This window comes from Triticum urartu, chromosome 1, assembly GCF_003073215.2.
Source record: "Triticum urartu cultivar G1812 chromosome 1, Tu2.1, whole genome shotgun sequence".
Taxonomy (NCBI): domain Eukaryota; kingdom Viridiplantae; phylum Streptophyta; class Magnoliopsida; order Poales; family Poaceae; genus Triticum; species Triticum urartu.
The window spans coordinates 532058880-532129944 of NC_053022.1; the positions used below are offsets into that span (position 1 = coordinate 532058880).

The 71065-nt window shown below is 45.4% G+C and overlaps 5 protein-coding genes across 6 annotated transcripts; 3 read left to right on the forward strand and 2 right to left on the reverse strand.

Annotated features, from left to right (window-relative positions):
- Positions 1 to 900: 900 nt before the first annotated feature.
- On the reverse strand, positions 901 to 3474 carry LOC125526552. Its single transcript, XM_048691226.1, has 2 exons — positions 3244 to 3474; positions 901 to 1310 (listed from the first exon to the last, which is right to left on the reverse strand). The coding sequence occupies exons 1-2, from the start codon at positions 3364 to 3366 to the stop codon at positions 1191 to 1193; spliced, it is 243 nt and encodes an 80-aa protein (XP_048547183.1). The 5' UTR covers positions 3367 to 3474; the 3' UTR covers positions 901 to 1190.
- Positions 3475 to 3673: 199 nt separating this feature from the next.
- Positions 3674 to 7836, forward strand: LOC125526565 (protein PIGMENT DEFECTIVE 338, chloroplastic-like). Its single transcript, XM_048691232.1, has 8 exons — positions 3674 to 4562; positions 5352 to 5426; positions 5518 to 5589; positions 5681 to 5761; positions 6080 to 6177; positions 7094 to 7219; positions 7301 to 7349; positions 7568 to 7836. The coding sequence occupies exons 1-8, from the start codon at positions 3777 to 3779 to the stop codon at positions 7778 to 7780; spliced, it is 1500 nt and encodes a 499-aa protein (XP_048547189.1). The 5' UTR covers positions 3674 to 3776; the 3' UTR covers positions 7781 to 7836.
- A 7193-nt stretch (positions 7837 to 15029) lies between these two features.
- On the forward strand, positions 15030 to 19662 carry LOC125526573 (protein IQ-DOMAIN 31-like). 2 transcript variants are annotated; one of them, XM_048691238.1, is made up of 7 exons: positions 15030 to 15193; positions 15578 to 15710; positions 15841 to 16134; positions 16384 to 16587; positions 17445 to 17501; positions 17678 to 18740; positions 19275 to 19662. In XM_048691238.1, the coding sequence occupies exons 2-7, from the start codon at positions 15621 to 15623 to the stop codon at positions 19304 to 19306; spliced, it is 1740 nt and encodes a 579-aa protein (XP_048547195.1). In that variant the 5' UTR covers positions 15030 to 15193; positions 15578 to 15620; the 3' UTR covers positions 19307 to 19662. The 2 variants fall into 2 exon arrangements, with proteins under 2 accessions (XP_048547195.1, XP_048547196.1); XM_048691239.1 differs by having other exon boundaries at positions 15844 to 16134.
- Positions 19663 to 21154: 1492 nt separating this feature from the next.
- On the forward strand, positions 21155 to 24327 carry LOC125526592 (mitochondrial outer membrane protein porin 2-like). Its single transcript, XM_048691246.1, has 6 exons — positions 21155 to 21320; positions 21419 to 21486; positions 22834 to 22944; positions 23073 to 23168; positions 23311 to 23519; positions 23777 to 24327. Exons 1-6 carry the CDS (start codon positions 21239 to 21241, stop codon positions 24075 to 24077), a joined length of 867 nt encoding a protein of 288 aa, XP_048547203.1. The 5' UTR covers positions 21155 to 21238; the 3' UTR covers positions 24078 to 24327.
- A 7402-nt stretch (positions 24328 to 31729) lies between these two features.
- Positions 31730 to 32355, reverse strand: LOC125533061. The gene has a single exon (XM_048696851.1). It carries the CDS (start codon positions 32309 to 32311, stop codon positions 31730 to 31732), a length of 582 nt encoding a protein of 193 aa, XP_048552808.1. The 5' UTR covers positions 32312 to 32355.
- Positions 32356 to 71065: the final 38710 nt, after the last annotated feature.

The window sequence follows — 71065 nt, forward strand, 5'->3', positions numbered from 1 at the left end:
AAGAGATCCTCAATGATTCGGCGACCGAGCATCCCTCCAACATGATTGAACTCGAAGCAAAATACTACTACTACATGTACCCGGACTTCGGTAGAGGATGAAATCGTGCAGGAAGCGAGTGCGCAACGCATGTTTATTTTCCTATTCAGGGGACGACTAACCCGGCCTCTTGGCATGGTTGACTACTACATACGGATGTATGTAGACATATTTTAGAGTGTAGATTCACCCATTTTGCTCTGTATGTAGTCACTTGTTGAAATGTCTAAAAAGACAAATATTTAGGAACGGAGGGAGTATATACTATGCTGTTGCGCTGACTATTAGCTTGCATTCTCATACATGGAAAAAATAGTGGTGGAAACAATGCTTCAGCCAGTTAATGATCATCTTCTTCTGTGCCTGCAGATGGTGGGAGCCCAATAATGATAGCCGATAATGGCTATAGTTAAGTTCGACCTTGATATGATTGATTAATTACAACAGTCCAAGATCTCGATAAAAGCAGCCCTTGCCTAATGCCAATAATCAAACTGCTCCTCCCGATTACTTGCTCTGATTATCATCAATCACAGGTCTGAACCATTCCTAGCCAATAAGCAGCAATTTGACAGAAATTATAAAGGGGAATTAGGCAAGTGGCAACAGAGGTCGGCAAAGAGGCATGGCCACACGCAACACAACGCAGGTCGCCGTGGCGAATGGACAAGGTGATGTTGAGCTGGATCGGATCACTTTGCAGATACCACCAACGCTTATCAGCTGGACTTTTCTTTTCTTCTCCATAAAACGTGCAAGCATGGATCAGCCAACAACACTATTTTTCTCTTCATCAGCGAAGACTATCAAAAGTGCGAAAAAGCCAGGCAACATAAACCATCTAAATTGCTAGTGAAAACGAACAGCCGAGAAATCGAGGGGCGTTGATAAAGGGTTCGGGTTGAATCCCCGGGATAAGCGACAGCAAGTGCGAAATTGGCTGCAAAGATCTGATGTATCCCCCATCATCATGCAACAAAACACAAGATTCTTCTTGCCCACACAACAAAACAAAAACCGTTCGCTATATTATTTCGCTGTCAGTCACAGGCCCCTTGCCTTCAAAGGAGAAGCAGATAGCGCGCGCATGTTAAAAGTAAACAGACTTAGAATCATCCACTTGTCAAGCCTCGTGATGGACAGGCGGACGACTAGCCCGATGGCGCGTCCACAGACGGAGAGGAGTCGGCGCTTTTCTGGGCTTCCAGAGCTGCAAGCCGCTTGTCGAGAGCCTTGTAACGGGCGTCCAAGTGGTCGTGCAGACCTTTCACCTGCAAAAGTTGTGATTTAAAGATCAGATGCTTATCTTCAACCCAACGAGAATCATGCAGGTGTATAGTGGAAATGCAGAGGGAGCATGGTTAACAAACACCACATGTATAGAAACCTCAATCTTAAAGCCCAGACAATGATTGCATTTCTTAAAGCCAATGACATGTAAAAGGCAACTTTACTTATGAAAAACATTCACAGCTAAGCTTTACCTCGGGAAAAAAACATCCTCAACTAAGGTTACAAAGCCCATCCCACATTTCAAACAATTTCTTGGGAAAACTATACAAACACGTGTCTTTATCGCATCTACCTGGACAAATTTGAGCCTTTCATCTATGAAATTCTACCTATTTACATGAACTACTGAACAATCCCACCAGTGCATAACGAATGACCATGGTAAATCAAATATGGTGAATTATCCTAGTGTTCTTCTCATATTTCATTGTCAGGATATCTAGTGTTCCATCATTCTGATGAAGTCACCACAATTTCATACCGGAAGGTAGGCAAAACCACCAACATTCTTGTTGATGAGAGGAACAGGCCAGCTTCAAGAGTTGTGATATATCATATATGTAATGTTCAAAATAATAATATATGGTCTATACTTGAGTTTACTCTGAAAAAAAAACATCTATGTTTGAGCAAATATATGTTGGAACTTGCAAGATTGGTTGAGTCTATGAAACTGAAACGCTCCTGAGATATGCTGCATCAACGAATGCCAAACCACAACAGAGGATCGAGTAAAATTCAACAATAATAAATGCCATGCTGTTAACACTAGATGCATTTCCAAATTCATGTTCGCGTCCATTCTACATTGTCAAGACATGATCGTCTTGTAATGTGCTAAGGGACTGCAGAAAACAATGTTTTCACTTACCAATCAAATAGGCATTTCAGTGTGTGGTATGAGATAATTATAGAACAGTACATATCCATCAATCCACCATCCAGAGGTCAAGTTGCAGCAAACTAGTCACATGCATTTAGACAAGACAACACATGACTAGAGAACTTCAGAAGTACACCAAAAGATATTGACTCTCTCCTAGGCAGTCCCATGTCCAATTGCTTGCCTGAAACTATGAACAAAGTATGACGACCATGCGTCGACGTAACATTATACCTCGGATCCTATTCAAATCATTGTACCCCTCCTTTTTTTTTGAGCAACCAGACAGCAGGAGAGGCTCCTACGGTCAATAAATTTAACTATACTAGTTACAAATATTTACATGGTCACTTTGGACTCAAAGTCTCACCAGAACAAAGGTTTAAACAGAGATAGAAGTGATAACTTAGTCTAAAAGTTCAGCAAGGCTAGGGGATACCTTAAACTACGATTTACCCCTGAGATCAGAGCAAGCTACAAACCACTGAACTGCCAAACAGACCATTAGCTTGGTAAGCCAAAGACACTACATCACACGAAGTGGAACTGGAACTGTCAGCCATAGAGGTCCAAACTCAAAACGACATTTCTGGTTACCCGAGCACGGCTTGCAGAAACTAGGCATGGTGATTTGTAGGCAGACAGACAGAGCACAAGTTGTAATAATCGAATGAAATGTGGCACTACAGGCATCCCCAAGTATATAATCAGCAAACGACATGGATGTCTATCACTGGATACGTTCTCCTGGTGCCTATCCAAGTCCGATGCTGGGGGGAATTTTCAGGGCAGACCAATGATGCCAACAGCAACATGAATACATGATCTACAAACAAGTGGTTTCCTCGACCCGCGTCAGGAAATCAAATCAGCACTGCGATCCATCCTTCACAGACGACGCAACGAGGAGGGGGGGGCTTCCCATTCCCCCGTTCTACTTCCTAGACGCGGGGCGCAGAGCCGCGGGCAGATGCGTTTGGGGCAGTGCAGGGACCGAGATCTGAGGCGGGAAGGGGCGCGGCCCGTACCTGGAGGGCCGTGGAGTCGTGGGCGAGCTTGTAGTCCTTGTAGAGGAAGTAGCCGCCGCCCGCCGCCGCGGCCGCCGCGCCCGCGAAGAAGGAGGCCAGCCTCACCCGCAGCATGAACCCCATCCTCCTCCTCCTCCTCCTTGCTTGCGCTCCTTCGTTCCCCTTCCTTCCTTCCGCCGCTCTCTGGCTTCCTTGCTTGCGCCGACTGCGACGGACGATTCGGTGCTCGCGTCGGTCAGACGGCTCGACCTAGGCCTGACACCGGGTCCCGCATGTCAGTGGTGCTAGACATTACTGGGCCACGCTCGCCGCAACGGGGGACGGAAACCTGGGCTGGTCATGGTCTACGTCTTCGCTGATGGGCCGGGCCGACTTGTGCACCAGAATAGCGCGAGCCAAGGAGGGCGTTGCCGAAGAGGCGAAGAGAAATTTCCGAAAAATTATCCCCGCGAGGAGATAGCGCTGGAGCATCACAGCCGCTGACCGCCACGCCGCTCGCTCGCTCGCTCCCCGCGAGCTCGCCTCGCCTCGCCATGCCGCCGCCCTCGCTCCTCTCCCTCCTCCCCGCCGCGTCGGTCTCCGCGCGGACCCGCCGAGCCAAGCGCAGAGCCCCTGCCGCGAGCCTCCGCATCCCCGTCCTCCTCAGCGCGCGAGCTCCCACGCCGCTCCGCTCCCTACCCGCCTCCTCCGATGTGGTCGAGGGCGGGGGTGGAGGGGGAGGAGGCGAGGAGCTCCACCTGCTCGACAAGCCGTTCCCGTCCCCCTCCGCGCCGGAGGAGGACGAGCCCGAGCCGGAGGTCGCCCCGGCGCCGTCCACGGCCGAGGCGCTCGCGCCCTACCTCAACTTCTTCCAGGTCAAGGGCGCCGACGCCTCCGCCGCCAGGAAGCACGCCTCGGAGGACGGGGCCGTGTCGGCCGGGCGCGGGGTCATCTACTACAACCCCAAGCCCGGGGACCTGGTCGTGGGCGTCGTCGTCGGGGGCGACGCGCGGGCAATCGACGTCGACGTCGGCGCCGGAGGCGAGCCGGCGCTGATGCTGACCAAGGAGGCGGCGCCTGCGTCCTCGGAGGAGTTCGCTTACCTGGCGTGCGACGTCGCGTCGGGCGGCGCGAGGGAGTTCGCCGCGGAAGGCAGGGTCGGCGTCGCGGCCGGCGGAGTGGGCGCGAGGGTTGGGAGGACCGGGAAGGAGAAATGTGCGCCGGTGGTGGGCGTTGGCACGGTGGTGTTCGCCGAGGTCCTCGGCCGAACACTTGGTGGGCGGCCGCTGCTGTCTTCGCGAAGGCTGTTCCGGCGCGTCGCGTGGCACAGAGTGAGGCAGGTCCTCTATGACTCTCCTCTCTATTGTTGTTCTTGGAATTTGATGAACTGGTCTAGAATTAGCCATGATTTGATCGTTCAATGTATGTTTTGATGTGCACTGTCAGTAGTTCAGTACCAGATACAGATATAGTTTGTTTGAACATAATGCAGTACAGATACTTCAAACACCACTACTAATGTAGTGTGTATTATTAGTATCAGGAATAGATCTGCAACCCCCGAGTCATGGCCGCCGTCTTGCTTGTACCAAGTAGATTTTTCATATACTGGCCGGCCTATCTAAAACCTCGAGCTATTAAAGCAGTGTGATATATATCTTGCTTGTGGGTTAATAGGCAATTATGTACAATCACAGCTTGCTCCTGGGTTAATACACAATTTTGTCTTCAAGGTTCGTAGCATGGCATGAGTCAAAATCATTTGCAGCCCAAAATAGAGCATCTCATGTTTTTGTTAAGAACATAGAGTGATTTCATGCTCAAGTACATGAAGAAATGGTTGGTATTACATCATATGATCATGAGACCTTGTAATCTTCCAACTAATAACAACGTACATGCATCCGTCGTTCAGCCTATTGTATCGTAAAATTGATGTTTCACATCTTGGATGCAGAGTAGTGCAATGGAAAAATTTGTAGGATGGAAAACCCTTGTTTTGGTCATATTTTCTCGATGACAATGGATGATTGGACATGACTGTGACCTATGAAGTTCTGAGTTCAATAGCTATTATTTTTATTCTGAATGTTTTATATATGACAATTTCTGTACATACTGATGTCCAGATAAAGCAGCTAAATGTACCTATCAAGGTTAAAATTTCTGAGTGGAATGCTGGAGGCTTGTTGTCAAGAATTGAGGTACGAGTTACTCATAACTTCAATGGATTACATTACAGTCCACTTTTCAAAATTTGTAGCTAAAACTCACATCCATTATTCCATCATTTAGGGGCTCCGGGCCTTCCTACCTAAGCCTCAGATGATGACTAGACCAAGAAATTTTACAGATCTAAAGAACAATGTAAGACGCATGATCCCTTTTATCTAATTTTGTCAAGTTATTGTCAATAAAGTCGCTGTAACTTGTGAATTATATTGTTTCTTCTGCACAGGTTGGTCGACAGATACATGTCTGTATTACAAAGATTGACGAAAGGACTAACGAATTAATAATTAGTGAAAAGGAGGCTTGGGTAAGTTAACTGCATGTTTATATGGGCCTCTGTTCAGTCTGTTGTCCTTACCTGCACCATTCATGTGTTTTTACTGTGGCTCTTCATAGTAGATCATCTTGGTCCATCAACTTATTGAATTGGCTAAAGACACAAACTTATGCAAGAAATGTTTATTTAAATAGCTTTTGCTGCAGTCTACAACTTGTGATAAATACACCTGAAGTATCTATATCAATTGAATAGTACAGCACGTTGATCAGATTTTGACTTGTATAAGAGAACAATGAGCACCCTTGAGTTCTTCTGAATAATTTTGATTTTCGGTACTTCTTTTAGGCAATGTTATACCTTAAAGAAGGGGCTCTCTTGGAAGGGACAGTCCGCAAGTTGTTCCCATATGGTGCACAAATTAGGATTGGGGAGACTAACAGAAGGTAATATCACTAAACTGAACTGAAACCACAACACTTATTTTGGAACAGAGGGAGTACATACTAAATATTGCATTTCTTCTTTTCTGCCAAAGTTCATTTTACACTTGAAAGTTGAAGGAGCATACCTTCCAGTTCCATCATTTCATTAGTAGCTGCTGATAAGTTTCTTTTTGGCCATATTCTCTTATAGTTGTGCATATGTTTTAGTATGGCTTACTCCTATTTTATGACAAACAAAGAATATGTTTACCAAATAATTTAGAAGGTGGCTGTTACCACAATATTTTAAAAGCTTTGGCAACATTGATGATGTTAAGTCTTGACTAGATTATACAAATATAATTGTCAATCTTGCTCCTTTTGACATTCTTAACTGGATTACCTGAACAAAAGAGTTATTGTTAATTTTAGTGAAACATGGGATTCACTGACTAGCCTTCACACTGATGAGTTCCATTGGAAATTCTGATAATTCGCCAGATAGTGAGTCTCTCTTCTTTTATCAATCTCCTGGCTTAGATTATGAGCGATTGCCATGTGCTCTAGCAAAGGGCTTGCCTTTGGAATATGTACTTTCAAGTATTTACATGCCATGCTTCACTTCCATTTATAATAGATCATATAACTTCAAGCATTTGGAGTATGCATCTTTCCTTTCAAAAGGTATTCCCTCTGTTCCAAGATGTTCTTACTTTTTTTCTGAATTGGATGTATATCGATGTGTTTTAGTGTGTTTGTTCACTCGTTTCAGTCCGTATATGTAGTCCATATTGAAATATCGAAAACATCTTATAATTCGGAATGTAGGTAGTGCGGAGTATTATGGACATCACTCTGTTCACTTGGCAAGCTTGTGAACAATGTATAGGTGGGAAGATTTCAGATGTTTAATTTACAGCTTGTGATGCTTCTGCAGTGGTTTGCTGCATGACTCAAAGATAACACACGGTCAGCTGAGATCCGTCAGTGACGCGCTCAGCGTGGGCGAGAGAGTGAAAGCGCTTGTGATCAAGTCGACGACGCCAGACAGAATTGCTCTTAGGTATGCCGAAAGAAAAACTCGCAAAAACTAAAAACCATGTATGTGCAGCACCGAGAGCTCACGTGTTTCGGCTGTGTGCAGTATTAGGGACCTTGAGAGCGAGCCTGGACTGTTTCTCTCCAACAAAGAGGTAAGAGCACCGCCTCTTTGGCTCTTCAGTTTTACATACTACTCCCTCCGTCCGAAAATACTTGTCATTGAAATTGATGTATCTAGATGTATTTTAGTTCTAGATACATCCATTTTTCATCCATTTTGATGACAAGTATTTCCAGACGGAGGGAGTATATGTGTCAAGCTGCCAATGGTGAAGGTAGTCACATTTTTCATTTCCTCTGGTTTCCGCAGAAGGTGTTCGCCGAGGCTGAAGAGATGGCGCGAAGATACCGGGAGCAAATGCCGGCGACGCCTCGGTCTGGCGAGGGGCCCGACGACGGCTACGACGATACCGTCCCGTTCGAGGACGAAGCGGAGTCGTACGCCAACTGGAAGTGGCTGAAGTTCATCAAGTCCGACAGAGCAGACTGTAACCCCAGTGTCACCGAATCATCGGGATTGTAACGCAGGAATACCGATTGCTTCTGCACAAATTTTGTTCAGTCCAGTGCTGGTCAGCCTCACGGTATTGATGAGTGCTTCGCAAGATGAGCTCAAAGGTGTCGGTGAGCGGCACGCGGCACGCGGCGCCCTGAATCCCCGATCGATCTCACGATCGCAGGTCGCTGTTTGGCGTGCCTTGGTTGCTCTGACGCGCACTGCTCACCTTCTCGTCGCCGTGTGTTCCAAGCCTGGTCATCGTCGTGTCTATTGATCACAACAGTGAGGGAGAACGTCGCACAGTGGCCGACTGACAACCTTGGAATAACCTGCCGGTGCGTGCAACAACCCAAAGCCTATATAGCAGCCGACCCATCGTGTCAACAGACGATCGATCTGTAAGAGACGAAAGCGAGATCCTAACCCGAGGCTAAAAAAGTTTGTTCTTGTTGGGCCTATCTATTCTATCATCGCCGGCCACTGAGATTCCTCAGGTGTCACGTCGCAGACACTTCGGTTCGGTTCAGTTCAGGCTTCTCAACAAAGCTCCATCTGCGTACCTACTGATTAGTTTATGGGGGAAATGCCAAGGGCGTGCTCCTCGTCCCTGAGATGGTGAGATACACCACCGACCTTCATTGATCATGCTATATGGACGAGTATGAAAGTGGATTAAGGTAGCAGCCGTGAGCGAGGAAATTACTGTAGCAAGCGTGACGCTAGAAAATACTCCCTCTATATTTTAGTGATCCAAAAGCTCTTATATATGTTTACAGAGGGAGCATTAGTAGCGTCAGGAAACATTATGGGACGCAGGGAGTACATCGCAATCGTCCTCACTCTTGCGCCCTTGCGTACTCATAATCAGCTAGCTGTAGCCTATAGCTCTGGACTGATCTGTACGTGTTTCACCTTTCCTAGTGGTTAGCTAATACTACTCTTATACAGTACTCATCGCCTGCAGCTATGGCTCTCGATTGACTTGTACGTATTTCACCTTTCTTAGCGGTTTACTGATACTGGTAGTATACAGTACTCACCGAGAAAAAACTACTACTGCACAGTATATGATGCACGTACGTACGTGCCCTGTTGGGAGATTGAAGACGGGCACCGTTAAACTGTGGTGGCACGTACCGATCGAGCAATTTACCACGATTAATTGGGCGATCAGGGTGGTACGCATATGTTAGGAAATAAACCGTGATGCGTGTGTGTCCACGGTCACCAATGTGAGTGTGTTGGGTGATGTCAGTTGGATAGATTAGTTGTTGCTAATGCGAGTCATTAGGAGTCCGGCGAGGAGCTGCATGTATGAAGCCAGTCCGTGGTCATACTGCTGGACCGCCACTTGCGGATCATACGCGTTGCTGCGCGTGTATCTCGTAGTGCATGAGTATGGATCGTGTAGAAGTGGTGAGAGGTCCTGCGTGCGTGCGCTGAAGGCATGGCTGGGTCGTTGGTTTAGGCGATGTGTGCGCTGGGCTATATAAGCCCATGCAATCGTCTTGTTCCTTGAGACAAGTGAATACAGAAGAAGAAAAAGGCCCCGGCGTTCGTCGCTGGGGCGGGCGTCCGTCGCCGTTGGTGTTCGTCACCCAGCAAAATTTGTATACTCTTGTTCTTGTGATTGTTCGTCGATCCTTGGTTCCAACAGCATATATGAGTACTTGGGTATGGGGGGGACACAAGGTACAGTTTTTGATTTGGTGAATGGTGAACGAGCTGCTCCGTCCCCCTCCTCGTGTAAAACAAGAAAAATAGAGGATGGAACCGGCCGGCCGGACTCCTCTTTTCCTCTTTTCCTTTCAACCTGGATGATGGGTTCTCCTTTTACTAGCATTGACTCTCTTTTTCAGTTTTTCCACACGAGTGGTTGATGCGTCTTGTTTTCTTTCTTGATACGGAAGCAGGCAGTTCACCGAGGAGGCGGGTACTCCTGGTAAGGCATTTCATCGATGCCTCCCTTCCCTTACTCACAGCTCAATCTCCCTGGCTATATAGCATGCGGTAGGTTCCAGTGCTGGAGTATGCATCGATCGTACGTGCACACGTGGAATTGATTTCCACCACGTAACCACCGAACCCGACTGCCGGAGGGTTAACTGAACCAGACCGGTCGGCCCTATGGATCGTCCATATATAGCATTCGCTCTGTAAAATAATATAAAAGCGTTTAGATCACTATTTTATAGTATTCTAAACGTTTTTATATTAGTTTACGGAGGGAGTATGTACTAATTCCGTTCGTGCGCCGCCATGGACAACACGGTCACGGACACAGCCACGCGCCCGTGCGTACCCCCGCCGTGCTAGCTGGGGCCATGCATATGCACGCGTCGCCGGCCGGGGCGCTCCGCCGAGCAGCACGCCGTCGCGTCGCTGCTCATGTGCTCGCCATACCGCTCGAATATCTACGTGACACCGACGTACCATGGGGTGGCCCTGAGACCGTGTACACCAACCACTGAGCTCACGGTCAAGCGCCGTTACATCAAAGGTCCAAATCCGAGAGCCATTTGGCCGGGCCCGTAACGTTGCCTGCCGGCGTGCCTCACCTCGCCGTAAAACGACTCGCGCGCGTCGTTTCCACCTGGCCGCCGACGAAAGAGCTGGCTGGCTAATCAATATCGATCCATCAGTCACGCATGGATGCGCGCCTGGTAGCGTCGTGACGATTAGAGGATCCAAACGTGCCCTGACTAATTAGCGTCCCGGTCGGCGTTGCACGCTAGCCCAGCCCCGCGATCGATCGATCGATCGGCCCGGCCGGAACGACGTACGTACGTTGTTCGCACGTGATCTTCCTTTCCTCCATCTCAACGGCTCCTGATTCCTTCGCTGTCGCACTTGGATTTGCCAGTCATGATCCTAAACTGGTTTGTTAATCAAGTACGGGGTACCCACGTTATTGCTTCCTCCGGCCACCTCACTTACTTCACACCTCCCTCTCGCTCCACAAGCTTGTATTAGCGTTTCTTCTTTGTATTTCATCTCCAAAAACGTCATATGGCAGTATAAAGAACATCGGTAATGAAGAACACACCCACATCCTAGACAACATATCAACGGATGCGAACACTGCAGCGAGCTGAATGCGCGCCGCTGTCATCGGCCCTCTCTCGTCAGAGCCGGACAAACATTGTCATAAACAATCAGAGAATGCCGCTAAGGCCCCATAAGGCCAGTGCACCAGAACAGCAACCGTCGTCGATTTCGAGCAAACGTAAATCACAAGGATCTAACTTGTAAACACACGAACACAAACAAACGAATAAGGATCCAAGCAGAACCACCGGAAACTAGTACCGATCGAATCCCACAAGGCCCATTGGAGACACATTTCAACACGCTCTGTGACGATGCTAGACGCACCGCTGAGGCCGGGACTAAGCGGGGAGAACACAACTCGACATATGCAACTGGGATAGGTTGAACACAACTCGACATATGCTAATGGTAGCATTGAAGGTTGTTGGCCTTCTGGAGTTAATCATGCTCTGAAAGAGCAGCCGACCAAAATGTTTGACCTTGTTAGGTAACCTATTACCCAATATCATTCCATCATCGTCTTCATGTGGTGTGTAGGTGGCCTTAGTGTAGAATGATCAAGCCGTTGACGAGGAACCAGTCATCATTGTCATTGTTGCATTGATAAATCACACAACAAAGTTATCGACACAATCAATGATGCAGAAGCAAACTGAAGTTATGTGATTTCAAAGGTTAAATTCCAACCCAGTTTCACATGATTAATGCAAAAGTTTGTGTTTTTCAGTTCATTCATTCCAAACAAATGTTGGATATTTTGTGGCACCGTGACTGAAACGGAGTTCAAAACCCTATGACCTCCAACAAATACATTCATGATAGTGTTCACAAGGAATACAAAACCCAGTCACGGAACCTCGTATCAGCACACCTCGCTCGTACGGACATGGTACACACATGAAATGATATGCATTCTTTCTATTATACTATATAAAAACAGAAACCAAAACACATCAGGATTTTGCCATCATGGCCATGGAGGTCCATGGTCGATTCTCCGCGAGAAAACAAAGAAAAAGATTCCCCGGGGCTTCTAAACCGTCGTCCTTAATCCACAATCATGATATCCATTTAAGGCGTTAATCACCGCACATGCCGCGGGGCCCACCACCCGACGCCCGCGTAATCGATCCCCCTCTGTCCCTACTTCGCCCACCCAAATTCTATGCTTAAGCATTTTGACCTATGCAAAAAAAAAAAGTTGAACCCCAAATGTTACCTTCAATGTTAAACTTAATTTTGTTTCTTTTTCACCAACGAAGCACAACTATCCCCTTTTGCATGAAAATTTTCAAGCGTGCTTGTTCTACTACCAATAACATCTACAAAAAAAAATCATAATTTTAAAATCTAAGTATTTGTTCTGAATTTATTGTTCATCTGGGAGCATTTGCACCCCAGAGCCAAAACGGCCACCCCGTTTTTCAGTTCGCTCATTCAAAAGATCCGTCATATATTTGTGGCACTGCAGTGAGCCAGTGAGTTCAAAATCCTATTACCTGCGACAAACACACTGATGATAATATTAGCCATTCTCTGAAAGAGAAGCCAAGCAAAATGTTTGATCTCATTAGGTACCCTATTGCTCAATATCATCCCATCATCATTTTCTTCATGGAGTGTGTAAGTGTCCTTAGTGGAGGATGCTCGAGCCATTGATGAGGAACCAGTTGTCATTGTCATTGTTGAACTTGGAAATCACACAACAAAGATATCAACACAATCAACTATGTACAAGCAGTTGAGGTTAATCGACACATGATTAAGACAAAAATTACATTGACGTTTCAGAGTGGGAGAAAGGGTCCAAGAAGGCATTTGTCAAGGGTTGGTGATGTCAAAGATCTAGCAAAACAAGGTGATATGTCATTTATTTGTCAGGTCAAAGAAAATATGCTGAAGGGTTTTGCTGTTTTGCAAATAAATAAGGGGTAGGTGTGTGGTAAGGCTTGAAAGTTTTGGCGTTATAGGTGGAATGAATTAATCCAAAGTGAGCCAAAGGCAAGAAGTATCTTGAAGAAAATTTATGCTTTCAACAAGCACATTCTAAATGCCTACCCCCACTTTCACCCCCCAAAAAAATCTCCATCTGAAAGACATGTTCCACGCAATTACGCATTTCACCAGTGCAAGATTCGTTAGCATAGAAAAAAGGCTGTCTAATTGCTTGACTATCTTTGGTCACATTCCTATAGGAAGCCTAAAGGCCAAAATTTCGTGTGTTTCTTTTGGGAGTACAAACTTCGTGTTTTTCAATTCATTCAGTATGACCGGCAACAAACACATTCATGATTTCACGAGGAATACAAAATCCAGTCACGGATACATGCATGGTTTTGTACTTGATTGAAAACACATGCGGATTTGGCTATCATGGCCATGGAGGTCAATGGTCGGCTCCCCCTCAAAAACAAAAACAAAGAAAAAAGATTCCTGAGGGCATCCAAGAGCAACTCCAAGGAGGCAACCCATTTCGTCTGCCTGTGTCTGTTTGGATCGGCGCGGACAAAAAAAAACTGCCCAACGCAGAGACTCATTTTCATTTTGCGTCCGCTTTGTATACGCACGGACCCATTTTCGTCTCAAATTTGAATTGCATTTGAGTCGTTGGCGGACACAAAGGGGCCGCTTTCTCTGCTCTCCTTGTCCGCTTCTGCCCACAGCATGTGCCGCGTGGCCCACATGTCATCCAACCACCCGCCCATCACACCCATCTCTCTCATCCTTTTCTCTCTCCTCATCCATGCCACACCGCGAGCGCCTCGCCGGCCTCCTCCCGTGGCATCTTCGTCGACCCCGCCTCGCGCGAACTTTGCCCTGCTGTGCCCGGCGTCAACTCGCCGGCCTCGCCTCGCCGCTCCCAGCCGCGCCCCGTTGCTGCGTCTCGTCGCGCCTAGCGTCGCCTCGCCGCGCCCACCCGTGCCCGTCCTCAACTCGTCGTGGCCTCGCCTCGCCGTGCTCGGCCGCGCCCATCCTCGACTCGCCTCGCCCCGGCCGTGCCCGGCCCCGCCGCGATTGGCCGGCACTCGCCGCACCCACGCCGCCGCCCCTGCGCTCTTGAGTTCCGACCGACGACGAGCCACAAGCAGCCGCAGCTGGCCGCGAGCGTGTGTGCTGGTGTTGCTGCCGCGCGCGTGCGCTACCTGGGTGCAGCTGGCCGTGCATGCATCCAATGCTGCCCGCTGCGGGCGTGCGAGCTAGCTAGCCGCCGCTGGTCGTGCATGCATGCTGGTGCTGCCGTGCCCGGCTGCTAGCTAGCTAGCTAGTCGCGGCCAGCCGCACGCGCATGCGGGCACGAGGCCGGAGTGAGCTCCGGGGCTGAGGGTGGGGCTTGCGCGGCGAGCGGCGGCCGGGAGCTCACGTGCGAGGAGGCGGAGCTTGCGGACGAGGCAGCGGAGGCGAGCTCGCGGGCATGGGGCGGGGCGAGGTGGCGCGGGAGCTCGCCCATCAGGTATTCGATTAAATGCCGACGCAGACATGCAAAAAATGCGTCTGTCTTTATCGGTCGACCCAAACGAAAAAGCGGATGCGGACACGCAGACGGGCGATACAAACGGACAAAATGTGGATAAAATGGATGTCCATTTGGGTCTCCTCGTTGGAGTTGCTCTGAACCGTCGTCCTAATCCACAATCATGATGTCCGTTTAAGGCGTTAATCACCGCACATGGCCGCGGGGCCCCACCCCCGGACGCGCGCGTGATCGACTCCCCTCCCTCCCCCCCCACTCCGCCCACCGCACGGTCCACGCCGCGGCACTGACTGACGCGTGGCCCACCGCCACTCCCGTCGCGCAGCACGGTCAGGCGGGACGGGGCCGGGGACGGGGCTGACAGCTAGCCGGTGAGAAAAAAAGGCGAGGCCAGCCACCTTCCTCCGCGGAAAAGGGCGACGGACCACGGCGGGCGATACCCCGACCCCACTGGCCGGTGGCCCCGCGCCGCCCATCCTCTTTTTCACCGCGCTGCGCGATTCAAAACTCACCGCACGCACGCACGCTCCTTCCTCTCCCCCACCGGCGTGCCGACGCCAGGCGCGAGGCCCACCCAGCCCGGGCCCGCGGGTCATCGAGGCGGGCCGCACCCAGGAGCCCACGTGTCATGGGAGAAGCTGTTGGGGCGGTGGGGCCCACGCTTCACTGGCTCACTCTCACTCTCACTCGCTCACTCACTGGCTCACACTCCCTTCTTTTCCTCTCGCATTTCATTTTTCTTTTTCTTTCCTTGCTGTCGCCGTCACCTCACCTTGCTGCTGCTGCTGCTACCACACTACCAGCCAGCCAGAGGCAGCCTCCTCTCCCCGGAATGGAGGCGTAGGAGGGCGTCCGAGCCAGACAGACAGAGAGCGGGAGCTAGGGTTCCGCCGCATCCTCCTCTTCCTCCTCCGGTGAGTGACCCAGCCGTCGCTCCCCAGATCCGCCTGCCGCCCCCTAGATCTGCGCCGCTTGCCGCTCTGCTGCACTGCTTCGAGCGTTTTTCCCGGCCGGGTCCGAGGCTCCGGGCGCCGCATTCGGGGGTGGAGCTCCCCGCGAACTGTCCGTGCCGCGGATCTCCTCGCCCCCTTTTCTTCTCCGTGCCTCGTTTGATCCGTTTCTGGTTTCCTTTTTCTTTTTCTTTTTTGAAATTAGCTGCTGTGGTTGCTTTCACTGCGGCAGTGCTCATGATCTCGGGGGGTTTGGGTGGATGCTGCGGGTTCTGGCGGTTTTTCTCCGCGTAACAATTAGCTGCAGTGTAGATCTGCGCGCTGACGTGTCCGGCGGTTCGGCTGCAGGGTCTGAAGTCTCCGGCGGGCGGCGGGCTAGGAGGCGGCGACGATGGGGAAGTCCCCGGCCAAGTGGCTCAAGTCCGTGCTCTTCGGGAAGAAGACCTCCAGGTCTGGCTCCGCCAAGGCCAAGGATTTATCGGTATGTTAGTGCTTGGAGGTGAAAATTGAATTTTTCCGAGGATTCCGCGGAATTGCCTGCTATGTGATTGCACCTGGAGAGCAGAGATCTGCTGATTGCAACTGATGCTTTTGTTGTTTTCCATGTGTAGAAGACCGGGAGCAACAGAGGGTATGTTGCTGCTGGGAAGGAGCCCGGGTTCTCGGAGAGCTCCCCGGTGATCTCCGAGCCGGTGCTCGTCACCCCGCGCAACAACGACGCCGTGCCGGAGGTGGGGAAGGGTGAGAATTCCAGCTCGCAAGGCGAAGCGGTGGTGCAGCACGAAGTGAACCATGATTTGGATAAGCAGAGCACTGTCGGGTCTGATGTGCTGTCCAATGACCCGGAGCGGCTGAAGGAAGAACAAGCAGCCGTCAAGGCCCAAGCTGCCTTCCGAGGCTACCTGGTAATGCTTATCTTTGTGTTGAAATTCCTTGTGTGTATATCTTAAAATGATCAGAAAAAGGGCAAAAATTATTGTGCACACCTTTCTGAATATTCATGATTTAATAATGTTCCTATTCATTTGGATTACTCCATACACATTTCACTCTCTTAATGATCTTATTAAGCTGCCACAAAAGAAATTCTTGCCATAGCCATTTGGTATGTTTTGCTTTACAACCATGCTAATTTTAGCATCACATTTGTCCAGGCACGTCGGGCTTTCCGTGCATTGAAAGGAATCATACGACTTCAGGCGCTGATTCGTGGCCATCTTGTAAGGAGGCAAGCTGCTTCAACTCTCCGTGCTACATGGTTGATTGTGAAGTTCCAAGCTATTGTTCGTGGTAGAAATGTCAGACTCTCTAGTGATGCAATTCAATTCAGTTGGAAGCTTGCCGAGCAGAAGTCTGTGGTAAATTCCTTGCTCATTCTAGTTCATCCAATACCTGATATATTGTTCATCGTGAGAGCACATGAGTGTTCCTTTTTATCTGTACAAACTTTATAATCTTATCGAATATGGATGCTCATGATTTTGTTAGTATTTGTTATGTCGAGGAATGCCAGATGTGAGATACGGTTAAGCTAAAACAAGAAATAATAAGTTTTCGTTAAGGCCGTTAAAGCCATGTAAGGCCACTTTGTACTTAGTTGACAGATTGGCATGATTCTCCTTCAAGCGTCATGAGGATTTTGTAACTTGTTTGCATACAAATGTTAAATTCAGCTCATGGGATAATTGTAGTTCAATTGGAATAATGTTTCTGTATTTCATTTTTTTTTCACATTGGATATCTTTGATAGTTGAGTGATGATGATTTGTAAAGACAATATGGTTGGTGTTTAACCTACATACTATTCAGTTGTAACTGGACTAAGGACTTTGTTATGCTTTTTTTGTTGTTGCCGGGATCAATACAAAAACAATTCTCTTTGTTGCTATTGCATTGATGATAAAGCTATAATTCTGTGTACATTGAACATTAGGATCATTAGGATAAAGCTATTCAGTTGACATGGATGTTTCTGTATATTTTTAAATGCCTGCCCTTCTGGTTCAGTTCAACCAAACAATAACACTACGATGCCAATTGTGAGCATTGTGGCCAGATTCTTGGATCTTTTAATGCTTTCATTTTAATTTGTATGTAATGTTGATCAAAGCTGAAAATATTTGCATGTATGACCTTATATTTGGTATCTTTACCAAATTTGTAAACACACAATTCTTGCCTTTCCGCTAAAAAAATAATTCTTGCCTTTTCTCAGGGTACTAAACCAGATGCATGGAGGGAGAAGTTAGCTTCAAACGCATTTGCCCGTAAGGTATACATGTTCAAACTCTATATATAGTTATTTCAGGCCATGGATATACAAAACAAATTATCCTGACCTGTTGTCTGGCCTTTGTGCTCGTTCATTGACCAAATACATGCCATCCTCTCATCTAGCTCTTCTGCTGTCTGTCTGCAAATTAACCTTTTTCTTTGTATATGTTGTAGCTTCTGGCTTCACCGATTCTGGTAGAGGCTCTTCACTTTCAGTATGACGAGAGGGATCCCAATTCAGCCTTCAACTGGTTAGAGAGATGGACCATAAGCCGTGTCTGGAAACCTGTTTACCAAACAAAGAGAAATGCTATTGCTGATGCCAAACCGCAGACGAAGAGGGCCAGTTACGCTATGGAAACAGAGTCAGGGAAATTGAAACGCAATGCTCGGAAGAGTTCTGCAATGTCAGTTGAGCCCACCCCTCCGACAAACATGCCGTTGGAAACTGAAAAAACAAGAAGGAACCCAAGGAAATTCACTAGCACTCCTGCTGATTCAGTGCCTGATAGCCAATTAACTGAACTTGAGAAGGTTAAGCGTAGCCTTCGGAAGGTAACTAATTCCATGGCCGAAGCCTCAAAGGTATCTAGTCCTGCAACTGAAACCCCTGACCACCCAGAGATCCAATTTGAGAAACCACAACGTACTGCACAGGAAGTTCCAGTTTATCCTGAGATTCAAGAACCTCACCATGATGATCTTCTGGAAAATGCGAAGGTGGATATCTTTGTACCTGATCTCAAACCTGAGGTGGAAGTTACTCCATATGCAGTCACAACTGAAGAAAAACTTAATGAGCCGACTGTTGTTGCTACAACAGCTGAAGTTATGCCTCTGCAAGACATTGACAATGAAGAAAATGCTTTGGTGAATGATGCGGAGCAGAGATCCAGAGAAGAACCTCTCTCCGCCGAAAGCCTTAAAGGTGGCAACAGGAGGTCTTCGTTCTCAACGAAGCCAGAATATCCAGAGAACGGGTCCAAAAACTCTCCTGCTGTGCCCAGCTACATGGCTGCAACAAAATCTGCGAAGGCGAAGCTGCGGGGACAGATATCACCTAGACTTAGCGCTGATTCAGCAGAAAAAACTGTCTACACACGCCGCCATTCCCTTCCTTCCCCTGCCAATGGTAAGCAGAACTCGCACTCGCCGCGTACACAAAGGCCAATCCATCCTGGTACCAAAGAGGGAGCGAAAGTTGACAAGTCTATGCTGTCATCAAGAGACGCAGCTGGTAAGTAGTAGAGGATCATTGAATACGCATGTTTACGCTAGTAAGACTGTTTGATGCCTTGTCAGACTTTCTTATCTTCAGTACACATAGTATCCTTTTGCCTACTTCAAAGTAACTTCTGTAATTGAAAATTAGGTTGTTGGTAGAAGCCAAATTATTCTTATATAGATCATATTCCATCTTTGTTTGCTATAAAAATTGCGAAAAACTGTTCCATGCCTCAACTATATGAAAGTCATATATCCTTTTCATTTGGTTCCACAAAAGTAATCAGATAATTGACTTGTATTATCTTTATTTAGCTCTACTATAAATAACCAGATTGACGAACTGAGCTGTTCCCTAAGATCCATGAATAAGCATGTGAGCCAATTTTCTGAATCGGGTCTAGGTTCAAAGGAATAAGCATCAAATCATATTTATTTTTGTGCTGCATTTAAATGGCACTGCGTATTTGCTACAGATAGTTGGATTGTGTATCATATTTGCCACTTGAGCTCAACTCGCCTTGTTCTAACACTAAATCCTGTGCAGAGAGACCGATGAAAGCTGAATGGAGACGGTGAAGACGTGGATCCTCCATTCCATTTGAGTAGCGTGGCGACGGACGTTTGGGTGGACGGCAGCTTGCTCCTCTGATTGTTTTGCTTCTGATGTAAAAAATGTTCTCTCTGGTCTGCTGCCGCGACATCAAGGGGACCTGCTTAATTTGTTGTGGTGTTGCCTACCTGGTGCCTGAGTTTGACTTATTTTTATAGGGTTTTGCGACGGTCGTGCCGCCTTTGGCTTGTGTCTTGTATAGCTGAAGTTTGTTCCCCAGTTTGTTTTGGTTCGCCTTTGAGATACCGTGCGTTGTTAAGTGAGATCAAGAGACAGACAAGATGCTGATGTTAGCGAGTACTTGGGCTGTTTGGTTGGTTTATCCTTGATGCGTTTTCTTAGCTGACAGTGAGTGATCCATGACATAATTTGGTTATCCATCCCCTTGTTTTCCCAGCTGCATTTTCTTGTCAGTGATGATTTCCTTGTCATAGTAATATTTCCTTGTCACTGTCATTAGCCGTGAAATCTTCTGTTAACAAACTTTTTTGAGGGAGAGCAGAGTGTCTAGCTTTGTTAGCCTGAACATTTTTTTTCTGCAGCTTAGCCCTATTATGTTGTGTGTTTTCTCAGACATGTCCCTGGCGAGGTGAAGCAAAAATCACCGCCGTAAAATGTCCCAGTTTAGCTCGAGCAACTCCAACGCTCCGACCTGTCCGTGCTGTCAAAAAATGTTGCTCAAAGCACAGACCCATTCTCATTTTTGTCCATTTTGTCCGCTCGGACTCATTTTTGACGCAAATGTGGGTTGGAGGCGGACACAAAGCGGACGTCTTTTGTGTCCTCTTCGTCCCTGCTGGTGCTCGCCGCGCACAAGCGCCCATCCTTGCCGGCGCCAGTTTCCGCCGATGCTCGTACCCACACGCGGCGCTCGACCCCGCCGGTAGCCTCTTGTTTTTCTTTCATAATAAAATGAAATGTCGGCTTCAAATGGGTCGCTTGAGTTGGGTGCACAAATCATGTCCGTTGTTTGCTTTGTGTCCGCTGTCCGTTTTGCCGACCCAAATGGACAAAACGTTCAGAAAAAGGGACAAGATTCGGGTCATTGCATTGGAGTTGCCCTAAGTTGCCTGAATTTTGAATCCAAGCCAGTTGGTTTTGTTTTTGAAGGAAGGGAAGGAATAAGGAGGCACATCGGAGCACCGGCCACACCGGTAAGGCCTTGACCAGGAACAAGCTGTAGCCGGCGGCGAGCTTGCGGACTTGAGTTTGAAGTTTGACGGTTTTCGGGATGCGGGGGGTGCAGGTTGGTGCACTTGTTTAGAGGGATGTCGACATCACAGCGATGGGCGACGGTGAGGGAAGGGCACGACGGTGAGGCTGGTGCAGGAGCGTTGTTGTCCGCGGGCGATGGAGGCAAGCTGGATGATGAGCGGAGGAGGAAGGTGGAAGAAGCCATCTAGCCGTCCGCTTTAGATTGGATGGTTCAGAAAAAATTGATGACCTATTTTTTTTGAGGATCTTTTTTTGTTTTGTTTTGAGAAACACCTATAGTATTTCTTTTCCTAGTCAGATTGACTCTGGCCAGGCCCAAAAGGACCATCTTTCTGCCCAAGAAACGGAGGAGAATGGACACCGGTACAACGTTCACCAACCGGCCGCATATTCCTCTCCGCAACAACACCAGCCATTTTTCTAAAAGAAAAAAAACACGAGGAGGCTCATCGCATCAGTCATCCGCGTACGGCCGCCTTCATATTTTTCTTGAAGGAAAAGAAGGTCGCCAGCGATAATCTCGACCCACCCGCGGCAGATCCGGGCCGTCCGTCTGAGCCCCACGCACCTGGCGATAAAACCAGAGCCCTCCGCCCCATTCATCACCCCTCCCTCCCTCACGGTCTCCGCCCCCCCCAAATCGCATTCCTCTCCTCGCCGCCGTCCGCCGCCGCTCGCTCGCCATGGACGCCGCCAAGCCCACCCCAGCCCCCGCCCGCCCCGCCGGCCCGGGGCTCTACGCCGACATCGGCAAGAAGGCCAGAGGTCGGCGCCCCTTCTCTTCCCCGCTGGGGCTTGGATTCAGTAGCTTCGGTGATTGTTTGATTTGCTGACGCTCGTTTCTCCTCGGGCGGGATCTGCAGATCTCCTCAACAGGGACTACACCACCGGCCAGAAGTTCACCTTCACCACCACCGCCGCCAACGGAGCCGTGAGTGCCCCCCTTCTGTTCGTTCTCAGTCCTATGCTACAGCTTGTCCTGTTGCTCATATTCCTTCGAGTAGATGCTGCTTGCTTTGGTTGCGGCGGCGTTTAGGCGGATAGTGGATTAGGGTTTAGGGTGGACTCGGGAATGGTCTGGTTTTGCTTGCCGAGGCCCGATTCATGTTGGCGACTGTCCGTGGTTGCCCTGCTAGTCCCCTGTTGAAGATCCGTGTTGACATGTGGTGCGATTGGTATCGTATATACCGGTTTACGTGTTGTTATTGCGTGGGTTTTTTGGGTTTAGTGTGTAGCAGCCCTTCTGAATCATTGCTGTAAGAGGGAGGTCCCACTCAAGGTTTTGGTGTTAGAGTGGACTGTAACTTGTCCGATGCTTACAAGTTATCCTAGCTGACACTATGCTTGCAGCGTTTGGATTGATGACTGCAGTTTTGGTGAATCTCCAGTTTAAGTTTGCATGTAGCAGATTAATTCTGTTTCATCGTTGCCTAGTTGGTATTACCAATGTCAGTTGGTTTTGAACCCTGTGCGTTTGCTCAAATGAACTAGTGACATGTTTGTTGTAGTAGACGCATGGCTATTTAGGAAGTTTTTTTTTTGGATTTGCATGTAACTTCAGTTTCTGTATGTCTGATGAAGTTTGCCCTGGCTGTAAAAATCTCTTGTGACATCCTGTTGTATTTAATTTTCTAATGGCATTTCATTCCGGGCGTGATACACTCTGGATTTTGTTTTAAACAAGCTGAATGTGTTCGCTAGCGACTTAATTCATTCAGCAATAACTTGGTCTTGAGTTTACATAGTATATCTATTGCTCTGTACTCCCTAGTGATCTAAAAGCTCTTATATTTCTTTACGGAGGGAGTACAATTTTATTTGCTTGGACTAGAAGCCGTATACTTGTTGAATTTTACCAATCAGTATTCAGTGAATTTATTCTGGTTACCTGATGCATGCCTAGAATGTACCTTTCCAATTTTATTTATAGATTAAAATGGTCTGTGTTAATGGTTCTACCGCTCTGGTGTGTTTGATCAAGGGTCACTGACTATGCTGTTTAACGATTATAATATCCTGATGGGGACTGAATTAAGATGGTTTCAGTTATGTTTTCGTGGTGCTACACCTAGCATGATCTAATTTAGAGAATTAATTATGTTATTGTATTTTATTATTTTCTGAATCACCCTCTTGAATAAAGAAATGTACGTACTGTATTGTTGCGATGGTGTGCTAAGTTAGGGCCATTTTTGTTTTCTCGCTAATTATGGCTGCAAACACAACATTTCTTTGTCAATGTTTAGTGTTGCACTAACTCTTGTTTTCATCTTCCTAGACAATTACTAGTTCAAGCACAAAGAAAAATGAAGCTATCTTGGCTGACCTCCAGACCCAGGTGAAGATCAAGAATTTCACAGTGGATGTGAAAGCAACTTCGGACTCAAGTGTAAGTTCTTTTCTTCTCCCTTTGTGCTTGTTACTTGCCTAATACTTGTCTTTCATTGATGTTTGCTTCTCCTGATATTGGAGGCCCCAGTTTCTGTACCAGTTATACTAGTTTTTCCCCTTTACCAGGTTGTAACTACAATCACTGTTCCTGAGCTGTACACACCAGGCTTGAAGGGAGTTCTTTCTCTTCCTTTCCCCTACCAGAAGTCTACTCCTGGGAAGGTATTATCACCTTTACTTTTGTATCTTGAGTGTTGAACTATCTTTCTGATCTCATCTTAGTGTCCATCTAGGAATATTACCAATTATCATTTTTGTAGCTTGATAGATATTTAGAAGTTAATCTGAATTCTTGTGGTTTCAGGCTGAACTCCAATACTTGCATCCCCATCTTGGCATCAACGGCAGTGTTGGCCTGAATTCAAACCCTCTTGTTAACTTTTCTGGTGTCATTGGGACTAAGGCTTTTGCTTTTGGTGTTGATGTTGCATTTGACACTGCCTCTGGTGACTTCACCAAGTACAATGCTGGACTGAGCCACACTAACCAAGATCTTACTGCTTCGTTGAATCTGTAAGTTGTTTCTTCCAGTGCTTTGCTGTATTGTGTAATTATTTGATTTCTGGTCTTAGCATGTTGTTTACATTCTACAATTCCCAATTGCCCTTAGCAATCTTTCCTGTTAGCTTCTGATTCCGATTATTTTAGTGCTGAAGTAGGGTCAAAGAGCTCTCGTTTTTGTCTGTGCATCTTCTGCATGATGTAACACTAATTTGGCCTATAGAGTATTCATAAATGTGGTACTTATGGTGTTTAATTATCAATTTCAGGAACAACAAGGCAAACACCCTGGCTGCTTCCTACTACCACCAGGTGCAGCGCACCACTGCTGTGGGAGCAGAGATCGCTCACAGCTTCTCAAGCAACGAGAACACCATCACCATTGGGACGCAGCACGAGCTGGACCCCCTGACCACTGTGAAGGGGCGTTACAACAACTTCGGCGTCGCAAGTGCGCTCATCCAGCACGCGTGGAGGCCCAAGTCTCTCATCACCTTCTCCACCGAGGTTGACACCAAGGCCATTGAGAAGAGCCCCAAGTTCGGGCTGGCCCTGTCACTCAAGCCCTGATTTGGGATTCGCGGGTGCGTTAGGATGCTAGCATTTCGGTACTATCAGCTCTTGGTCCAGCGAACAAAGCTTTGGACAGACAGAACTTGTAATGCCCAACTTTGGTGATGCGACAAACTTATCTGTCGTTTTTTAGCCTGTTCTACCTGAGGGGGTTTTCTACCCTGTTGATCTGTGCTACTGGTCGTTATGCACGGGCGTATTGCGAATTTGCGATGTCATGAAATCTGAATGCCACTTGGATGTGCTATGTGTTTGTGTTTGCTTTGTTATGCAAAATGCTTCCCAGAAAAATCACATAGCAAGTAAACAATCAGACATTGCCAGATGCAATCAACCATCGAATTTTGGGCTAATTAGATACTCCTGATTCATATTAATTGATGCTGCATTCGTGAGCCACAGACTGCTAGAAAGAATGTACTTGGCAATTACAGGACTCCTCTTGGCTGACTTCTGCCCTGTAGCCATAAACTGTGGTTATACTCCCTTCATAGAGATTTCAATATGGAGAATGAAGAATCTACACTCTATAATATGTCTATACATCTGTATTCCAATATAGAAAATGAATGAATCTACACTCTAAAATATGTTGAAAATCTCTAAAAGGGCTTATTTAGAAACGAAGAGAGTACTTTGGATAGTATAGACAGGTATTCATGTTGGGGTCTCCGACGTTAGAATCTTGGCGACTAATACGCACCGGCCCAGCGGTTTCGGCCGGTCGAGCGTGATCCGTCAGATGCGATCCAGGTGGGCCATTGGTTATACTCCCTTCATAGAGATTTCAATATGGAAAATGAAGAATCTACACTCTATAATATGTCTATATATCTGTATTCCAATATAGAAAATGAATGAATCTACACTCTAAAATATGTTGAAAATCTCTAAAAAGGCTTATTTAGAAACGAAGGGAGTACTTTGGATAGTATAGACAGTTATTCATGTTGGGGTCTCTGACGTTAGAATCTTGGCGACTAATACGCACCGGCCCAGCGGTTTCGGCCGGTCGAGCGTGATCCGTCGGATGCGATCCAGGTGGGCCATTGGTTATACTCCCTTCATAGAGATTTCAATATGGAAAATGAAGAATCTACACTCTATAATATGTCTATACATCTGTATTCCAATATAGAAAATGAATAAATCTACACTCTAAAATATGTTGAAAATCTCTAAAAGGGCTTATTTAGAAACGAAGGGAGTACTTTGGATAGTATAGACATTTATTCATGTTGGGGTCTCCGACGTTAGAATCATGGCGACTAATACGCACCGGCCCAGCGGTTTCGGCCGGTCGAGCGTGATCCGTCGGATGCGATCCAGGTGGGCCATTGGATTTGGCAGAAAAACGGTTTGCCCCAAACTTCTCCTTCCTCTTGCTGGTCCCGCATCTTGTGCATGTCCTCGATTGGGCGGTCGCAGCACTGCGCCGCCTGCCGCCCGCCCTCACCGGCGTCCTGCTCGTCGCCGCCGCCCTCACCGGCATCCTACTCATCGCCGCCGCCCACCGCCCTCACCGGGGTCGATCACCTCATGCGTTTTCTCGCCTCCGTGGATGCATCAGCGTGTGCCCGTGGTTGCAGGCTTGCAGCTTCGGTGGCGACACTCGCAACTCCAGGGCACGACGGCCGTGCTCCGGTGGCGACCATATCACCGGTTCCAGCAAAAACATGGCCTCCTGTTCTCTCCAGCAAAAAAATGGTCGAGGAATGTTGGAACCAGCAAGAAGATTTGCTGGAACCGTACTCGCATTTTGCTGGAACCGGCCTTCGTCGTCTCCAGCAAGAAGATTTGCTCATCACCGTGTTTGAAGCGCCGTCGTAGCAAATATGCATGGATGTAGCAAAAATCTTTGCCGGTGGTAGCAAAACAGAAACACAGTTGCAGCGAATCGCCGTTGCGGGTTGCAGCTAATCCACGAACGGATGAAGCAAAATCCAGCGGCGGTTGTAGCAAAAACGTCGCCGTCATCGTCGAATGTCACAGCTAAGTCGTGAAGCATGTAGCAAACAAGGATGTCGATAGTAGCAAAAAACATCAACTGTTGCAGCTCCCCACCGAGGTCACACATAATCCGTACATGGTTGTAGCAAAAAAATTCACCCGTGGTAACTCTGCCAAAGCCGGTTGTAGCACACATAGTCTTCGTTCCAGCAAAAACATACATCTTGTTGATCGCCGCCGTCGTTGCACGTCGCAGCTAAGCCGTGAAGTATGTAGCAAACAACGATACCGGTAGTAGCAAAAGCGACAACGGTTGCAGCTTTTTTGGTACTGACAGTAGCCAGCCCTGACATATGTCGTCGTGGTTGAAGCTTTTTGCGATGCAGGTCGAAGCTTTTTGCGACGCCGGTTGTAGCCTTTTGCGATGGCACTGAGCGGTCCCAGCATTTGGCGTCATCGGTTGAAGCTTTTTGCGGCGCCTGTGGTAGTTTCCTTGAACACCAGTTGTAACATGGGAGGTGTCGCTTGATGCTCGCAGCTTCGATGAGCTTCTTCCAGTAGCAAATGGTCAACGGCATCGCCCATAGCAGCTCGCAGTCTCCCCTGTCCTCGTCTGCCCCCGAGCTCATAAGCCATGGCGCCCATAACAGCTTGTAGGAGCCCCTGTCGCAGTCCGCCCCGAGCTCGTAAGCCATGGCCGCCCTGACCTTGAGCTCGCAAGCCATGGCGGATGGGAGCAGCACCCCCATGGAGGAGGTGCAGCGTGAGGTGCGAAGGGGGGAGTGCTCGGTGCTGCCTGGTGCTATGTCGGAGGAGGCGAGACGGAAACAGATAGGGAAAGCGAGGTCACGGGCGCGAGGAAGAAGAAGTGGATGCGGGCGTTGGGGAGAAGATAAGGTACACGTGTTCCCTTCCTAGTGGCTAGCGCCAGCGTGGCGAAGTGACCGGCCCGAGCGTTCAGCCGGCGCACCGCGCGTAAACGTTTTCCTAGAATCTTCTGTTGTGACTTTTTCCTTGCGGCAATGACGTTTACTGTACAGCACACTGCCCTTGAGGACTCATCAACCACAATAGGTTCATAACATTGGCGAATCTAGGGAAAAAAATGGAGGGCATGCTCAAAGTTATTTAAAAATACTAAAAAATTGTTGCTATCACTAGTATAGAATAGTCCTGCGATGGTTTTACTTTCCGACTGTATACAACAGTCGATGTACATAGACCATGTGTGCCAACCCATCTTCTGTAAGGAGAATCAGGGGAGCCGTTTACATGTTAGTATGCATCTCCTAATTGAACCTATATTCCTTGTGTGTTTAAACTTGTGGAGTTCTTTGCATTCACTTAGCAGGAGGCTTTCATATAGTTTGTCAAGTCAAGAGATGTGAATCATATTTTAAATTCTTCAACTTATCAAGGCTGGCACACCAGCTCTTGGCAATGAGGTCACTCTAAACCTCGTCGTAATACTTCCGCTCTTGGCTTTTGAGACCTGTACTGGACACTTGGTGGTGACAAAGTTCTTGGATATGTTTTTCTAGCGGACAAGCCGAAAGGTGTGTAATCCCTCTAACAAACTGGTTATGTTTGCACTACGTTGATTGACAAGAGCAACTGGTTAATTTTTGTAAGACATAAGTGGTTCCTCTTTAAGAAGAGGTATATATGTTTTCCCAAGGGTAAATTTATCGAAAGGTTGAAGTTCCATCATTACGAGTGTACAAAATTCTAGTAGATTTACCAACACATTTCCATTTAATCACACATAAATCAAATTTATCATTGCAATTTTGCACTCGTGATATGTTTTGTCATGATCAAAACCTACACAAGAATAAACATTGCCTGGTAATAAAAAATGGTTGTACTTATAAGTTATAACCATGAAAAGGTAACAATTATTTCCTACATAACAATTTGTTCCTCGAGAAATAAGAAGATCAACATATGCTAACACCAGTTATCCATCTTGATCGTGCTAGGGGATATATAATGAGTTCTTGCCAAAAAAGTTCTAGCAAAATGATACTAGAATTAAATTGGAGCAAGAAAAATGGAGTAATGTAACTGCATTTTATTAGAGAACTAAAATATTTAAACCTATGTAGCATACTGGGTCACGGTTGGTCTATGAAAATTCCAAGTGCCACCATATCATCACCGGTTTTTGTAAGCTTCTTGCCCATTAGAATAGAAATCCCCGCTAGCGCCCTCCCGCATTGAAGCATAGGCCAGGCAATTGGACGGAGGAGGTGTATAAAAGTAGGAGGCGACCATGGCCATTAGTTGGAAGGGTGCAAATGAGAGAGGCATATGGAGAGGGGATGAGGCTATTTGACAAAGCATGCTCGATATGAGGCGGTATGTCGTGAATATCAAAGGTGGCATAGGACCCCCCCCCTCTCGCACGTGAACTAGTATGAGGTTTCTCTAATGCTCGATAGAGTTCGATCCACACTGAAAGGAGGGCAAAATAGCATGGCTGTAGGGTGGGGCCATTAAAATGATATCTAACCCATCAACGATAAATATTGCACCCATGAGAGCAAAGCTATGCAGTAAACACGACCAAGCAGCTCCCATCGCTCAAGTTCCCTAGTAGACACTGAGTAGTGTAGCGACACTTCTTAACCAAAGTAACTTCTGTATGTAGATAACGATGGGCCACAATGATTATATAGTTCAGTAACAAGGAAAGTTAAACATATGAATCTCTCTATTAATTCATATCCGAGGAGTTGCTTAATAATACACACCATGCATCTCCTGAAACAGTGCACATGAAAACAAATACCTAATTGGGAAAATGACAAGGGCATAAAGAATGATCGAGCATGTCTCCTTCCTTGGTCAAAAGCAACCTCTTCCGTATGTAGATAAGGTGGGCCACAATGACTATATAGTTCAATAACAAAGAAAATTAAACTTTTGAATCTCTTTATTAATTCATACCCGAGCACTTCCTTAATAGTGCACACCATGCATCTCATGAAATAGTGCAAGGATTTTTTTACCTAATCGAGGAAAATGACAAGGACATAACGAATGATAGATGGTGTCCAATACAGGGGGTGGCCAATGCCCAGGAGCACGACCTCATCCAAGACCCAGCGTGCGGAGCAAACCCTAGAGGGAGAGGGTGACCTTTGTGATGTCCAAGAAAGGAGGGCGGCAACACCCTCGATCGCATCTACCTTGTAAAACCATAGACCTCTCCTGCCTATATAAAGGAAGGTCTAGGGTACCCATCAATCATCTATCCACATATAGAAAAACTCTTGGTAGCAATTTCATACAACATTGTAACCCCTCGCACGAGGTATCCCTCCACTATGAATCATCAAAACCAGCAGGATGTAGGGTATTACTCTCTGAAGGCCCGAACTTGGAAAAACCCTCGTGTGACCTCCGATCCATGACTTTCAGCTGCGCTTGGACCCCTACCGAGGGAACTGACGAGATTTCGCTCCGTCAATGATCGGGCATGTATCCTTCTATGGTGAAAAGCAACCGCTTTTTGGCATTACTCATCGATAATAGAACAGGTTCATTGGCACTTCCACCTCATTATCTTGGACTAGTCTGAACCTCCCACATCTTCATCTTTGCCCCAACTCATTATTATCAACTATAGTTATTTCTAGTATGTCCTTCCATTTTATCATCTATTATCATATGAACGACACTCCCAAGAAATGCTCATGTTAACCAGAGAAAAATATGAAATATGAGCTATCAACCAAGTTACAATGGCCCAAATGAACTTCAGTAGGATTGAATCAACTCATGTCACCGAAAGAATAATAAAACACTACCCCGTGTTTCCTTCAAAAGACTTCCATGCCAGTATATGTTCACCTATTGTTTCTTTTGCCATCTCCGCCATCTCATATATATTCTCCTATGCATACGTCATTCCAACCCTAGGTCCTATGAGCATGACAAAATGAATACCAGTGAGTGCTGGTCATTGCCCATGATGTCTCCATTCTCCGCTATCAGACAAACAAAGGCAATACTACGAGACAACTGGGATATACAATGAGGAGCAGGCAAGGCATTATAGCTATTTGGGAACTATGTATAGTGGATCCTCAATTATATTGTACCTAAAGTATTTTAAAGCAATAACACACTAAATAGTGGCGGTGCTTTGACTATAAAAAGGAAAAGCCAACATGCATGATTTAGATAATGTAGTGGAAGTTTATAGGATTTGGACTATTGAGTAGATGATAGGTTTTTCAAGTATTTTTGCAATTGTATCTTATTTTATATAGTCAATAAATATTGAGCATCATTTCAAAGATTCTTGTGTTTTGTCATTGGGTGAATACAATTTTGTAATGAAGGCAACAATCATGTATGATATATTACTCAAGGAAACATATAGAGACAACATATACGCCAACTTAAGTGTGGTAATTGAAAATAATTGTATTTTTATGAAATCAGGGACATGAAACAAACACTATATTAAGATAACGACACATATAAGGTGAAATACATTGTTTCTTACAAACATTAAATTATTGACTTTCCAAACAGGAACTTTAGCCATACTGTCTTCAGCATATTATGTTACCATCTTTTGGAAGGAAATTCGTTTATATGCTTACCTTAATGCTATAGCTTCACAAACATTTCCCAAACCTATGATCTACTACATCTTATTCATACATTGCCAAGAGGAAAACAAGTCGATCCTTGTTGACATGGAGGAGCAGAATTTCCCATGCCATCCGTTACAACTCCAGTTGACCCCAACATATGATGCTCACTCCACACTGGCTGCTGATTTATTTGGTGACTATATATGAAAGGTGGCCATAACTGAGGCTGGTTGTTCATGACTATGGATGAGCTTATCGGAGCCTGCAACCCGAAGCTTGTTTCATTGTTGAGACCGGTAGAACCAAGCATTTGCAAGGGACCAGAACTATTATTCATCGACCATGGGTCCTCATCATGTAGCCCAACATCGTTGATGCTATAACGTTGCGTCCCAAACGAGGCTCTTTTATGTAGCCTCCTAAAGTACTTTTGTGCATGGCTTGAGACTTGAACATGAGTTTTAGTAGTGACAAAGTGCTTGGATATGTTTTTCCAGTCACCACGACCGTAGACACCTAGCCCACGGAGAAACAACCTACAAAAACAAGGTTCATTAGAATTTGTTAGACTAAGTTGTGGAATGCAAAGATGAATGGTCGATTGAGTTGTTTTATTGAAGCAACCAATAAATTTAGAGACACAAAATATCCCGACTTACGTAATATATGTTTCTAACCATTTCAACAACACACATGCTTATCAGAAATCCTTAGATGAATGAACATTTTGGAACATAGATGACCATATCAAACTACAACTAAACACTATCTTAGCAATTTTGTATGGTTCTACATGTTATCAATCTTTTGAATAGGGGCAAGTAATGCCATATTGGAGTTTTCTGGCCTTATTTATTACATTTATGTTACCTAATTTCAAATCATTATATTTGACAACTCACAAATAAATGTAAGGGATGTAAGTTTGTCAGTCTAAAACTTGTATGGGAGGTGTAGAGATATATCATCAAAAACTTAACCTAACTCTCACATATATTAAATCTGCACAACATGATTAATTAGTATATGGTGATTTAATATAAAGAACAATCTAAACTACATGACAAAAGTCAGAGTAGACATTGATTACTTGTGTTCGTCGATGGTCCAAAACCTCCCTTGGCGTGGGGGAACAACTAGTTGATCACTAGTAATATTGTTCTCCAAAATCTGCATCTTGTTCTTGTCTACCATCAATGGTGCTTCCTTCGTCTCCGTGATCCTCGTATCCTCCAATGCATGACCAAATATCAATTCATTATCATTCATGGTTGCTGCTTCCTCCTCCTCTCGTACCGCATAGCCGTCAATCACATGGTCACCCATGGTATTGATGCCACATATGTTGCTAGCACCAATCTCCTGACCCGACACCCCAAAGTTATTGTTCACTAGGTTAATGGGGCCAACACTATGTGTGTTTCCACCAACAACATGTCTCTCCTCCCTCGAATGCATCATATACGATTCCACGGCGAGATTGACATAAAGATCTGTTACCTGCTGCCTTGTCTTTGAAGGGAATAATTCATGGAGAGCATCCACGATGTTGTTGTGCCTCTTGTTCTTGTCATCATACACGATTGTGTGGCTGTTGTGCCCAACAATGAGTGACCTTGCCTCCTCTTCCTCTGATGAGGTCCACCCTTGGTTGACCAATGGATCCATGAGACTAGATAGGTCAAAACTACAGACTTGTGGGTAGTATGAACTATGAAGAATGCTTAGAGAATGGGGACGGAGAGAGGACTAGGATAGTGTATTTATAGTCCTTCCAGGTACGGAACCTACTTTCACTAATTAATTTGATGCATTGGTAGATTGTCGGGCCACAAAAATAGAGATTTAACTAAAACTAATAAACTGCTTATGAATCTCATTGGAAGACACCGACACATGTGAAGTTGAACTCAAGATTTTATCATTTATTTAAGATTTTTTCGGTTTGGCGACATGCAATTGTAGATAGGAAGACTGCTAGAGACAACACACGCAGGCCTGTTGAGTGTTGATAAATCTCAATCTTGCCAGAGAGAAGACACCTGTGTTGTGCATGCGTGACATATGTGCTCCTCTCATCGCAGTGTAAGCCTGAAACCATGGTATTCGCCGCCCGCACATAGGTATAGCACACAAGATTTTCATCCGGTTTGGTCATCGGTGGCCCATATATCAATGTCGATTTTTATGTACGTACACATGTCAACGACATTTTGTTGTGTATGTATTTGCAAATAATTTATTAATATCCTCCACTGAGTAACTATGCCACACATATGATCCACTCATTACCAGTGAATGTAAGCATATCTTTTCTATTAATGTTGGTGATCACTTATCTCGCATACAACACACGAAATTCCATTGATATGCAATGGGTCCTTTGAAACCAACTAATACATGCTCCACTAAAATATATACATATCTACATATGCATTTAATAACCCATGAATTCAAAAAATTGACACCATGATGTTGCAGCGCCCTCTATCTCTCTCCAAATAATTTCAAGGTAATCTACATGATATGCACATTAAATTATTGTGTTATTTTCTAGATATGGTCACTATTCAGAGGGCTTTGAAGGCGCTGTTGCTATCACTAATATAGAATAGGGCTTTGAAGGGGGTTCTCAGACACAGTCCTGTGATGGTTTTACTTCTGATTACAATACTAGTTGTAAATAGACCATGTGTGCCAACACATATTCTTCAAAGAGAATCAGGGGAGCCATTTAAAATCATGTTAGGATGCATCTCCTAACTGAACCTATGTTTCTTGTGTTTCCGAAGTTGGAGAGTTCTTTGCATTCTCTGAGAAGGAGGCTTTCATATAATTTGTCAAGTCAAGATATGGGCATCATATTTTAAATTCTCCAACTTATCAAGGCTAGCACACCAGCTCTTTGCAACGAGGTTACTCTAAATCTCATCGAAATAGTTTTGCACATTGCTTGAGACCTGCACTGAAGTCTTGGTATCAACAAAATGATTGGATATGTTTTCAAGTGGAAAGGCGAAAGGGTGTGTAATCCTCCGGTGAACTGGTTACATTTTATAAGGGTTTAGGTCGATCTAGTAGGCGTTTTGTCGATTGACAGTAGAAAGCTTTTGATTTTTGTAAGACATAAGTGGTTACTCTTTAAGAAGAGCAATATATGTTTTCCCAAGGGGAAAATTATTGAAAGGTCAAAGTTCCATCATTACGAGTGTAAAAAAATTACTTGATTTACCAACATATTTGCATTTATTCACACATATAACAAATTTGTCATTGTCAATTTTACAGTTGTGATATGTGTTGTCATGCCAAAAACCTACACAAGAATAAACACTGTCTATTATTAAAAATGGATGTACTCATAGTTTATAACCATGAAAAAGTAACAATTATTTCCTACGTATAACAGCTTGTTCCTCATAAAATAAGAAGATCAACATATGGTAACACCAGCTACCCATCTTGCACGTGCAAGAGGATATATAATGAGTTCTTGCAAAAAACCTTCTGTAAGGGCATATTTATCCCTACGGTGTTTTGGTGATTGATGACAATGCATTTGCGGACTAATCGGGTGCTTTGGTTTCTTTCAGATATTCATCCTTTGGCACGCAATGATTTTTTCCCCCTCGGCGCTCTACTCAAGACGGTGTAGCTTCCTTCGTGACTTTGTTGGTGGACTAAGTTTCGTAGTAGTCACCGTACTATCAAGAGGGGATCTGCTTCGGTATGGTTTGGGTGGAATCAACACGTACACGTTCTTCTCTCTCCCACCGTTTTCTCTCCGTCTCTATGGAGCTTCTCTCTTCTCCCTTTGTGGTTTTTCCTGGACCCAGCGGTAGTACCGGGCCACAGCGGTAGTACCGCTGAGGCTCACTAAGCGGCAGTACCGCTCCTCGGAGTGGTAGTACCGCTCCTCGGAGCAGTAGTACCGCTTTATGGCCTCCGCTGTAGTACCGTTGCGGCTCCGTGTTCCTACCGCCTCGACTCGAGTGCGCATTTTCTCGTGTCGGGTTTTACGGCACTAGCTGCAGTATAGCGGTAGTACGGCTGAAGCTCAGCAAGCGGTAGTACCGCTCCTCGGAGCGGTAGTACCGCTGGTGGCCTCAGCCACAGTACCGCTGTGGCTCCGTGTTCCTACCGCCTCGACTCTAGTGCGCATTTTCTCGTGTCGGGTTTTACGGTACTAGCTGCAGTAGTAGTGGCGGTAGTGCTGCTTGCGAGCGGTAGTACCGCCCTGCCTCCGCAATAGTACCGCTCTGGGTCCCAGCCCCAGCCCCTTCTCCTGTAGCGCGGCAGTACCGCTGAGATGGAGCGGTAGTACCGCTTTGGAGCGGTAGTACCGCCCTGCCCCCGCGGTAGTACCGCTCTCTGCGGGGCTGAGTGGGGGGTAACGGGTGGATTGTTCCCCCACTATAAAAGGATGTCTTCTTCCCCCCTTTGACCTACCTCTTCCACCATTAAAGCTCCATTATTGCTCCAAGCTCCGTTTTCGCCCGATCTCACTCCCTAGCCAACCAAACTTGTTGATTTGCTCAGGAGTGGCTGAGAAGGCCCCGATCTACACTTCCACCGAGAGATTTTTGATTCCCCCACTCATCCTTAGTGGATTTTGTTACTCTTGGGTGTTTGAGCACCCTAGACGGTTGAGGTCACCTTGGAGGAGCCATATTCCATTGTGGTGAAGCTTCGTGGTCTTGTTGGGAGCCTCCGATAAAGTTGTGGAGTTTGCCCCAACCTTGTTTGTAAAGGTTCGGTCGCCGCCTTCAAGGGCACCAATAGTGGAATCACGGCATCTCGCATTGTGTGAGGGCGTGAGGAGAATACGGTGGCCCTAGTGGCTTCTTGGGGAGCATTGTGCCTCCACACCGCTCCAACGGAGACGTACTTCCCTTCAAAAGGAAGGAACTTCGGTAACACATCCTCGTCTTCACCGGATCCACTCTTGGTTATCTCTTACCTTCACTTGTGCATGCTCTTTAGTGTTTGTTCCCTTGCTTGCTTGTGTGCTTGTTGTTGTTGCATCATATAGGTTGCTCACCTAGCTGCACATCTAGACAACCTTCTTTGATGCAAAGTTTAATTTGATAAAGAAAAGCTAAAAATTGGTAGTTGCCTATTCACCCCCCCTCTAGTCAACCATATCGATCCTTTCAATTGGTATCAGAGCCTCGTCTCTTTATTAAGGACTTCACCGTCCAAAGAGTATGGTTAATACCGTAGACGGAGCGGAGGAACACTCCGGTGTGAATCCTATCTCGTCTACGGGCGATGGGGGAACTTTGGTCTCTCGTGAGGAGTTCAATGTAGCCTTGGAGACATTGAAAACCTCCATGACGACCGAAGTTGAAAACATGTTTACTAAATTTCTTGAGGGGCTCAAACTATCCACCGCACCGTTGAAAGTGGGGGATCCCACCAACAAGGTGTCGGATGCTATCCCCGACAAGGGGGAAGCTAGTAGTGAAAAGGCTCCTTCTTCTAGTGGCAAGAATGGCACCGGCATCTTTGCCCATGTGGAACCACCACTTGTGTATGGTGGACCGGTTCCTTCTACTCATTTGAATCATGCCGGTCCTCCTCCTAAGATTGTGAAAAATGAGGATTTTGATTCTTGGGTTTACCGCTTTAAACGTCATTTAAATCATGTGAACACTAACCTTTGGAGAATCATTGAAGAAGGTTTCTACCCACATGATCCAAGCAACTTCACTCCTCGAGAAGCCGCGGACAATCAATTCAATGAGAATGCTCTCTTCATCATTCAAGATGCAATTCCACCTGAAGACCTACCTCATCTTCGTCCCTTCGCCTTGGCCAAAGATGCATGGCATTGTGTCGTGTCTCTCTACCGGGGAAGCGCAAGCATTCAACGCTCCAACTATGAAGTGGTACAAGATGAGGCCGATGAGTTTGCAATGAAGGAAGATGAAGAACCTCGTGAGCTTTATCGGAGAGTCACCAAACTCGCGGTCTCACTACGAGATCACGGGAGCAAGGACACGGATGACAATTGGATCAAGCGCAAATTCCTCAAGGCAATGATGCCCTACCACAAGGCCATGTCCTCCGTCATCCGCCAAAGACCGGACTTCCACACTTTGACCTCAAGCGAGGTGTTGGATGAGTTTGTGGCCATGAACATTTTGGACAAGACCGCCGACAATGCGGTGCTCCGTTCTCAACGGGGAAAGAAGTCTAACCTTGCTTTGAAGGCCAAGCTCACCGTGGAAGAAGAAGAAGAGGAAGAGGAGGAGAGCAACCCCGAAGATACAAAGTATGCATATCATGAACACATGGCACTTGCTTCAAGGCAATTTTGGAGCAAGAAAAACTCGAGGAACAACTTTAGCAAAAACACCTCGAGTGGCACGAGGGGCAAGCAACGTGTAAGGACTTGCTACAATTGCGGCAACGTGAGTCATTTCGTTGCGGAATGCCCGTATGAGAAGAGGGAAGACAATGGTGGCAAACTCATTCGAAAGGACAAGGCCAAGTCGTTCCCCAACAAGAACAACTTCACCAAGAAGACTCCTCCCAAGGCCTTGGTTGTGCAAGAAGAGTACAATGAGGATGATGACGATGATGAAGATGATGAGTCGGTTGCCATGGCCTCCGTCGCCATTGCCACAACGTCACGAGTGTCTCTCTTCGACTCACCCAACGAGAGCATCAACGCCAAGTGCCTCATGGCGAAAGCCACCAACAAGGTAACCTCCAACATCAAAACTACCATCATTAATCATCCTTCCCCATCGGAGAGCATTAATGAAGTTGAGGGAGTTAATGTGGAGGCTAACGAGTTTGAGGCCTTTATGGGCAAACTCAAGGGAAAATCCAAGAAGCACTTTGTTGCTCTCTTGGAACAACTTGGCGAGGCCAATGACATGATCGAGGCCCACGAAGACACCATCTCAAAGATGGAAGGGCATAGTCGTGACTATGCCGATGAGATTTCGGACCTTTCCAATGCTCTTGAGGAAGAGCGTGGTCTTCGTTTGGCTCTTGAGGAGTCATACAACGTTGATCATGCTAAGTTAGAGAAAGATTATGATCATGCCCTCGTTGTTTCTCGTGTGCTAAATTCCGAGAAGGCCAAACTCGGAGTTGATCTTGCTAGACTCAAAGAGGAGTTTGATATACTTGACAAGGCCCACAAGGCCTTGAAGGGTATTCACGCTAGTCTCAAGGAGTCTCATGATCAACTCCAAGTGAAGCTAACTAAGGAGAAAGCAACTTTTCCTCATATGGTTTTAATTGATAATGCAAATGCTACTAACCCGTGTTGTGAGCATATACATCTTGTTGAGGAAAATGCTAAGTTGAAGGAGCAACTTGAGAGAGGCCTTGCGACTTGCATACAAGGCAAGAAGAACCTCAATGATCTCTTGATCAACCAAAAGGGAGGTGTGGCGAAGGAAGGGGTTGGGTACGTCTCCGACTCCAAAAACAAGAAGAAGAATGACAAGACCAAACGACCTCCTCCCCTCATGCAAACCTTTGTGAGGGCGGGAGAAAGTGTCCCCGAGGAGAAGAAGAGGAACAAAGTCAAGAAGGGCAATGTCACCACACCCAACAAAGCCGGCGATTTTAATCCTTCTTATGTGTTGTGCCGTGCTAGTGATGGGCATGTTTATGCCAAATTTGTTGGTTCTCTTCATGAGCACGTTGAATGGTCTATTTGGGTTCCTAAGACCCTTGTTACTAACATCAAAGGACCCATTACAAAATGGGTACCTAAAACCAAGCATTGATCTCTTGCAGGTGTTTGCTTCCGGTGGTGGATCATGGTTGCTCGATAGCGGAGCTACAAATCATATGACCGGAAGCAAGGACTTGGTGGTGGACGTGCACAAGGTTCCATCTATGCCCACCAATGTCGAGTGGGGTGACGCCTCATTTTCTAAGGTATTGGGACTTGGCAAGGTGGTCATCTCTCATGATCTCACGATCGAGAAGGTCATGCTTGTTGAGTCCCTTGCATACAATTTACTTTCCGTTCGTCAGCTTGCAATCATGGGCTTTGCCACTTTCTTTGATATCGATACCGTGGCCCTCTTGTGGAGCAAGACTCTTAAAGTAGCCTTTGTTGGGCATGTCGAAAACGGTCTATATGTGATTAACTTTTCGGAGCGACCCACTAAGACCGCGACATGCCTAATGGCTAAAGTTGATGTGGGATGGCTTTGGCATCGCCGTCTAGCCCATGTCAATATGAGATCTTTGCAAAGTCTCCTAAAGGGGGACCATGTCCATGGACTAACGAATGTTAGTTTTGCTAAAGATCGTGCTTGCAGTGCCTGTATCGAAGGAAAGCTACATGAGAAGGCTCACCCTCCCACGACTATCATTTATTCAAAGAGGCCTTTGGAGCTCCTTCACATGGATCTCTTTGGGCCTCCATCCTTCGATAGTCTTGGAGGTAGAAAGTATTGCTTGGTGATTGTGGATGACTACTCAAGGTACACGTGGGTGTATTTCTTCAAGAGGAAGAGCGAGACCCAACAAACCGTCATTGACTTTGCCAATGAAGCACAACGTCAACACAATGCAAAGATCTTGACAATAAGAAGTGACAACGGCACCGAGTTCAAGAACTACACCTTGGATGAGTTTCTTAGTGATGAGGGAATCAAGCATCAATATTCCGCACCATACACCCCTCAACAAAACGGTGTTGCGGAGAGGAAGAACCGGACGTTGATGGATGCGGCAAGGACCATGATGGCGGAGTTCAAGTCTCCGTACAACTTTTGGGCCGAAGCCATCAACACCGCGTGTCATGCATCAAATCGGCTCTACCTCCGCAAGGGTTTGAACAAGACTCCTTATGAGATACTCACCGGTAACAAGCCCAACCTCAAGTACTTCCGGGTATTCGGGTGTAAGTGTTTCATTCTCAAGAAAGGTGTTCGGTTGTCTAAATTTGAGGCTAGAGCGTATGAGGGCATATTTGTTGGTTATGCTACAAACTCTCATGCTTACCGTGTCCTCAATAAATCCACGGGACTTATTGAGGAGACGTGTAACGTGGAGTTTGATGAGAATAACGGCTCCCAAGTGGAGCAAAGTGGCACTTGTGATGTAGGTGATGAAATTCCTCCTCAAGCCATAAGAAGAATGGGTGTTGGTTTCATCCTACCCATTGAGGAACCCCTTTTGGCCGAAGGAGAAGGACAATGCCCCACTCAAGTGGAGCCATCACCAACCCAAGGCCCACACACTTCCGAAGAACAAAGTGAAGGCCCTCAACCTCATGAACAAGACCTAGGGCAAGATCATACTCAAGACGGTGTTGACACACCAAGTGATGCCCAAGGTCAAGTCCTCTCCCTCGAGCAAGTTCAAGACCAAGAACAAGTTCATGACGACGCTCAAGATGATCAAGTAACCGCTCCTCAACTCACCGACGAGGAGGAATTAGAGCATCGTGCCGCCAAAGTTGCTTCCAAGCTCTCCACCAAGGATCATCTCATGACGAACGTGCTTGGAAGCTTAAGAAAGGGGGTAAGCACTCGTAGACAATTAGCAAATTATTGTGAGCATCACGCGTTTGTCTCTTGTGTGGAACCTCACAAGGTCTATGAGGCGCTCGAAGATCCGGATTGGCTCAATGCCATGCATGAAGAACTCAACAACTTCGAGCGCAACAAAGTGTGGAGATTGGTGCCAAGGCCAACGGGGAACCACAATGTCATTGGAACCAAGTGGATATTCAAGAACAAGCAAGATGCCCATGGGATTATCATTCGCAACAAGGCTCGTTTGGTAGCACAAGGCTACTCCCAAGTCGAGGGTATCGACTACGGTGAAACCTTTGCTCCCGTTGCTCGTCTTGAATCCATTCGCATGTTGATTGCATATGCTTCTCATCATAACTTTAAGTTACATCAAATGGATGTGAAGAGTGCTTTTCTTAATGGTCCCATTAATGAATTAGTGTACGTCAAGCAACCCCCCGGGTTCGAGGATCCCTACTTTCCCGATCATGTGTATCAACTCGATAAGGCACTCTATGGCCTTAAACAAGCCCCACGTGCGTGGTATGACCACCTTACCGAGTTGTTACAAGACCGTGGGTTTGAAGTTGGGATAATCGACCCCACTCTTTTTACTAAGAAGGTCAAAGGGGAGTTGTTTGTGTGCCAATTATATGTTGATGATATTATCTTTGGTTCTCCTAACAAAGCTTTCAATGAGGAATTTGCCGCTCTCATGACCTCAAAGTTCGAGATGTCCTCCATGGGGGAGTTGAAGTTCTTTCTAGGGTTTGAAGTGAAGCAAAGAAGAGAAGGAACCTTCATCAATCAATCCAAATACACTCAAGACATGCTCAAGAGATTCAAGCTAAGTGACGTCAAGCCGGCTCCCACCCCAATGCCCACCAAGTGCCAACTTGATCTAGATCCCAATGGTAAAGTGGTGGATCAAAAGGTATACCGCTCCATGATTGGATCCTTGCTTTACCTTTGTGCATCTAGACCGGACATCATGTTGAGTGTGGGAATTTGTGCACGGTTTCAAGCCGCACCTAAGGAAAGTCACTATGTGGCTGTCAAACGAATCTTTCGATATTTTGCTCATACCCCAAACTTTGGCTTATGGTACCCAAGAGGATCAAACTTCAAGCTTGTAGGGTACTCGGATTCCGATTGGGCGGGAGACAAAGTGGATAGGAAGTCCACTTCCGGAGGATGTCAATTCCTTGGTTGCTCGTTGGTAAGTTGGTCTTCCAAAAAGCAAAGTTGTGTGTCTCTCTCGTCCATCGAAGCGGAGTATGTTGCGGCCGGTAGTTGTTGTGCACAACTCTTATGGATGAGGCAAACTTTAAAGGATTACGGTGTCACTTGTGACAAAGTGCCTCTTTGGTGTGACAATGAAAGTGCCATCAAGATTTCTCTCAACCCGGTGGAACACTTCAAGACGAAGCATATTGAGATTCGGTATCACTTCATCCGGGATCACATTAGGCGAGGAGAGATCGAGCTCAACTATGTCCACACTCATGACAATCTTGCAGATATTTTCACGAAGCCCTTGGATGAAGCAAGATTTCGCGAGTTAAGGCATGAGCTAAATATCATTGATTCGAGCAATGTTGCTTGAACCCGTGCACACCCTACCACGCTCAATTTGGTGTCTAGTTTAGGTGTAGGCATGGACATAGGGGGAGTGTTGTTCTCTCGATGAACTCTCCCTCCCCCCATTATGCATAAATTGATCAAGTCTTTCACTTTAGCCATTGCTGATGGCACGTGTGCTCAAAAGACGAGTTTTGGTCATGGGCCCAAGGTTAAAATCTTCGCGGCGCCATACCTCTTGACTCAAACATAGGTGGCTTCGGCCACCGCCCTCTCTTGAAGAGAGGTTTCTTGGCCTCTTGCTGATGTGTTCCTTTGCCTTTTGTTGCGGGTTTCCGTTTTTTTGAGCTAAGCCATGTAGTCTAGTTGCTGCGGTGTGCTGGGCGGTACTGCCGCTGCTGGCGAGCGGTACTACCGCTGATAAGCGGTACTGCTGCTGGTGATGGATGGTACTACCGTGTAAGCGGTACTACCGCCACACCAGAGCGGAACTACCGCCTATGAGCGGTACTACCGCGCCCCAGCGCGGTACTACCGCTGCGGGACGGGGGCTGAAGGTTTTTTATCGGGGCAGGGGGAGGTTTCTTCTCCCCCATACCCATTCTCTCGCCCCCTCGTGCCTCTCTCTCTCCAGCACCGTTCCGCCGCGGAAGGGCTCCGGTGGCTCTCCTCCTCCGGGGCGTTCCTCCCCATTTCCTTCGGTGGAGTCAATCCCCACCTCGTCCTCTTGCCATGGATGCCGGTATTGCCCACGTTCCTTCTCTCTTTTGGTCTTGCTTTTAGATCTTGTGCTTAGGGGCAATGCTGGTTGCATCTCTAGATTTTTGGCTAAATCTAGGCTTGAGTTGGTTGGAGAAGGCAACTAGATCTTCTAGATTGATGTTTGGCGGGAATATTTTTGAATTTGGTAGGCCGGTAGTGCCGGATCTGTCCACGGTAGTAGGAAACCACTGTCTCACCGCCTCGCGCGTTGAAACTGCTGTGTATCTGCCTCAAGCCGTACTACCGCTCCCCTTGGAGCGGTACTACCGCTTGGCCTAGGGCGGTACTACCGCTCCCTTTGGGGCGGTACTACCGTTTAGGGCGGTACTACCGCGCGCTGATCACGGTACTACCGCTGCATGCCAATTTCCATCATTTTCCTACCTTCCCTTGATCTTTTTGTTGTGTTTGTTGGCTTATGCTCGTTTCTTCTGGTTGTTTTGCCTCCGTTTTGTGTTTGGCTCCAGGTGATGACATACCCGAGCAACAAGGTCGCCGCATCAACCCCGGGCGTGCCACCTCCAAGCGCTACCGGACCTCAGAGCCTGCCGGTGGTTCCTCGAGCACCCAACCGCCTCCAGCAAGTGCTTCTGCAACTGTTTCTCCACCTCCTCAGCACTCGAAGCGAGCCGCCAACAAGCCAAAAGGGAAGCCTGTGACTGAGATGACCAGCAAGGAGTTTTGGGAGAAGCGTCGCCGCAACCCCTATACGGTGGACCAAGAACCCACTTTGGTCAACCGTCCGTTCTGGAACCGCTTTCAGTTTGCCATCTACTTTGATGTGATCAAGGCCAAGAAGAATCTCTATGTTGATGTTCGCTCCATTGACACCGATGCTATGGAGAAGGATCCAGAGTACTTTGGAGAAGCCTTTCAGATGTGCACTCAGCTGAACATTCTCAGGATCATGCAGTTCAACAAGGATTTCGATGCGGATTTGTTGGCTCAATTCTTTGCCACCGTCCATCTTGGAACAGATAGCGACAGGACTCTGACTTGGATGACCAATGGCAAGCGGCTTTCTGTCAAGTGGGGGGCGTTCATGGAGTTACTTGACGTGGTGGATAACGGGCTTGAGACTCCTGTCGGTTTCCGTCCTCACCGCCATGCTACTTCCACCCACAAGCAAGCTCTTTGGCCCTACTGCACTGTGAAGGTTCACCCTGTCACTGAGAAGAAGACCTATGAGCTGTGTCCGTATCTAGACATTCTTCATCGCATATTCCGTGAGACTCTCTTCCCTCGCATTGGGAATCTGGATCAGGTTCACTCCTACCTCGTGGACATGCTCCTTTTCTGTCAGCATGAGAAGGAAGAAAACACTGGAGAAAGCCTGGATATCTCTCATGTCATGTGGTCTGAACTTGTATCTGCCGTGTCTGAGCGCAAGTGTCCTATCTATGGTCCCTTCATCATGAGGCTCATTGAGAGGGCCTGGGCACAGACTTATCCCAGAGTGCTGCTAGAAACTGGAGAGTTGGTGTCACATGAGATCAAGCGCCTGAGGAAGAAGGACAACTGGTCAGCACCTCACACAGGGGGTCCTTCTGCTACTGCTGCCACGGGGGGCCCGTCTGCTGCTGCTGCTACTGCCATGGGAACTGAGGGTGAGGCTGCTCCTGATGCCCACGATGAGGACGCTAGCCACTCCAGTGCAGAACCATCTTGGGCCCAGAAGCTCAAGCGCAAGATGAAGAAGCTCTTCTGCATGGAGTCCCATGGTCAGTATATGACTCATGTGGCGGAGAAGAATGCCAGGACGCGTCACAAGGAGATCATGCGTCAGTTGGGAGCCACAGTTGTCAGTGGGTCTGAGGGACAGATCACTGAAGAGGAGGACTGGATTCATCAGAACTGTCACTGGACCGACTCCGATGCCGAGCACTGTTCAACCCACGATGAAGATGCAAAGATGTGATGTTCAGGACCTTCCTCGCCCATCACCTGGAATCTTCGTGTCCCTCTCTGCCCTTCCCTTTTTGGTTTCTCGATGCCAAAGGGGGAGAGAGTTTAGGGATTTGTGTTTGCGAGTGTGTCTTTGTGTCGTTCGTTTGCTTTCTCGTTGTTTGGTTTTGTGCTTGTGAGACCTAAGTTCCAAACATATGGTGTAAGACATATGCTACCTGTGTTATCTTATTTATGTGCTATGCACCTCGGTATCTTATAGCTTGCATGCTTATCCTATCATATATATTGTTTTCATATATCTTGCTTAGGTTGTTGGTCTCTAAAATATAGGGGGAGCCGTGATCCTAGCATGTGTGCCGTGCAGTCCAAAGCACTTATCGAATGTGCACAACATCTAGGGGAGCCTGTCTATTTTTAGAGGCATGGGTTCTCTTGCATTCTATGTCTACTCTTTTCTTTGTAAATCCCGTATTGTCATCAATCCACCAAAAAGGGGGAGATTGTAAGGGCATATTTATCCCTACGGTGTTTTGGTGATTGATGACAATGCATTTGCGGACTAATCGGGTGCTTTGGTTTCTTTCAGATATTCATCCTTTGGCACGCAATGATTTTTTTCCCCTCGGCGCTCTACTCAAGACGGTGTAGCTTCCTTCGTGACTTTGTTGGTGGACTAAGTTTCATAGTAGTCACCGTACTATCAAGAGGGGATCTGCTTCGGTATGGTTTGGGTGGAATCAACACGTACACGTTCTTCTCTCTCCCACCGTTTTCTCTCCGTCTCTATGGAGCTTCTCTCTTCTCCCTTTGTGGTTTTTCCTGGACCCAGCGGTAGTACCGGGCCACAGCGGTAGTACCGCTGAGGCTCACTAAGCGGCAGTACCGCTCCTCGGAGCAGTAGTACCGCTTTATGGCCTCCGCTGTAGTACCGCTGCGGCTCCGTGTTCCTACCGCCTCGACTCGAGTGCGCATTTTCTCGTGTGAGGTTTTACGGCACTAGCTGCAGTATAGCGGTAGTACGGCTGAAGCTCAGCAAGCGGTAGTACCGCTCCTCGGAGCGGTAGTACCGCTGGTGGCCTCAGCCGCAGTACCGCTGTGGCTCCGTGTTCCTACCGCCTCGACTCTAGTGCACATTTTCTCGTGTCGGGTTTTACGGTACTAGCTGCAGTAGTAGTGGCGGTAGTGCTGCTTGCGAGCGGTAGTACCGCCCTGCCTCCGCAGTAGTACCGCTCTGGGTCCCAGCCCCAGCCCCTTCTCCTGTAGCGCGGCAGTACCGCTGAGATGGAGCGGTAGTACCGCTTTGGAGCGGTAGTACCGCCCTGCCCCCGCGGTAGTACCACTCTCTGCGGGGCTGAGTGGGGGGTAACGGGTGGATTGTTCCCCCACTATAAAAGGATGTATTCTTCCCCCCTTTGACCTACCTCTTCCACCATTAAAGCTCCATTATTGCTCCAAGCTCTTTTTTCGCCCGATCTCACTCCCTAGCCAACCAAACTTGTTGATTTGCTCAGGAGTGGCTGAGAAGGCCCCGATCTACACTTCCACCGAGAGATTTTTGATTCCCCCACTCATCCTTAGTGGATTTTGTTACTCTTGGGTGTTTGAGCACCCTAGACGGTTGAGGTCACCTCGGAGCCATATTCCATTGTGGTGAAGCTTCGTGGTCTTGTTGGGAGCCTCCGATTAAGTTGTGGAGTTTGCCCCAACCTTGTTTGTAAAGGTTCGGTCGCCGCCTTCAAGGGCACCAATAGTGGAATCACGGCATCTCGCATTGTGTGAGGGCGTGAGGAGAATACGGTGGCCCTAGTGGCTTCTTGGGGAGCATTGTGCCTCCACACCGCTCCAACGGAGACGTACTTCCCTTCAAAAGGAAGGAACTTCGGTAACACATCCTCGTCTTCACCGGATCCACTCTTGGTTATCTCTTACCTTCACTTGTGCATGCTCTTTAGTGTTTGTTCCCTTGCTTGCTTGTGTGCTTGTTGTTGTTGCATCATATAGGTTGCTCACCTAACTGCACATCTAGAACAACCTTCTTTGATGCAAAGTTTAATTTGATAAAGAAAAGCTAAAAATTGGTAGTTGCCTATTCACCCCCCCCTCTAGTCAACCATATCGATCCTTTCACCTTCTAGCAAAAATGATACTACTACGAAATAGGAGCAAGAACAATGGAACAATGTAATTACATTTTACTAGAGATCTAAAATATTTAAACCTATGTAGATACAAATCTCAATCATCCATACTAGTAGCATACTAGGTCATGGTTGGTCTATGAGAATTCCAAGAGCCATAATGTCATCATCGGGTTTTGTAAGCTTCTTGCCCATTAGAATAGACTTCCTCGCCGATGCCCTCCCACATTGAAGCATAGCCAAGCACTAGGACAGAGGTGTATAAAAGCATGAGGAGACACATGGACACTAGATGGAAGGATGCAAATGAGAGAGGCATAGGGCGAGGGAATGTGACCATTTGACAAAGCATGGTCGATAGAGGGAGAAGGCAGTCACACGTGAATATGAAAGGGGGCAGGGGATATTTTTCCGCGCATGTGAACTAGTATGAGATTCCAATGCTCGATAGAGTTTGATGGACACTGAATGGAGGGGAAAATGATGGCTTAAGGGCGGGTCCATTAAAATGATATCCTACCCATCAACGATCACATTGCAACCATGAGAGCAAAAGAAATTTAGTAAACATCACTGAGTAGCTCCCAACGCTAAACTTCCCTAGTAGTCACCTAGCCGTGTAGCAACAATATTTTACCGAAGTAACTTATGAATGTAGCACGGTGGGCCACAATGATTATATAGTTCAATAACAGAGAAAATTAAACATATGAATCTCTTTATTAATTAATATCCAGTATTTACTTAATAGTACGCATGATGCATCTCCTGAAATAGTGCACATGGAAAATTTACCAAATCGGCGAAAATGACAAGGGCATAAAGAATGATTGGTCATGCCTCCTTCCTTGGTCAAAATAAGCCGTTTTTTGGCATTACTCATCAATAACCGAACATGTTCTTTGGCACCTCCACCCTATTATCTTGGACTAGTAGCCACATCCTACATCTTCATATTTACTTCCAACTCATTATTATCAACTATTGTTAGTTATAACATGTCCTTCCATGTCATCATCTATTACTATACGAATCGTAGGCTCCCAAGAAATGCTCATATTAACTAGAGAAAATATGAAAAATATAAGCTATCCAACCAAGTTACGATGGCTAGATGAAGTTTAGTGGGATTGAATGGACTCATGTCGTCAAAAGATTAAAGAAAACACTATCCCGTGTTTCCTTCAAAAAACTTTCATTCTGATATATATTCATTTGTTAATTATTTTTTTTGACCATCTCCGGCATTATTCTGATCCTGGAATCAGAATAGTTATTCTAATCACGATCGGCCCTATAAGGGCGCACGCAGGTCCTCCCGAATTCCCGAATCGTAGAAAAGAAAAAGAAACCTCCTCCACGTTCTCCCGCACCGAACCTCCACCTCCCCACGTCTCTGGATCCATCCCACCTCCCTCTCCCACGCGCCCCTCCCAACCCACCCCGGCCGGCGCCGGCCCGCCTCCACCCGGATGGCCGCCTGCTTCCCACCGGCGCCGCTACTCCCAACCCACACTGTCGCCCCTCCGTACCCACACCGCCGCCTCTGCTGACCCACATCACCACCTGCATCCCGGCGAGTCGCCACTCCGACGACCCGATCGGATCTGACACGATCCCGGTGATATACCTCCGCCCCGGCGACACGAGGCCCTCCCGGATCCACGCGCTGCCCCACCCCGCTCCTGGAACCACCAACCCAGCCGCCCCTAGATCTCGTGCCTCCCGACAAGCTCGAAGCCGGCGATGTGGGATGCAGCCGCCTCAATGAACACCACAGTCGTCGCCTCCCACCACCTGGACACGCAGCCCAACCATGAACCTCCGCACGAGTAGTCCGTCACCTCGGGGACGACCAGTCCGTCACCTCAGACGCTAGCAATTTGTGGTCGATGCTCCTCCTCTTGCTCGCGTAGGCAGAGTTGCTCCCATGTCGGCTGGCCGTCCTGGGCCCCGCCGCTGGCTCCCACGAGCTCCGCTGCCCTTCTGCTCCATCCTCTCCGCATGAACCACCGGACCTTGAGCTCGACCAACCTCGGCTGTGTGTGCGAGCAAGCATTGGTGCGCTCTGTTTGCGGTGTGTTCGTGCGTGCAGAGCTACCATGTGGCCCCTGCTGCCAAGCAGCCCCCTTTCCCCCGCCCGGCTACAAGCACCCTCCGACGAGGCGTCAAGATTTCAAGATTTTCCACCTCTATCGCACTCGACAAAATCAACCAAATCCCCTAGCTCGTCCTCATCGCTTTCAGCTGTGAATTTTCGCCAAAATTCAGTTGAAAAGAGGCATAATCGTTCAGAGTTTCAGTGTTAGAAGTTCAGAAAAGAGAAAACGAACGAAGTTTTAAAAACATGAGAAAATGTATTGTTTCCTGGCGTGATGAATGATGGGACAGTGAAACACGGACTTCATGTTTGTTACATTAGTTACCAAATGTTCACCGTGGGACGTGGACTTTAGCTTCTTGTCTCATGTATATCTGAACTTGATTTGTACTACACCATTGACAAAAGATTCAGGAAGCAATGATTTGCACAACTATATTCAATTCAACTCTCAAAAAGGATGGGTGCCCGGATCTAACATTGGCTTGGCCTCTGTCTGAGCTGTGCTGGCCGCGCGTTCCGACGAGCTCTTCCGTTCCAGAGCATCCTGCCATCATATGGTGGCGGAGCCTTTTACTGTCTCTCTAATTTTTGTTGCTATTACTTTTACAGAGATAGCAAGGAGAAAGACAATAGTGTATGCATGTACTAAAATAATTCTTGAAGTTCACACATGCTAGCAAGAGAAGTAGAGACAACACGTTAGAAGAAAAAATTGTTAAACAAACACACAAAAAACAAGGAATTAAGAAAAAACACATCATAGTTGCACGCATAAAAAAGTAGATATAATTTTAGTTCAAGCTCATTTGTTTTTGGATAAACCTGCAACATTTGGAGAGAATAGTGTGGTACTAGATTGCATGAAAAAATAGAGGTTTACAAAAACTTACGAGGATGTTGATATTTAAAAAATCTCAAAGTTCAAAATAAATTGAGGAAGAAGTTCAAATAAAAAATGTACTTCAAGAATCTTAATAATGGATTTTCCCCGTTTATAAAAAAATCATAGAAGTCCAAATTAAAAAAGAGGAGCATTTCAAAAAGATTTTATAAAAACATATTTCCCCCACTCTATAAAAACTAGAAGTTCAAATTAAAATAACGGTGCGGTTTATATAAAAAAAGGATTTTCCCCGTTACTAACCAATAAAACTAAGAAGCTCAAGTTTAAACATTGTGAAGTTCGATGTCTATAAAAAATTCAGATTTTTCACATTATAAAAAAATAAAATCAAGAAGTTTGAAATTTTAAAACGAGGAAGTTCAAAAAACTCAATTTTTCTCGTTACTAAAAAATAAAACTAAGAAGTTCAAATTAAAATAACAGAGAAGTTCAAAGTTGATAGAAACCTCAGATTCTCGTTCTAAAGAATAACTAATAAATTCAAATTAAAATAAGGAATAACAAATAAGTTTTAAAAAAAATTCCCCGTGTTTTTAAATTCGGATTTTCCCCGATACTAAAGATTAAACCAAGAAGTTCAATTTGAAAAAACTGAGTAATTCAATGTACACTAAAAACTTAGTTTTTCTCGTTACTGAATAATAAAACCAAGAAGTTCAATTTTAAAACATGGAGAAGTTTGTACTACATGATGTGTGTTTAATATGAGAAAAATGAATTAAAAGGCAAGGTCCCAATTTTTAAAGAGAACACACGTTTTCCTTGTTATAGAAAACTCAGTTTTTCTTCGTTATTAAAGAATGTAAACAAGAAGTTCAATAATAAAATAATAAGAAGTTCAACTTTTAAAAATAGAGCGCTTCAAGATTCATAAAAAGGGATTAAGAAATAAAACCAGGAAGTCCTTATTAAAAATATGGAGAAGTTCGAGATTATAGAAAACTCAGATTTTCCTCGTTATTAAAGAATGGAAACAGGAAGTTCAAAAATAAAATAACAAGAAGTTCAACTTTTAAAAAATAGAGGGCTTCAAGATTCATAAAAAGGGATTAAGTAAATCATATTAAAAATTCATAAATAAACTTAGATATTTTCACGTAACCGAGAGAAGTTCAGATTGATAACTGCCGAAAGTTCACGTACTACACGGTGTGCATTTTGTATTAAAAAAGAATAAAAAAGCAAAGTCGAAAAGTTTTGTTGTTATAAGTTCAAGTCCTCCGTCGAAGAAAGTTTAAAAAATTATTGTGAGAGAGATTTGTACCAAAGGAATATCATTTGTGTAACACGGACGAATGGATGAGAAAATTACAAACGAAAATACGCCACAGAAGTTCAACGTGAAAACAACAGGAAGTTCAACTACTACGCTGAATGAATTTGAGATGAAAAACTTTTAAAATCGTCACGAGTACGAAAAAACGATCAACACGGGAAACTTGCATGCTTACAACAGCTTTCCATCGGTATATCACCTGCTCAATTCCGGTGAATGGATGGAGAGTTACGAGCAGTGGATGGAGACCTACGAGCAAAAAAATCACGTGAAAAACAGAGTGAGGTTCAGGTACACGCGCCGAGAAGTTCAGGTTCTTCACGCGGTGCATTTTCGAAAAATCTGTTTCGCGATAAAGGCAGAACGAATGATCTCGCCATTTTCGTAATTACTTGAAAACGGCTAGGAATCAGAGAAAGCCATCAACATGAAAAAGTTTCGCATTTTCCGTAGCTTTTCAATGGGATATTATTTGCGCCTTTCCGTTAAAGTTTGTAGAAAATACGGCGAAAATACGTTTTTCGCCATTTTCGAAACTGACTTAAAACCATAAAGAATTGGGAGAAACAATACATACCAAAAAGTTTCGCATTTGTTCAAGCTTTACAACGCCATATTATTTGCTGCATTCGGACGCACGGTTAAAAAATTAGCTCGAAAATACGAACTCGGAAGGACTTGGACCATTTTCTAAATTACTCTTAAACCATTCAAAATTAGAAAAAAACTTTTCAAGATGAAAAAGTAGCGCATTTTCATAAGCTTTCCAACGCCGTATCATATGCCTCCATTAGATTAGCCATTTAGAAATGACATCGAAAAAATGAACTCAGCTGTTCGGTTTATGAAATTTTATGTTTTTTCAAATTACTATTTAACCATAGGGAATTAGAGAAAACTTTCAACATGTGGAAGGAGCGGTTTTGCAGCAGCTTTCCAACGCCATATTATATGCTTCATTCCGATAAACGGTTTAGAAATGCGACCGAAAATATGATTCACGTGTTTTGTGCGAAGAAAAAACGGTTTTAAAAACTGCTCTTAAACCGCTTATATTTTGCCAAAAATTTAAGTTGGGTCATGATATTGGTGTCCATAGCTTTCCAACGGTATATCGCAAGCCCCATTTGGGCAATGTTGGCGGAAGTTCAACCTAGTTCACAGGGAAGTTCAACATACTACTAGCGGGGCAGGTCAGGTTGTGATCAGAATATTATTTTGATCCCGTGATCAGAATAATGTTTATGTGTGTGTGTGTGTGTGTGTATATATATACATATATATATATATGATCTCAACCTAAACTTCCTAAGTTATACAACATGAACTTCCCTCTGTAGGAACCCGACCTTTGGGTGTAGAACGCAGTATTTCAATTTTTTTTCCTACGATCATGCAAGATCTATCTAGGAGATGCATAGCAACGAGAGGAGAGAGTGTGTCTACGTACCCTCGTAGACGGAAAGCAGAAGGATTGAGTAACGCGGTTGATGTAGTCGAACGTCTTCGCGATCCAACCGATCAAGTACCGAACGCACGACACCTACACGATCTGCACACGTTCAGCTCGATGACGTCCCTCGAACTCTAGATCCAGCTGAGGCTGAGGGAGAGTGTCGTCAGCACGACGGCGTGTTGACGGTGATGATGAAGTTACTGACGCAGGGCTTCGCCTAAGCACTACGACAATATGACCAAGGTGGAAATCTGTGGAAGGGGCACCGCACACGGCTAAGAAATCAACTTGTGTGTCTATGGGGTGCCCCCTCCCCCGTATATAAAGGAGTGGAGGAGGGGGCTGGCCGGCCTCATAGGGTGCGCCCCAAGGGGGGAATCCTACTCCTACTAGGAGTAGGTTCCCCCCTTTCCTAGTCCAACTAGGAGGGGGAAGGAAAGGGAAGAGGGGACGAAGGAAAGGGGGCCGCCCCCCTCCCCAATTCGTATTGGGCTTGGGGGGCGCGCCCCTCCTCTTGGCCGCCTCCTCTCTCTTCCAGTAAAGCCCATGAAGGCCCATTAACCCCATGGAAGGTTCCGGTAACCCCCCAGTACTCCGGAAAATGCCCGAACCTATACGAAACCTTTCCGGTGTCCAAACATAACCTTCCAATATATCAATCTTCATGTCTCGACCATTTCGAGACTCCTCGTCATGTCCGTGATCACATCCGGGACTCTGAACAACCTTTGGTACATCAAATCACATAACTCACAATACATATCGTCATCGAACGTTAAGCGTGCGGGCCCTACGGGTTCGAGAACTATGTAGACATGACCGAGACTCATCTCTAGTCAATAACCAATAGCGGAACCTGGATGCTCATATTGGTTCCTACATATTCTGCGAAGATCTTTATCGGTCAAGCCGCATAACAACATAAGTTGTTCCCTTTGTCATCGGTATGTTACTTGTCCGAGATTCGATCGTCGGTATCATCATACCTAGTTCAATCTAGTTACCGGCAAGTCTCTTTACTCGTTCCGTAATGCAACATCCCGTGACTAACTCATTAGTCACATTGCTTGCAAGGCTTATAGTGATGTGCATTACCGAGAGGGCCCAGAGATACCTCTCCGACAATCGGAGTGACAAATCCTAATCTCGATCTATGTCAACTCAACAAACACCATCGGAGACACCTGTAGAGCATCTTTATAATCACCCAGTTACGTTGTGACGTTTGATAGCACACAAAGTGTTCCTCCGGTATTTGGGAGTTACATAATCCCATAGTCATAGGAACATGTATAAGTTATGAAGAAAGCAATAGCAATAAACTAAACGATCATAGTGCTAAGCTAACGGATGGGTCATGTCAATCACATCATTCTCTAATGATGTGATCCCGTTCATCAAATGACAACTCATGTCTATGGCTAGGAAACTTAACCATCTTTGATTAATGAGCTAGTCAAGTAGAGACATACTAGTGACACTCTGTTTGTCTATGTATTCACACATGTACTAATTTTTCGGTTAATACAATTCTAGCATGAATAATAAACATTTATCATGATATAAGGAAATATAAATAACAACTTTATTATTGCCTCTAGGGCATATTTCCTTCAGTCTCCCACTTGCACTAGAGTCAATAATCTAGATTACATTGTAATGATTCTAACACCCATGGAGTCTTGGTGCTGATCATGTTTTGCTCGTGAGAGAGGTTTAGTCAACGGGTCGGCAACATTCAGATCCGTATGTATCTTGAAAATCTCTATGTCTCCCTCCTTGACTTGATCATGGATGGAATTGAAGCGTCTCTTGATGTGCCTGGTTCTCTTGGGAAATCTGGATTCCTTTGCCAAGGCAATTGCACCAGTATTGTCACAAAAGATTTTCATTGGACCCGATGCACTAGGTATGACACCTAGATCAGATATGAACTCCTTCATCTAGACTCCTTCATTTGCTGCTTCTGAAGCAACTATGTATTCCGCTTCACACGTAGATCCCGCCACGACGCTCTACTTAGAACTGCACCAACTGACAGCTCCACCATTCAATAAAAATACGTATCCGGTTTGTGACTTAGAGTCATCCGGATCAGTGTCAAAGCTTGCATCGACGTAACCGTTTACGACGAGCTCTTTGTCAGATCCATAAACGAGAAACATATCCTTAGTCCTTTTCAGGTATTTCAGGATGTTCTTGACCACTGTCCAGTGATCCACTCCTGGATTACTTTGGTACCTCCCTGCTAAACTAATAGCAAGGCACACATCAGGTCTGGTACACAGCATTGCATACATGATAGAACCTATGGCCGAAGCATAGGGAATGGCTTTCATTTTCTCTCTATCTTTTGCAGTGGTCGGGCATTGAGTCTGACTCAACTTCTCACCTTGTAACACATGCAAGAACCCTTTCTTTGCTTGATCCATTTTTAACTTCTTCAAAACTTTATCAAGGTATGTGCTTTGTGAAAGTCCAATTAAGCGTCTTGATCTATCTCTATAGATCTTGATGCCCAATATATAAGCAGCTTCACCGAGGTCTTTCATTGAAAAATTCTTATTCAAGTATCCTTTTATGCTTTTTAGAAATTCAGTATCATTTCCAATCAACAATATGTCATCCACATATAATATCAGAAATGCTACAGATCGCCCACTCACTTTCTTGTAAATACAAGCTTCTCCAAAAATCTGTATAAAACCATATGCTTTGATCACACTATCAAAGCGTATATTCCAACTCCGAGATGCTTGCACTAGTCCATAAATGGACCGCTGGAGCTTACACACTTTGGTAGCACCTTTTGGATCAACAAAACCTTCTGGTTGCATCATATACACCTCTTATTTAAGATATCCATTAAGGAATGCAGTTTTGACATCCATTTGCCAAATTTCATAATCATAAAATGCGGAAATTGCTAACATGATTAGTATGGACTTAAGCATCGCCACGGGTGAGAAGGTCTCATCGTAGTCAACTCCTTGAACTTGTCGAAAACCTTTCGCAACAAGTCGAGCTTTGTAGACAGTAACATTACCGTCAGTCTTCTTCTTGAAGATCCATTTATTCTCTATGGCTTGCCGATCATCAGGCAAGTCAACCAAAGTCCACACTTTGTTCTCATACATGGATCCTGTCGGTCTCAAAACCGGCGGATCTCGGGTAGGGGGTCCCGAACTGTGCGTCTAAGGCGGATGGTAACAGGAGGCAAGGGACACGATGTTTACCCAGGTTCGAGCCCTCTTGATGGAGGTAATACCCTACGTCCTGCTTGATTGTTCTTGATGATATGAGTATCACAAGAGTTGATCTACCACGAGATCATAGAGGCTAAACCCTAGAAGCTAGCCTATGGTATGATCGTATATTGTCCTACGGACTAAACCCTCCGGTTTATATAGACACCGGAGGGGGCTAGGGTTACACAGAGTCGGTTACAAGGGAGGAGATCTACATATCCGTATTGCCTAGCTTGCCTTCCACGCTAAGGTGAGTCCCATCTGGACACGAGACGAAGTCTTCAATCTTGTATCTTCATAGTCCAACAGTCCAGCCAAAGGATATAGTCCGGCTGTCCAGAGACCCCCTAATCCAGGAGTCCCTCAGTAGCCCCTGAACCAGGCTTTAATGACGATGAGTCCGGCGCACAGTATTGTCTTCGACATTGCAAGGCGGGTTCCTCCTCCGAATACTCCATGGAAGATTTTGAACACAAGGATAGTGTCCGGCTCTGCAAAACAAGTTCCACATACCACCGTAGAGAGAATAACATTTCCACAAATCTAATCTGCTGACACGTTTTGACAGCATGACATCATGCCATGGCCCGGTCATTATTCGAACCATTTTTCTCAACCAGCACCGCACATATCGCGAGGCGGTTTTCTTGACACGTCTTGTCAAAGCAGAGATCGTGTTCCCCTTATTACGGGATTCTCATCAATACGGACGTGGGTAACCCAACCACGCCATCAATTACGATGCTTGGGGAATAAGCGATTTTGCCAGGCAAGTGGGGAGGCGCATTGCCTCTTCCGCCCTTATAAAGGGATTAGGATTCACTCTTTTTACACACGCCTTCTTCCTCCTTGCTTACCCATCCTCGCACACTCGAGCTCCAGCGCCCAAGTTCGCGTCTTTCTTCTCAAACCACTCCAAGCATGTTCGGAGCGGGAGGCAAGTGGATGGTCTCCTCCGTCACGGAGGAGAACATCACAAAGTTACGGGAAGCCGGATATCTGGCCGCGGATATCACGCACCGGCTGCCAGATGCAGGGCAGATCATCCCTACGCCCGAACCCCACGAGAGGGTAGTTTTTCTTACCCACTTCGTTCGCGGACTGGGATTTCCCCTCCACCCATTCGTCCGCGGGCTCATGTTCTACTACGGGCTGGATTTTCATGATCTGGGCCCCCAATTTCATCCTGAACATCTTGGCGTTTATCGTCGTGTGCAACGCCTTCCTCCGCATCAAGCCCCATTTTGGCCTGTGGCTGAAGACCTTCAATGTCAAACCGAAGGTGGTGGTCGGCCAGCAAGCAGAGTGCGGAGGCGCCATGGTGGGCAAGATGCCTAACGTCACCTGGCTCGAAGGCTCCTACGTGGAGACCATAAAGGGGTGGCAATCGGGGTGGTTCTACATCACTGAGCCGCGCGACACCAACTTGGCGGCGGCCCCCAAATTTCGATCCGGAATCCCCACGTGGCTCACTTCCTGGAAAGAGAAGGGCCTGTCCTAAGGTTCTTCGGTAGAGCTGACCGGACTCTAGACTTGCATCAGGAACATGATGAGCAAGAAAATCAAGCTCGTCAACATGGTCCAGGTCATGCTCGTCAACGTTTTTTTCGCGAAATACAGTGGCCCGTCCGGTGGGTCCGAACTGTCAGGTGGAGGAATCATTATTTTCCGCATAATAAGGAGGCACTTCCTTGCTGCGGCCGTGGACCCAGCTGTCAGCCTCTCCATGTACAGTCAACGTCCGATGGAAGTCGTTCCTTGACCATGTTGACCACGCCACACCGAGAGCACCAGGGCAGTGGACGACGGCGAGGCCTAGGAAGGGGACGACACGGAGGCAGGGAAGACTCGGCAGTTGTTTCCCACGCGGAGGGGAGTATGACTGTACGATGGTTTACTGGTTCATCTGCCGTCGCCGGAGAATAATAGCAGGTGTGGGTGAGTAGAGGGATGGCTAGGCCAGCGATGGGAGTACGGTCGGGCGGTGAGGCCTGCGTGGCAGCACAGCCGGCCGCGAGGAGGAGGGAGCAGGCAGTCCCGCCGGCGCTTGTTTGAGCGGCTGGAGCAGGAAGAGCAGAGATTGAAGAAGCACGACGGCCGTTGGATGGACATCCAACAGTCAGTGCTTGTGCGTCAACCTTTTTTTAGGAAAGCCTCAAATCTGTGGAAAACAGCATACATCCCATCTGCCATTATTTCTAATAATTTACAGCCCATTTGCTAATTCTTAAGGTTTTTTTGGAGCCCATATTCTTTTTGTTAGCATTACATCCCATATTGTGGTAGCGGTTAAAAAATTATACGAAATTTTGCATATTTCGGTGATGTCCGAACTGTTTTTAATCCCAAAATTTCGACTCACATTCAAACTGATTTTAAAAATAAATGTATATCAATATAAAATCCAACAAATTCTCCACGCATAAAAATTAATGTAATTTAAAATCTTGAAATGAAAAAAAAGATATTTGAAACTAATTGCCGGTTTGATGTGTTTTAAAAATGTACAACCCATTTCTCATTACTGATGGGCCATAAAAAAGACGTTGTGTACCTGAGCATGAACAGGAACAGATCCTACGCAAGTGTCACTCCGAGGCTTATGGAGGACACCATGCTGGAGATAGAACTGCACATAAGGTATTGCAATCCGGTTTTTATTGGCCTACTCTCTTCAAGGATGCCCGTAAGTTTGTCTTGTCTTGTGAGTTGTGACGAATGTCAAAGAATTGGTAATATTAGTAGACGTCAAGAAATGCCTATGAACTATTCACTTGTTATTGAACCATTTGATGTTTGGGGCTTTGATTATATGGGATCTTTTCCTTCCTCTAATGGGTATACTCATATTTTAGTTGCTGTTGATTACGTTACTAAGTGGGTAGAAGCTATTCCAACTAGTAGTGATGATCATAACACCTCTATTAAGATGCTTAAAGAAGTTATTTTTCCAAGGTTTGGAGTCCCTAGATATTTAATGACCGATGGTGGTTCATATTTCATTCATGGTGCTTTTGGTAAAATGCTTGCTAAGTATGATGTTAATCATAGAATTGCATCTCCATATCATCCACAGTCTAGTGGTCAAGTAGAACTTAGCAATAGAGAGCTTAAATTAATTTTGCAAAAGACTGTTAATAGATCTAGAAAGAATTGGTCCAAGAAACTTGATGATGCATTATGGGCCTATAGAACTGCATACAAAAATTCTATGGGTATGTCTCCATATAAAATGGTTTATTGTAAAGCATGTCACTTACCTCTTGAATTAGAACATAAGGCATATTGGGCTATTAAAGAGCTCAACTATGACTTCAAACTTGCCGGTGAGAAGAGGCTTTTTGACATTAGCTCACTTGATGAATGGAGAACCCAGGCTTACGAGAATGCCAAACTGTTTAAAGAAAAAGTCAAAAGATGGCATGACAAACTCCTCTCTAAATGAGTTTAATGTAGGTGATTATGTATTGTTATACAACTCTCGTTTAAGATTTTTTGCAGGCAAACTCCTCTCTAAATGGGAAGGTCCTTACATCATCGAGGAGGTTTACCATTCCGGTGCCATAAAAATCAACAACTTCGAAGGCACCAATCCGAGGGTGGTAAACGGTCAGAGAATCAAACATTATATCTCAGGTAATCCCATAAATGTTGAAACTAATGTTATCGAAACCATAACCCCAGAGGAATACATAAGGGACACTTTCCAGAACGTTCTAGACCCCGAAAAGGAATAGGTACGTGGTATGGTAAGTAAACCGACTCCAAAACAGTTCTAATGGCAATTTTTCTCCGTTTTGGAATATTTAAGAAAATAGGAAAATAAGAAGCAGACTGGAAAGGACACGAGGCTTCCACGAGGGTGGAGGGTGCGCCCCTGCCTCGTGGGCACCCCGTGTGCTCTCCGGACTCCGTTTTCTTGCACGATACTTCTTTTGGTCGGTAAAAATTCACTATATAATCTCTCGAATATTTTGACCACCGTATCATGCAAATATCTCATGTCTTTGTTTCGACCTGTTTTTCTGACAGATCTAGGTTGCCATGTCATCTTCAAGTGCCCCCAAGGACAAGTTCTTCGAGAAGGTCATCAACCCCTACCTCGCGGAGGTGCTGCAACACCCTCAAACCATTGAGATGCGTGAGGGGTTGTTGCGCATCCGCGATGTTGAGGGACCAAGGAGGATCAGAAGCACGGAGACAAGGCTCGAGGCATTGGAGCAACAAGTTTTCAAGTGCGAGGAGATGGTGGAACGTGGACTCGACTCCAACCATATAATGATCATGGAGTTCACTAACAACCACAAGCTGGATGACAAGAACATTGGGGAGGCCATCTTCAAGCTTCATGAGAAAATCGAGCACCTCCAAGCCCAGATCTATGACCTGCAAAACCAAAAGTGTGAGTATGAATATAGATTCAAGAGGATGAGTTTGGCTGCAGATTTGAGGATCCCAGAGACTCGATCATCCTTCTATGATGGTGAGCCTATGCCTTGGAAGATGGACGACAAGCCTACATCATCAAGAACTCCTTCATCACCATCTCCGAGGAAGGAAACATAAACACATGGGTATGGGCACTCCCCTTGGCAACTGCCAAGCTTGGGGTGTGCCCCGGTATCGTATCACCATCACTTTTATCTTTACCTTTTTCTTAGTTCGATCCTTTTGATAATATCTTGATCTAGTAGAATAAAGTTTTAGTATGATCTAGTTGTGAGTTTTGCTTTATGATCTTCCTATGTAATCGAGTCCGTTAGCTATATATAATAAAGATTAGTGTTAAGTCAAGGGCTTGATTATTTTGCTATGATCTTGAGGGAATAAAATAAAAGAGAAAAAATAAAAAGAAATAAAGAGATCATATGGATCTTATGGAGAGTAATGAGCTCACATATAAAGAGTATGATGAATAAAAGTTGTTGAGAGTTGACAAACATAGTTTTGGTCATCGTTGCAATTAATAGTAAGTAATAAAGAAAGAGAGGTTTTCACATACAAATATACTATCTTGGACATCTTTTATAATTGTGAGCACTCATTAAAGTATGATATGCTAAAGAGTTGACGTTGGACAAGGAAGACAACGTAATGGGTTATGCTTTCTTACATCTGAGATAAATTATATTGTCATGGATCATCCAACATGTTGAGCTTGCCTTTCCCTCTCTTGCTAGCCAATTTCCTTGCACCAAGTAGCGATACTACTTGTGCTTCCAAATATCTCTAAAACCAGTCTTACCATGAGAGTCCACCATATCTACCTATGGATTGAGTAAGATCCTTCAAGTAAGTTGTCATCGTTGCAAGCAATAAGAATTGCTCTCTAAATATGTATGACTTATTATAGTGGAGAAAATAAGCTTTATACGATCTTGTGATGTGGAAGAAATAAAAGCGACAGACTGCATAATAAAGGTCCATATCACAAGTGGCAATATAAAGTGACGTTCTTTTGCATTAAGATTTCGCGCATCCAACCATAAAAGCACATGACAACCTCTGATTCCCTCTGTGAAGGGCCTATCTTTTATTCTTGTCTTATAATTCATGCAAAGAGTCATGGTGATCTTCACCTTTCCTTTTACATTTTATCCTTTGGCAAGCACAATGTGTTGAAAAGATCCTGATATATATGGCTAATTGGATGTGGGTCTTCATGAACTATTATTGTTGACATTACCCACGAGGTAAAACATTGGGAGGCAAAACTATAAGCCCCTGTCTTTCTCTGTGTCCGATTAAAACTTCATAACCATAAATATCGCGTGAGTGTTAGCAATTGTGAAAGACTAAAAGATGGTTGAGTATGTGGACTTGCTGAGAAGCTCTTATATTGACTCTTTCCTATGTTATGATAAATTGCAATTGCTTCAATGATTGAGATTATAGTTAGTTAGTTTTCAATGAAGTTTCTGATTCATACTTGAGTATGTGAATGAATTGTTACTTTAACATAGGACAATTTTAATTTCGGCTTTCGCTTGAGGACAAGCGGGGTCTAAGCTTGGGGGAGTTGATACGTCCATTTTGCATCATGCTTTTATATCGATATTTATTGCATTATTGGCTGTTATTACACATTATGTCACAATACTTATGCCTATTCTCTCTTATTTTACAAGGTTTACATGAAGAGGGGGAATGCCGGCAGCTGGAATTCTGGGCTGGAAAAGGAGCAAATATTAGAGACCTATTCTGCACATCTCCAAAAGTCTTGAAACTCCACGGGAATTATTTTCAGAATATATAAAAATACTGGGCGAAATAAGTACCAGAGGGGAGCCACCCACCGTCCACAAGGGTGGGGGGAGCGCCCTACCCCCCTGGGCGTGCCCCCTGCATCGTGGGCCCCCTGGTGGCCCTCTGATGCCCATATTTGGCTATATGGAGTATTTCGTCGAGGAAAAAGTCATAAGGTAGCTCACGGGATGAAACTCCACAGGCACGAGGCGGAACCAATCTAGGGCTTCGGCAGAGCTATTCTGCCGGGGAAATTTCCCTCCGGGAGGGGGAAATCATAACCATCGTGATCACCAACAATCCTCTCATCGGGAGGGGGTCAATCTCCATCAACATCTTCACCAGCACCATCTTGTATCCAATCTTTGTATCCAAACCTCAGATTGGTACCTGTGGGTTGCTACTAGTGTTGATTACTCCTTGTAGTTAATGCTAGTTGGTTTACTTGGTGGAAGATCATATGTTCAGATCCATTATGCATATTAATACCCCTCTGATTATGAACATGAATATTCTTTGTGAGTAGTTACGTTTGTTCCTGAGGACATGGGAGAAGTCTTGCTATAAGTAGTCATGTGAATTTGGTATTCGTTCGATATTTTGATGAGATGTATGTTGTCATCCCTCTAGTGGTGTCATGTGAACATTGACTAGTGATGTCTACTACACAACCTTCTTCTTGTAGACGTTGTTGGGCCTCCAAGTGCAGAGGTATGTAGGACAGTAGCAAATTTCCCTCAAGTGGATGACCTAAGGTTTATCAATCCGTGAGAGGCGTAGGATGAAGATGGTCTCTCTCAAGCAACCCTGCAACCAAATAACAAAGAGTCTCTTGTGTCCCCAACACACCCAATACAATGGTAAATTGTATAGGTGCACTAGTTCGGCGAAGAGATGGTGAAACAAGTGGTATATGGATAGTAGATAAAGGTATTTGTAATCTTAAATAATAAAAACAGCAAGGTAACGAATGATAAAAGTGAGCGTAAACGGTATTGCAATGCTAGGAAACAAGGCCTAGGGTTCATACTTTCACTAGTGCAAGTCCTCTCAACAATAATAACATAATTGGATCACATAACTATCCCTCAACATGCAACAAAGAGTCATTCCAAAGTCACTAATAGCGGAGAACAAACGAAGAGATTATGGTAGGGTACAAAACCACCTCAAAGTTATTCTTTCCAATCAATCCGTTGGGCTATTCCTATAGATGTCACAAACAGCCCTAGAGTTCGTACTAGAATAACACCTTAAGACACAAATCAACCAAAACCCTAATGTCACCTAGATACTCCAATGTCACCTCAAGTATCCGTGGGTATGATTATACGATATGCATCACACAATCTCAGATTCATCTATTCAACCAACACATAGAACCTCAAAGAGTGCCCCAAAGTTTCTACCGGAGAATCACGACGAAAACGTGTGCCAACCCCTATGCATAGGTTCATGGGCGGAACCCGCAAGTTGATCACCAAAACATACATCAAGTGAATCACGTGATATCCCATTGTCACCACAGATATCCACGGCAAGACATACATCAAGTGTTCTCAAATCTTTAAAGACTCAATCCGATAAGATAACTTCAAAGGGGAAACTCAATTCATTACAAGAGAGTAGAGGGGGGAGAAAACATCATAAGATCCAACTATAATAGCAAAGCTCGCGATACATCAAGATCGTATCACCTCAAGAACACGAGAGAGAGAGAGATCAAACACATAGCTACTGGTACATACCCTCAGCCCCGAGGGAGAGCTACTCCCTCCTCGTCATGGAGAGCACCGGGATGATGAAGATGGCCACCGGAGAGGGATTCCCCCTCCGGCAGGGTGCCGGAACGGGTCTAGATTGGCTTTCGGTGGCTACGGAGGCTTCTGGCGGCGGAACTCCCGATCTATTGTGCCCCCGGATGTTTTTAGGGTACATGGAGATATATAGGCGGAAGAAGCACGTCAGGGGGGCCACGAGGGGCTCACGAGGGTGGAGGGCGCGCCCAGGGGGGTGGGCGCGCCCCCTTGCATCGTGACCTCCTCGCAGATCCCACGACGTGCACTCCAAGTCTTCTGGGCTTGTTTCCTTCCAAAAATGAGTTCCGTGAAGTTTCAGGTCAATTGGACTCCGTTTGATTTCCCTTTTCTTCGAAACCCTAAAACAGGGTAAAAAACAGAAACTGGCACTGGGCTTTGGGTTAATAGGTTAGTCCCAAAAATGATATAAAAGTGTATAATAAAGCCCATAAACATTCAAAACAGTAGATAATATAGCATGGAGCAATCAAAAATTATAGATACGATGGAGACGTATCAGCATCCCCAAGCTTAATTCCTGCTCGTCCTCGAGTAGGTAAATGATAAAAGAAAGAATTTTTGATGTGGAATGCTAGTTGGCATAATTTCAATGTAATTCTTCTTAATTGTGGCATGAATATTCAGATCCGAAAGATTCAAGACAAAAGTTCATATTGACATAGAAATGATAATACTTCAAGCAAACTAACTAAGCAATCATGTCTTCTCAAAATAACATGGCCAAAGAAAGTTCATCCCTACAAAATCATATAGTTTAGTCATGTTTCATTTTCGTCACACAAGAATGCTCTCATCATGCACAACCCTGATGACAAGCCAAGCAATTGTTTCATACTTTAGTAATCTCAAACCTATAAACCTTCACGCAATACATGAGCGCGAGCCATGGATATAGCACTATGGGTGGAATAGAATATAATGAAGGGGGTTATGTGGAGAAGACAAAAAATGAGTAAGTCTCACATCAATGAGGCTAATCAATGGGCTATGGAGATGCCCACCGATTGATGTTAATGCAAGGAGTAGGGATTGCCATCCAACGGATGCACTAGAGCTATAAATGTATGAAAGCTCAACAAAAGAAACTAGTGGGTGTGCATCCAACTTGCTTGCTCACGAAGACCTAGGGCACTTGAGGAGGCCCATTGTTGGAATATACAAGCCAAGTTTTATAATGAAAAATTCCCACTAGTATATGAAAGTGATAACATGAGAGACTCTCTACTATGAAGATCATGGTGCTACTTTGAAGCACAAGTGTGGTAAAAGGATAGTAACATTGTCCCTTCTCTCTTTTTTTCTCATTTTTTTGGGCCTTCTCTTTTTTATGGCCTTTCTCTTTTCTTTTTTTGTTTATTCCTCACTTGTGACAATGCTCTAATAATTATGATCATCACACTTCTATTTATTTACAACTCAATGATTACAACTCGATACTAAAACAAAGATGACTCTATGTGAATGCCTCCGTCGGTGTACCGGGATATGCAATGAACCAAGAGTGACATGTATGAAAGAATTATGAATGGTGGCTTTGCCACAAATACTATGACAACTACATGATCATGCTAAGCAATATGACAATGATGAATGTGTCATGATGAACGGAATGATGGAAAGTTACATGACAATATATCTCGGAATGGCTATGGAAATGCCATAATAGGTAGGTATGGTGGCTGTTTTGAGGAAGATATAACGATGTTTATGTGTGAAAGAGCGTATCATATCACGGGGTTTGGATGCACCGGCGAAGTTTGCGCCAACTCTCAATGTGAGAAAGGGCAATGCACGGTATCGAAGAGGCTAGAAAGGATGGAAGGGTGAGAGTGTGTATAATCCATGGACTCAACATTAGTCATAAAGAACTCACATACTTATTGCAAAAATCTACAAGTCATCAAAAACCTCGGCACTACGCGCATGCTCCTAGGGGGATAGATTGGTAGGAAAATAACATCGCTCGTCCCCGACCGCCACTCATAAGGAGGACAATCAAATAACACCTCATGTTTCAAATTTGTTACATAACGTTTACCATACGTGCATGCTACAGGGCTTGCAAACTTCAACACAAGCACTTCTCAAATTCACAACTACTCAACTAGCACGACTTTGATATTATTATCTCCATATCTCAAAACAATCATCAAGCATCAAACTTCTCTTAGTATTCAATACTCTATATGAAAGTTTTTACTAATCTTGAATACCTAGCATATTAGGATTTTAAGCAAATTACCATGCTATTAAGACTCTCAAAATAATCTAAGTGAAGCATGATAGTTCATCTATTTCTTCAAAATAAAACTACCACCATGCTCTAAAAGATATAAGTGAAGCACTAGAGCAAATGACAAACTACTCCGAAAGATACAAGTGAAGATCAATGAGTAGTCGAATAATTATGCAACTATGTGAAGACTCTCTAACATTTAATAATTTCAGATCTTTATACTTTATCCAAATAGCTAGAAAAACTAAATAAATTAAAATGACGCTCCAAGAAAAACACATATCATGTGGCGAATAAAAATATAGCTCCAAGTAAAGTTACCGATGAACGAAGACGAAAGAGGGGATGCCTTCCGGGGCATCCCCAAGCTTAGGCTCTTGGTTGTCCTTGAATATTACCTTGGGGTGCCTTGGTCATCCCCAATCTTAGGCTCTTGCCACTCCTTATTCCATAGTCCATCGAATCCTTACCCAAAACTTGAAAACTTCACAACACAAAACTTAACAGAAAACTCGTAAGCTCCGTTAGTATAAGAAAATAAATCACCACTTCAAGGTACTGTAATGAACTCACTCTTAATTCATATTGTTGTAATATCTACTGTATTCCAACTTATCTATGATTCATACCTTCCGATACTACTCATAGATTCATCAAAATAAGTAAACAACACATGAAAAACAGAATCTGTCAAAAACAGAAGAGTCTGTAGTAATCTGGATCAAACGTATAATTCTGTAACTCATAAAATTATCAAATAAATTGCTGTACCTGAGGAATTTATCTATTAATCATATGCAAAAAGAATTAACTAAATAGCACTCTCCAAATAAAAATGGCAGCAATTCTCGTGAGCGCTAAAGTTTCTGTTTTTTTACAGCATGATCAACAAGACTTTCCCCAAGTCTTCCCAAAGGTTCTACTTGGCACAAACACTAATTAAAAGCATAAAACCACATCTAAACAGAGGATATATGAATTATTTATTACTAAACAGGAGCAAAAATCAAGGAATAAAAATAAAATTGGGTTGCCTCCCAACAAGCGTTATCGTTTAACGCCCCTAGCTAGGCATGATGATTGCAATGATGCTCACATAAAGGATAAGAATTGAAACATAAAGAGAGCATAAAGAAGAATATGACTAGCACATTTAAGTCTAACCCACTTCCTATGCATAGGTATTTTGTGAGCAAACAACTTATGGGAACAATAATCAACTAGCATAGGAAGGCAAAACAAGCATAACTTTGAAACTTTAAGCACATAGAGAGGAAACTTGATATTATTGCAATTCCTACAAGCATATGTTCCTCCCTCATAATAATTTTCAGTAGCATCATGAATGAATTCAACAATATAACCAGCACTTAAAGCATTCTTTTCATGATCTACAAGCATATAAAATTTACTACTCTCCACACAAGCAAAATTCTTCTCATGAATAATAGTGGGAGCAAACTCAACAAAATAATTATCATGTGATGCATAATCCAATTGAAAAGTAAAATCATGATGACAATTTTCATGGTTATCATTATTCTTTATAGCATACAAGTCATCACAATAATCATCATAGATAGCAACTTTGTTCTCATAATCAATTGGAACCTCTTCCGGAATAGTGGATTCATCACAAATTAAAGTCATGACCTCTCCAAATCCACTTTCATCAATATAATCATCATAAATAGGAGGCATGCTTTCATCATAATAAATTTGTTCATCAAAACTTGGGGGACAAAAAATATTATATTCATCAAACATAGCTTCCCCAAGCTTGTGGCTTTTCATATCATTAGCATCATGGATATTCAAGGAATTCGTACTAACAACATTGCAATCATGCTCATCATTCAAATATTTAGTGCCAAACATTTTATAGATTTCTTCTTCTAGCACTTGAGCACAATTATCCTTTCCATCATACTTACGAAAGATATTAAAAAGGTGAAGCGTATGAGACAAACTCAATTCCATTTTTATTGTTTTCTTTTATAGACTAAACTAGTGATAAAACAAGAAAATAAAGACTCAATTGCAAGATCTAAAGATATACCTTCAAGAACTCACCTCCCCGGCAACGGCGCCATAAAAGAGCTTGATGTCTACTACACAACCTTCTTCTTGTAGACGTTGTTGGGCCTCCAAGTGCAGAGGTATGTAGGACAGTAGCAAATTTCCCTCAAGTGGATGACCTAAGGTTTATCAATCCGTGAGAGGCGTAGGATGAAGATGGTCTCTCTCAAGCAACCCTGCAACCAAATAACAAAGAGTCTCTTGTGTCCCCAACACACCCAATACAATGGTAAATTGTATAGGTGCACTAGTTCAGCGAAGAGATGGTGAAACAAGTGGTATATGGATAGTAGGTAAAGGTATTTGTAGTCTGAAATAATAAAAATAGCAAGGTAACGAATGATAAAAGTGAGCATAAACGGTATTGCAATGCTAGGAAACAAGGCCTAGGGTTCATACTTTCACTAGTGCAAGTCCTCTCAACAATAATAACATAATTGGATCACATAACTATCCCTCAACATGCAAGAAAGAGTCACTCCAAAGTCACTAATAGCGGAGAACAAACGAAGATATTATGGTAGGGTACGAAACCACCTCAAAGTTATTCTTTCCAATCAATCCGTTGGGTTATTCCTATAGATGTCACAAACAGCCCTAAAGTTCGTACGAGAATAACACCTTAAGACACAAATCAACCAAAACCCTAATGTCACCTAGATACTCCAATGTCACCTCAAGTATCCGTGGGTATGATTATACGATATGCATCACACAGTCTCAGATTCATCTATTCAATCAACACATAGAACCTCAAAGAGTGCCCCAAAATTTCTACCGGAGAATCACGACGAAAACGTGTGCCAACCCCTATGCATAGGTTCATGGGCGGAACCCGCAAGTTGATCACCAAAACATACATCAAGTGAATCACATGATATCCCATTGTCACCACAGATATCCACGACAAGACATACATCAAGTGTTCTCAAATCTTTAAAGACTCAATCCGATAAGATAACTTCAAAGGGGAAACTCAATTCATTACAAGAGAGTAGAGGGGGGAGAAAACATCATAAGATCCAACTATAATTGCAAAGCTCACGATACATCAAGATCGTATCACCTCAAGAAAACGAGAGAGAGAGAGAGAGATCAAACACATAGCTACTGGTACATACCCTCAGCCCCGAGGGAGAACTACTCCGTCCTCGTCATGGAGAGCACCGGGATGATGAAGATGGCCACCGGAGAGGGATTCCCCCTCCGGCAGGGTGCCGGAACGGGTCTAGATTGGCTTTCGGTGGCTACGGAGGCTTCTGGCGGTGGAACTCCCGATCTATTGTGCCCCAGATGGTTTTAGGGTATATGGAGATATATAGGCGGAATAAGTATGTCAGGGGGGGGGCACGAGGGGCTCACAAGGGTGGAGGGCGCGCCCAAGGGGGTGGGTGCCCCCCTGCCTCGTGACCTCCTCGCAAATCCCCCGACGTGCACTCCAAGTCTTCTGGGCTTCTTTCCTTCCAAAAATGAGTTCCGTGAAGTTTCAGGTCAATTGGACTCCGTTTGATTTTCCTTTTCTTCGAAACCCTAAAACAGGGTAAAAAAATAGAAACTGGCACTGGGCTCTGGGTTAATAGGTTAGTCCCAAAAATGATATAAAAGTGTATAATAAAGCCCATAAACATTCAAACAGTAGATAATATAGCATGGAGCAATCAAAAATTATATATACGTTGGAGACGTATCAACTACATGACACTTCACCATTGTTTGGGACTAGAGGGAGGCATTGGGAAGTAATAAGTAGATGATGGGTTGCTAGAGTGACAGAAGCTTAAACCCCACCGAGGGAGTCTTGGATTAGGGGGTATCCAGACAGCCGGATTATATCCTTTAGCCGGACTGTTGGACTATGAAGATACAAGATTGAAGACTTCGTCTCGTGTCCGGATGGGACTCTACTTGGCGTGGAAGGCAAGCTAGGCAATACGGATATGTATATCTCCTCCTTTGTAACCATCCTTGTGTAACCAATCCCCCTCCAGTGTCTATATAAACCGGAGGGTTTTAGTCTGTAGGACAACATACAATCATACCATAGGCTAGCTTCTAGGGTTTAGCCTCTCCGATCTCGTGGTAGATCAACTCTTGTAATACTCATATCATCAAGAATAAATCAAGCAGGACGTAGGGTTTTACCTCCATCAAGAGGGCCCGAACCTGGGTAAAACATCGTGTCCCCTGCCTCCTGTTACCATCCGCCTTAGACGCACAGTTTGGGACCCCCTACCCGAGATCCGCCGGTTTTGACACCGACATCGGTGCTTTCATTGAGAGTTCCTCTGTGACGTCGCCGTAAGGAAGGATGCCTCATCTCGTTGTTAAAAACAACATTACCGCCGGGGGAGCTCTGGCTGTCGGCCAAACTCTTCGGCTGGGCAGGTTCGTCATGACTGTCTGTTCGGCCGCTGCACCGACGATGACTTCTCGAGTCATCAAAAGCAGCCTTCACGTTGGCTCGGAATTCGCCGAGCAGATGGATCCAATGGAGCTCTCCTCCCCAAACGAGCTCTTGGATCGCATCGCCGCCTTGGGAGTCGCTATGGACTATGATCGGATTGGGCTTAAACCCGATCAAAGGGAGATTAACTCTCACCGGTCACCCATCATGTTGCGGTGGTGGAGGAACAATGCGGCGATCCTCCCTCTATCTTGAAGACTAAATATGTCCGAATTCCTGAGCTCTCTGAGCCGGATACCCGTTTACGGGAGGGCATCACCCAAACCCTGAACCTAGAGTCAGGCAGCGGGCCAGACTCATCGGGCAACATACCGGAATCCGAACTTCCAAGATCAGAAACCCCTCGGCCCCTGGGTCTCAGATCGGGTAGGGGTCCGGACTCAAATCCACCCACCCACCCAGACATAAACAATCTTTCCCACATTAGGCAAGAGCCCCATGAAACAGTACATCATTATTGGGCCAGATTCCTCCTTGTGATGAACAAGGTTAAGGACTGCCGCGAGGAAGACGCAGTCTCACTTTTCTGCAATAACTGCACGGACAAGGGAATCCTTAACGCCATAAGTCACCGTGACATATCACGCTTTGCCGACTTGGCGTCCATAGTATGAAAGTACTGTGCGATGGAAAGTGCCTGGAAAACCGAAACAAAATTTTGGGATAATCCGGCTCCGTATACGCACCTTGTCCGAGGTAA

Excerpts from the sequence above, each read along its gene's own strand:
- LOC125526552 (XM_048691226.1), bottom strand. The coding sequence starts at position 3,366 with ATGGGGTTCATGCTGCGGGTGAGGCTGGCCTCCTTCTTCGCGGGCGCG. Across the intron at positions 1,311-3,243 it reads ACGACTCCACGGCCCTCCAG|GTGAAAGGTCTGCACGACCA; the intron begins GTACGGGCCGCG and ends CAACTTTTGCAG.
- LOC125533061 (XM_048696851.1), bottom strand. The coding sequence starts at position 32,311 with ATGGATCCATTGGTCAACCAAGGGTGGACCTCATCAGAGGAAGAGGAG.
- LOC125526573 (XM_048691238.1), top strand. The coding sequence starts at position 15,621 with ATGGGGAAGTCCCCGGCCAAGTGGCTCAAGTCCGTGCTCTTCGGGAAG. Across the intron at positions 16,135-16,383 it reads CTGCCTTCCGAGGCTACCTG|GCACGTCGGGCTTTCCGTGC; the intron begins GTAATGCTTATC and ends ACATTTGTCCAG. Across the intron at positions 17,502-17,677 it reads CAAACGCATTTGCCCGTAAG|CTTCTGGCTTCACCGATTCT; the intron begins GTATACATGTTC and ends TATATGTTGTAG.
- LOC125526565 (XM_048691232.1), top strand. The coding sequence starts at position 3,777 with ATGCCGCCGCCCTCGCTCCTCTCCCTCCTCCCCGCCGCGTCGGTCTCC. Across the intron at positions 5,762-6,079 it reads TTAGTGAAAAGGAGGCTTGG|GCAATGTTATACCTTAAAGA; the intron begins GTAAGTTAACTG and ends TACTTCTTTTAG. Across the intron at positions 7,220-7,300 it reads CCAGACAGAATTGCTCTTAG|TATTAGGGACCTTGAGAGCG; the intron begins GTATGCCGAAAG and ends GGCTGTGTGCAG.
- LOC125526592 (XM_048691246.1), top strand. The coding sequence starts at position 21,239 with ATGGACGCCGCCAAGCCCACCCCAGCCCCCGCCCGCCCCGCCGGCCCG. Across the intron at positions 21,487-22,833 it reads CCACCGCCGCCAACGGAGCC|ACAATTACTAGTTCAAGCAC; the intron begins GTGAGTGCCCCC and ends TCATCTTCCTAG. Across the intron at positions 23,520-23,776 it reads CTTACTGCTTCGTTGAATCT|GAACAACAAGGCAAACACCC; the intron begins GTAAGTTGTTTC and ends TATCAATTTCAG.